Here is a 72089-nt window from a genome sequence, read left to right as displayed (position 1 = left end):
CTCATTGTGTGAACCATTTATCCTTGTCCATTAGCCCTTGTGACTCGTTGTGTGAACCATTTGTCTTTGTTTATTAGTAAATGTGACTCGTTGTGTGAACTAAATGTCCTTGTTCATTAGTCTTCGTGACTCGTTATGTTAAACAATTGTAACTGTTCATTAGTCCATGTGACTCGTTGTGTGAACCATTTGTCCTTGTTCATTAGTTCTTGTGACTCCTTGTGTTAAAAATTGTACTTGTTCATTAGTCCATGTGACTCGTTGTGTGAACCATTTGTCCTTGTCCATTAGCCCTTGTGACTTGTTGTGTAAACCATTTATCCTTGTTCATTAGTTCTTGTGAGTCTTTGTGTTAAATAATTGTAATTATTCATTAGTCCAATTGACTCGTTGTGTGAACCATTTGTCCTTGTTCATTAGTCCTTGTGACTCCTTGTGTTAAACAATTGTACTTGTTCATTAGTCCATGTGACTCGTTGTGTGAACCATTTGTCCTTGTTCATTAACCCTTGTGACTCGTTGTGTGAACCATTTGCCCTTGTTTATTAGTAGTAAATGTGACTCGTTGTGTGAACTATTTGTCCTTGTTCAATAGTCCTTGTAACTCGTTGTGTTAAACAATTGTACTTGTTCATTAGTCCATGTGACTCGTTCTGTGAACCATTTGTCCTTGTCCATTAGCCCTTGTGACTCGTTGTGTGAACTATTTGTCCTTGTTTATTAGTAAATGTGACTCGTTGTGTGAACTATTTACCCTTGTTCAATAGTCCTTGTGACTTGTTGTGTTAAACAATTGTACTTGTTCATTAGTCCGTGTGACTCGTTGTATGAACCATTTGTCCATGTTCATTAGTCCTTGTGAATTGTTGTGTAAACCATTTACCCTTGTTCATTTGTCCTTGTGAGTCGTTGTGTTAAACAATTGTAATGTTCATTAGTCCAATTGACTCGTTGTGTGAACCATTTCTCCTTGTTCATTAGTCCTTGTGACTCCTTGCGTTAAACAATTGTACTTGTTCATTAGTCCATGTGACTCGTTGTGTGAACCATTTGTCCTTGTTCATTAAACCTTGTGACTCGTTGTGTGAACCATTTGTCCTTGTTTATTAGTAAATGTGACTCGTTGTGTGAACTATTTGTCGTTGTTCATTAGTCCTTGTGACTCGTAATGTTAAGCAATTGTACTTGTTCATTACTCCATGTGACTTGTTGTGTGATCCATTTGTCCTTGTTCATTAGGTCTTGTCACTCGTTGTCTTAAACAATTATACTTGTTCATTAGTCCTCGTGACTCGTTGTGTGAACTATTTGTCCTTGTTCATTAGTCCTTGTGACTCGTTGTGTTAAACAATTATACTTGTTCATTAGTCCAAGTGACTCGTGTGAACCATTTGTCCATGTTCATTAGTCCTTGTGACTTGTTGTGTAAACCATTTGTCCTTGTTCATTAGTCCTTGTGACTCGTTGTGTTAAACAATTGTACTTGTTCACTTGTCCATGTGACTCGTTGGGTGAACCATTTGTCGTCGTTCATTAGTCCTTGTGATTCGTTGTGTAAACCATTTGTCCTTGTTCTTTAGTCCTTGTGACTCGTTGTGTTAAAATAATTGTACATGTTCACTAGTCCATCTGAATCGTTGTGTGAACCATTTGTCCTTGTCCATTAGCCCTTGTGACTCGTTGTGTGAACCATTTGTCCTTGTTTATTAGTAAATGTGACTCGTTGTGTGAACTAAATGTCCTTGTTCATTAGTCTTCAAGACTCGTTATGTTAAACAATTGTAATTGTTCATTAGTCCATGTGACTCGTTGTGTGAACCATTTGTCCTTGTTCATTAGTTCTTCTGACTCCTTGTGTTAAAAATTGTACTTGTTCATTAGTCCATGTGACTCTTTATGTGAACCATTTGTCCTTGTTCATTAGCCCTTGTGACTCGTTGTGTAATACATTTATACTTATTCATTAGTCCTTGTGAGTGGTTGTGTTAAACAATTGTACTTGTTCATTAGTCAATGTGACTCGTTGTGTGAACCATTTGTCCTTGTCTATTAGCCCTTGTGACTCGTTGTGTGAACCATTTTTCCTTTTTTATTAGTAAATGTGACTCGTTGTGTGAACTCTTTGTCCTTGTTCAATAGTCCTTGTGACTCGTTGTGTTAAACAATTGTACTTGTTCATTAGTCCATGTGACTCGTTGTATGAACCATTTGTCCATGTTCATTAGTCCTTGTGACTTGTTGTGTAAACCATTTATCCTTGTTCATTAGTCCTTGTGAGTCGTTGTGTTAAACAATTGTAATTATTCATTAGTCCAATTGACTCATTGTGTGAACCATTTGTCCTTGTTCATTAGTCCTTGTGACTCCTTGTGTTAAACAATTGTACTTGTTCATTAGTCCATGTGACTTGTTGTGTGAACCATTTGTCCTTGTTCATTAACCCTTGTGACTCGTTGTGTGAACCATTTGCCCTTGTTTATTAGTAAATGTGACTCGTTGTGTGAACTATTTGTCCTTGTTCAATAGTCCTTGTAACTCGTTGTGTGAAACAATTGTACTTGTTCATTAGTCCATGTGATTCGTTCTGTGAACCATTTGTCCTTGTCCATTAGCCCTTGTGACTCGTTGTGTGAACCATTTGTCCTTGTTTATTAGTAAATGTGACTCGTTGTGTGAACTATTTGTCCTTGTTCAATAGTCCTTGTGACTCGTTGTGTTAAACAATTGTACTTGTTCATTAGTCCATGTGACTCGTTGTATGAACCATTTTTCCATGTTAATTAGTCCTTGTGAATTGTTGTGTAAACCATTTACCATTGTTCATTAGTCCTTGTGACTCCTTGTGTTAAACAATTGTACTTGTTCATTAGTCCATGTGACTCGTTGTGTGAACCATTTGTCCTTGTTCATTAACCCTTGTGACTCGTTGTGTGAACCATTTGTCCTTGTTTATTAGTAAGTGTGACTCGTTGTGTGAACTATTTGTCCTTGTTCAATAGTCCTTGTAACTCGTTGTGTTAAACAATTGTACTTGTTCATTAGTCCATGTGACTCGTTGTGTGAACCATTTGTCCTTGTCCATTAGCCCTTGTGACTCGTTGTGTGAACCATTTGTCCTTGTCTATTAGTAAATGTGACTTGTTGTGTGAACTATTTGTCCTTGTTCAGTAGTCCTTGTGACTCGTTGTGTTAAACAATTGAACTTGTTCATTAGTCCATGTGACTCGTTGTATGAACCATTTGTCCATAATCATTAGTCCTTGTGTCTTGTTGTGTAAACCATTTACCCTTGTTCCGTAGTCCTTGTGAGTCGTTGTGTTAAACAATTGTAATTATTCATTAGTCCAATTGACTCGTTGTGTGAACCATTTGTCCTTGTTCATTAGTCCTTATGACTCCTTGTGTTAAACAATTGTACTTGTTCATTAGTCCATGTGACTCGTTGTGTGAACCATTTGTCCTTGTTCATTAGTTCTTGTGACTCCTTGTGTTAAAAATTGTACTTGTTCATTAGTCCATGTGACTCGTTCTGTGAACCATTTGTCCTTGTTCATTAGCCCTTGTGACTCGTTATGTAATACATTTATCCTTATTCATTAGTCCTTGAGTGTGGTAGTTAAACAATTGTACTTGTTCATTAGTCCATGTGACTCGTTGTGTGAACCATTTGTCCTTGTCCATTAGCCCTTGTGACTCGTTGTGTGAACCATTTGTCCTTGTTTATTAGTAAATGTGACTCGTTGTGTGAACTATTTGTCCTTTTTCAATAGTCCTTGTGACTCGTTGTGTTAAACAATTGTACTTGTTCATTAGTCCACGTGACTCGTTGTATGAACCATTTGTCCTTGTTCATTAGTCCTTGTGACTCCTTGTGTTAAACAATTGTACTTGTTCATTAGTACATGTGACTCGTTGTGTGAACCATTTGTCCTTGTTCATTAACCCTTGTGACTCGTTGTGTGAACCATTTGCCCTTGTTTATTAGTAAATGTGACTCGTTGTGTGAACTATTTGTCCTTGTTCAATAGTCCTTGTAACTCGTTGTGTTAAACAATTGTACTTGTTCATTAGTCCATGTGACTCGTTCTGTGAACCATTTGTCCTTGTCCATTAGCCCTTCTGACTCGTTGGGTGAACCATTTGTCTTTGTTTATTAGTAAATGTGACTCGTTGTGTGAACTATTTGTCCTTGTTCAATAGTCCTTGTGACTCGTTGTGTTAAACAATTGTACTTGTTCATTAGTCCATGTGACTCGTTGTATGAACCATTTGTCCATGTTCATTAGTCCTTGTGAATTGTTGTGTAAACCATTTACCCTTGTTCATTAGTCCATGTGAGTCGTTGTGTTAAACAATTGGAATTATTCATTAGTCCAATTGACTCGTTGTGTGAACCATTTGTCCTTGTTCATTAGTCCTTGTGACTCCTTGTGTTAAACAATTGTACTTGGTCATTAGTCCATGTGACTCATTGTGTGAACCATTTGTCCTTATTCATTAAACCTTGTGACTCGTTGTGTGAACCATTTGTCCTTGTTTATTAGTAAATGTGACTCGTTGTGTGAACTATTTGTCCTTGTGCAATAGTCCTTGTAACTCGTTGTGTTAAACAATTATACTTGCTCATTAGTCCATGTGACTCGTTGTATGAACCATTTGTCCATGTTCATTAGTCCTTGTGACTTGTTGTGTAAACCATTTATCGTTGTTCATTAGTCCTTGTGAGTCGTTGTGTTAAACAATTGTAATTATTCATTTGTCCAATTAACTCGTTGTGTGAACCATTTGTCCTTGTTCATTAGTCCTTGTGACTCCTTTTGTTAAACAATTGTACTTGTTCATTAGTCCATGTGACTCGTTGTGTGAACCATTTGTCCTTGTTCATTAACCCTTGTGACTCGTTGTGTGAACCATTTGTCCTTGTTTATTAGTAAATGTGACTCGTTGTGTGAACTATTTGTCCTTGTTCAATAGTCCTTGTGACTCGTTATGTTAAACAATTGTACTTGTTCATTAGTCCATGTGACTCGTTATATGAACCATTTGTCCATGTTCATTAGTCCATGTGACTCGTTGTGTGAACCATTTGTCCTTGTTCATTAGTTCTTGTGACTCCTTGTGTTAAAAATTGTAATTATTCATTAGTCCAATTGACTCGTTGTGTGAACCATTTGTCCTTGTTCATTAGCCCTTGTGACTCCTTGTGTTAAACAATTGTACTTGTTCATTAGTCCATGTGACTCGTTGTGTGAACCATTTGTCCTTGTTCATTAAACCTTGTGACTCGTTGTGTGAACCATTTGTCCTTGTTTATTAGTAAATGTGACTCGTTGTGTGAACTATTTGTCCTTGTGCAATAGTCCATGTAACTCGTTGTGTTAAACAATTGTACTTGTTCATTAGTCCATGTGACTCGTTGTGCGAACCATTTGTCCTTGTTAATTAGTCTTTGTGACTCGTTATGTTAAATAATTGTATTTGTTCATTACTCCATGTGACTTGTTGTGTGATCCATTTGTCCTTGTTCATTAGGTCTTGTCACTCGTTGTGTTAGACAATTATACTTGTTCATTAGTCCTTGTGACTCGTTGTGTGAACTATTTGTCCTTGTTCATTAGTCCTTGTGACTCGTTGTGTTAAACAATTATACTTGTTCATTAGTCCAAGTGACTCGTGTGAACCATTTGTCCATGTTCATTAGTCCTTGTGACTTGTTGTGTAAACCATTTGTCCTTGTTCATTAGTCCTTGTGACTCGTTGTGTTAAACAATTGTACTTGTTCACTTGTCAATGTGACTCGTTGGGTGAACCATTTGTCGTCGTTCATTAGTCCTTGTGATTCGTTGTGTAAACTATTTGTCCTTGTTCTTTAGTCCTTGTGACTCGTTGTGTTAAAATAATTGTACATGTTCACTAGTCCATGTGACTCGTTGTGTGAACTATTTGTCCTTGTTCATTAGCCCTTGTGACTCGTTGTGTGAACAATTTATCCTTGTTTATTAGTAAATGTGACTCGTGTGAACCATTTGTCCTTGTTCATTAGTCTTCGTGACTCGTTATGTTAAGCAATTGTAATTGTTCATTAGTCCATGTGACTCGTTATGCGAACCATTTGTCCTTGTTCATTAGTCCTTGTGACTCGTTGTGTTAAACAATTTTACTTGTTCATGAGTACATGTGACTCGTTGTGTGAACCATTTGTCCTTGTTCATTAGTCCTTGTGACTCATTGTGTAAACCATTTATCCTTGTTCATTAGTCCTTGTGCGTGGTTGTGTTAAACAATTGTACTTGTTCATTAGTGCATGTGACTCGTTGTGTGAACCATTTGTCCTTGTTCATTAGTCCTTGTGACTCCTTTTGTTAAACAATTGTACTTGTTCATTAGTCCATGTGACTCGTTGTGTGAACCATTTGTCCTTGTTCATTAACCCTTGTGACTCGTTGTGTGAACCATTTGTCCTTGTTTATTAGTAAATGTGACTCGTTGTGTGAACTATTTGTCCTTGTTCAATAGTCCTTGTGACTCGTTATGTTAAACAATTGTACTTGTTCATTAGTCCATGTGACTCGTTATATGAACCATTTGTCCATGTTCATTAGTCCATGTGACTCGTTGTGTGAACCATTTGTCCTTGTTCATTAGTTCTTGTGACTCCTTGTGTTAAAAATTGTAATTATTCATAAGTCCAATTGACTCGTTGTGTGAACCATTTGTCCTTGTTCATTAGCCCTTGTGACTCCTTGTGTTAAACAATTGTACTTGTTCATTAGTCCATGTGACTCGTTGTGTGAACCATTTGTCCTTGTTCATTAAACCTTGTGACTCGTTGTGTGAACCATTTGTCCTTGTTTATTAGTAAATGTGACTCGTTGTGTGAACTATTTGTCCTTGTGCAATAGTCCATGTAACTCGTTGTGTTAAACAATTGTACTTGTTCATTAGTCCATGTGACTCGTTGTGCGAACCATTTGTCCTTGTTAATTAGTCTTTGTGACTCGTTATGTTAAATAATTGTATTTGTTCATTACTCCATGTGACTTGTTGTGTGATCCATTTGTCCTTGTTCATTAGGTCTTGTCACTCGTTGTGTTAGACAATTATACTTGTTCATTAGTCCTTGTGACTCGTTGTGTGAACTATTTGTCCTTGTTCATTAGTCCTTGTGACTCGTTGTGTTAAACAATTATACTTGTTCATTAGTCCAAGTGACTCGTGTGAACCATTTGTCCATGTTCATTAGTCCTTGTGACTTGTTGTGTAAACCATTTGTCCTTGTTCATTAGTCCTTGTGACACGTTGTGTTAAACAATTGTACTTGTTCACTTGTCCATGTGACTCGTTGGGTGAACCATTTGTCGTCGTTCATTAGTCCTTGTGATTCGTTGTGTAAACTATTTGTCCTTGTTCTTTAGTCCTTGTGACTCGTTGTGTTAAAATAATTGTACATGTTCACTAGTCCATGTGACTCGTTGTGTGAACTATTTGTCCTTGTTCATTAGCCCTTGTGACTCGTTGTGTGAACAATTTATCCTTGTTTATTAGTAAATGTGACTCGTTGTGTGAACCATTTGTCCTTGTTCATTAGTCTTCGTGACTCGTTATGTTAAGCAATTGTAATTGTTCATTAGTCCATGTGACTCGTTGTCTGAACCATTTGTCCTTGTTAATTAGTCCTTGTGACTCGTTGTGTTAAACAATTTTACTTGTTCATGAGTACATGTGACTCGTTGTGTGAACCATTTGTCCTTGTTCATTAGTCCTTGTGACTCATTGTGTAAACCATTTATCCTTGTTCATTAGTCCTTGTGCGTGGTTGTGTTAAACAATTGTACTTGTTCATTAGTGCATGTGACTCGTTGTGTGAACCATTTGTCCTTGTTCATTAGTCCTTGTGACTCCTTTTGTTAAACAATTGTACTTGTTCATTAGTCCATGTGACTCGTTGTGTGAACCATTTGTCCTTGTTCATTAACCCTTGTGACTCGTTGTGTGAACCATTTGCCCTTGTTTATTAGTAAATGTGACTCGTTGTGTGAACTATTTGTCCTTGTTCAATGGTCCTTGTAACTCGTTGTGTTAAACAATTGTACTTGTTCATTAGTCCATGTGACTCGTTCTGTGAACCATTTGTCCTTGTCCATTAGCCCTTGTGACTCGTTGTGTGTTCATTTGTCCTTGTTTATTAGTAAATGTGACTCGTTGTGTGAACTATTTGTCCTTGTTCAATAGTCCTTGTGACTCGTTGTGTTAAACAATTGTACTTGTTCATTAGTCCATGTGACTCGTTGTATGAACCATTTGTCCATGTTCATTAGTCCTTGTGAATTGTTGTGTAAACCATTTACCCTTGTTCAGTAGTCCTTGTGAGTCGTTGTGTTAAACAATTGTAATTATTCATTAGTCCAATTGACTCGTTGTGTGAACCATTTGTCTTTGTTCATTAGTGCTTGTGACTCCTTGTGTTAAACAATTGTACTTGGTCATTAGTCCATGTGACTCGTTGTGTGAACCATTTGTCCTTATTCATTAAACCTTGTGACTCGTTGTGTGAACCATTTGTCCTTGTTTATTAGTAAATGTGACTCGTTGTGTGAACTATTTGTCCTTGTGCAATAGTCCTTGTAACTCGTTGTGTTAAACAATTATACTTGCTCATTAGTCCATGTGACTCATTGTATGAACCATTTGTCCATGTTCATTAGTCCTTGTGACTTGTTGTGTAAACCATTTATCCTTGTTCATTAGTCCTTGTGAGTCGTTGTGTTAAACAATTGTAATTATTCATTAGTCCAATTGACTCGTTGTGTGAACCATTTGTCCTTGTTCATTAGTCCTTGTGACTCCTTGTGTTAAACAATTGTACTTGTTCATTAGTCCATGTGACTCGTTGTGTGAACCATTTGTCCTTGTTAATTAGTCTTTGTGACTCGTTATGTTAAATAATTGTATTTGTTCATTACTCCATGTGACTTGTTGTGTGATCCATTTGTCCTTGTTCATTAGGTCTTGTCACTCGTTGTGTTAGACAATTATACTTGTTCATTAGTCCTTGTGACTCGTTGTGTGAACTATTTGTCCTTGTTCATTAGTCCTTGTGACTCGTTGTGTTAAACAATTATACTTGTTCATTAGTCCAAGTGACTCGTGTGAACCATTTGTCCATGTTCATTAGTCCTTGTGACTTGTTGTGTAAACCATTTGTCCTTGTTCATTAGTCCTTGTGACTCGTTGTGTTAAACAATTGTACTTGTTCACTTGTCCATGTGACTCGTTGGGTGAACCATTTGTCGTCGTTCATTAGTCCTTGTGATTCGTTGTGTAAACTATTTGTCCTTGTTCTTTAGTCCTTGTGACTCGTTGTGTTAAAATAATTGTACATGTTCACTAGTCCATGTGACTCGTTGTGTGAACTATTTGTCCTTGTTCATTAGCCCTTGTGACTCGTTGTGTGAACAATTTATCCTTGTTTATTAGTAAATGTGACTCGTTGTGTGAACCATTTGTCCTTGTTCATTAGCCTTCGTGACTCGTTATGTTAAGCAATTGTAATTGTTCATTAGTCCATGTGACTCGTTGTGCGAACCATTTGTCCTTGTTAATTAGTCCTTGTGACTCGTTGTGTTAAACAATTTTACTTGTTCATGAGTACATGTGACTCGTTGTGTGAACCATTTGTCCTTGTTCATTAGTCCTTGTGACTCATTGTGTAAACCATTTATCCTTGTTCATTAGTCCTTGTGCGTGGTTGTGTTAAACAATTGTACTTGTTCATTAGTGCATGTGACTCGTTGTGTGAACCATTTGTCCTTGTTCATTAGTCCTTGTGACTCCTTTTGTTAAACAATTGTACTTGTTCATTAGTCCATGTGACTCGTTGTGTGAACCATTTGTCCTTGTTCATTAACCCTTGTGACTCGTTGTGTGAACCATTTGTCCTTGTTTATTAGTAAGTGTGACTCGTTGTGTGAACTATTTGTCCTTGTTCAATAGTCCTTGTAACTCGTTGTGTTAAACAATTGTACTTGTTCATTAGTCCATGTGACTCGTTGTGTGAACCATTTGTCCTTGTCCATTAGCCCTTGTGACTCGTTGTGTGAACCATTTGTCCTTGTCTATTAGTAAATGTGACTTGTTGTGTGAACTATTTGTCCTTGTTCAGTAGTCCTTGTGACTCGTTGTGTTAAACAATTGAACTTGTTCATTAGTCCATGTGACTCGTTGTATGAACCATTTGTCCATAATCATTAGTCCTTGTGTCTTGTTGTGTAAACCATTTACCCTTGTTCCGTAGTCCTTGTGAGTCGTTGTGTTAAACAATTGTAATTATTCATTAGTCCAATTGACTCGTTGTGTGAACCATTTGTCCTTGTTCATTAGTCCTTATGACTCCTTGTGTTAAACAATTGTACTTGTTCATTAGTCCATGTGACTCGTTGTGTGAACCATTTGTCCTTGTTCATTAGTTCTTGTGACTCCTTGTGTTAAAAATTGTACTTGTTCATTAGTCCATGTGACTCGTTCTGTGAACCATTTGTCCTTGTTCATTAGCCCTTGTGACTCGTTATGTAATACATTTATCCTTATTCATTAGTCCTTGAGTGTGGTAGTTAAACAATTGTACTTGTTCATTAGTCCATGTGACTCGTTGTGTGAACCATTTGTCCTTGTCCATTAGCCCTTGTGACTCGTTGTGTGAACCATTTGTCCTTGTTTATTAGTAAATGTGACTCGTTGTGTGAACTATTTGTCCTTTTTCAATAGTCCTTGTGACTCGTTGTGTTAAACAATTGTACTTGTTCATTAGTCCACGTGACTCGTTGTATGAACCATTTGTCCTTGTTCATTAGTCCTTGTGACTCCTTGTGTTAAACAATTGTACTTGTTCATTAGTACATGTGACTCGTTGTGTGAACCATTTGTCCTTGTTCATTAACCCTTGTGACTCGTTGTGTGAACCATTTGCCCTTGTTTATTAGTAAATGTGACTCGTTGTGTGAACTATTTGTCCTTGTTCAATAGTCCTTGTAACTCGTTGTGTTAAACAATTGTACTTGTTCATTAGTCCATGTGACTCGTTCTGTGAACCATTTGTCCTTGTCCATTAGCCCTTCTGACTCGTTGGGTGAACCATTTGTCTTTGTTTATTAGTAAATGTGACTCGTTGTGTGAACTATTTGTCCTTGTTCAATAGTCCTTGTGACTCGTTGTGTTAAACAATTGTACTTGTTCATTAGTCCATGTGACTCGTTGTATGAACCATTTGTCCATGTTCATTAGTCCTTGTGAATTGTTGTGTAAACCATTTACCCTTGTTCAGTAGTCCATGTGAGTCGTTGTGTTAAACAATTGGAATTATTCATTAGTCCAATTGACTCGTTGTGTGAACCATTTGTCCTTGTTCATTAGTCCTTGTGACTCCTTGTGTTAAACAATTGTACTTGGTCATTAGTCCATGTGACTCATTGTGTGAACCATTTGTCCTTATTCATTAAACCTTGTGACTCGTTGTGTGAACCATTTGTCCTTGTTTATTAGTAAATGTGACTCGTTGTGTGAACTATTTGTCCTTGTGCAATAGTCCTTGTAACTCGTTGTGTTAAACAATTATACTTGCTCATTAGTCCATGTGACTCGTTGTATGAACCATTTGTCCATGTTCATTAGTCCTTGTGACTTGTTGTGTAAACCATTTATCGTTGTTCATTAGTCCTTGTGAGTCGTTGTGTTAAACAATTGTAATTATTCATTTGTCCAATTAACTCGTTGTGTGAACCATTTGTCCTTGTTCATTAGTCCTTGTGACTCCTTTTGTTAAACAATTGTACTTGTTCATTAGTCCATGTGACTCGTTGTGTGAACCATTTGTCCTTGTTCATTAACCCTTGTGACTCGTTGTGTGAACCATTTGTCCTTGTTTATTAGTAAATGTGACTCGTTGTGTGAACTATTTGTCCTTGTTCAATAGTCCTTGTGACTCGTTATGTTAAACAATTGTACTTGTTCATTAGTCCATGTGACTCGTTATATGAACCATTTGTCCATGTTCATTAGTCCATGTGACTCGTTGTGTGAACCATTTGTCCTTGTTCATTAGTTCTTGTGACTCCTTGTGTTAAAAATTGTAATTATTCATTAGTCCAATTGACTCGTTGTGTGAACCATTTGTCCTTGTTCATTAGCCCTTGTGACTCCTTGTGTTAAACAATTGTACTTGTTCATTAGTCCATGTGACTCGTTGTGTGAACCATTTGTCCTTGTTCATTAAACCTTGTGACTCGTTGTGTGAACCATTTGTCCTTGTTTATTAGTAAATGTGACTCGTTGTGTGAACTATTTGTCCTTGTGCAATAGTCCATGTAACTCGTTGTGTTAAACAATTGTACTTGTTCATTAGTCCATGTGACTCGTTGTGCGAACCATTTGTCCTTGTTAATTAGTCTTTGTGACTCGTTATGTTAAATAATTGTATTTGTTCATTACTCCATGTGACTTGTTGTGTGATCCATTTGTCCTTGTTCATTAGGTCTTGTCACTCGTTGTGTTAGACAATTATACTTGTTCATTAGTCCTTGTGACTCGTTGTGTGAACTATTTGTCCTTGTTCATTAGTCCTTGTGACTCGTTGTGTTAAACAATTATACTTGTTCATTAGTCCAAGTGACTCGTGTGAACCATTTGTCCATGTTCATTAGTCCTTGTGACTTGTTGTGTAAACCATTTGTCCTTGTTCATTAGTCCTTGTGACTCGTTGTGTTAAACAATTGTACTTGTTCACTTGTCAATGTGACTCGTTGGGTGAACCATTTGTCGTCGTTCATTAGTCCTTGTGATTCGTTGTGTAAACTATTTGTCCTTGTTCTTTAGTCCTTGTGACTCGTTGTGTTAAAATAATTGTACATGTTCACTAGTCCATGTGACTCGTTGTGTGAACTATTTGTCCTTGTTCATTAGCCCTTGTGACTCGTTGTGTGAACAATTTATCCTTGTTTATTAGTAAATGTGACTCGTTGTGTGAACCATTTGTCCTTGTTCATTAGTCTTCGTGACTCGTTATGTTAAGCAATTGTAATTGTTCATTAGTCCATGTGACTCGTTGTCTGAACCATTTGTCCTTGTTCATTAGTCCTTGTGACTCGTTGTGTTAAACAATTTTACTTGTTCATGAGTACATGTGACTCGTTGTGTGAACCATTTGTCCTTGTTCATTAGTCCTTGTGACTCATTGTGTAAACCATTTATCCTTGTTCATTAGTCCTTGTGCGTGGTTGTGTTAAACAATTGTACTTGTTCATTAGTGCATGTGACTCGTTGTGTGAACCATTTGTCCTTGTTCATTAGTCCTTGTGACTCCTTTTGTTAAACAATTGTACTTGTTCATTAGTCCATGTGACTCGTTGTGTGAACCATTTGTCCTTGTTCATTAACCCTTGTGACTCGTTGTGTGAACCATTTGTCCTTGTTTATTAGTAAATGTGACTCGTTGTGTGAACTATTTGTCCTTGTTCAATAGTCCTTGTGACTCGTTATGTTAAACAATTGTACTTGTTCATTAGTCCATGTGACTCGTTATATGAACCATTTGTCCATGTTCATTAGTCCATGTGACTCGTTGTGTGAACCATTTGTCCTTGTTCATTAGTTCTTGTGACTCCTTGTGTTAAAAATTGTAATTATTCATAAGTCCAATTGACTCGTTGTGTGAACCATTTGTCCTTGTTCATTAGCCCTTGTGACTCCTTGTGTTAAACAATTGTACTTGTTCATTAGTCCATGTGACTCGTTGTGTGAACCATTTGTCCTTGTTCATTAAACCTTGTGACTCGTTGTGTGAACCATTTGTCCTTGTTTATTAGTAAATGTGACTCGTTGTGTGAACTATTTGTCCTTGTGCAATAGTCCATGTAACTCGTTGTGTTAAACAATTGTACTTGTTCATTAGTCCATGTGACTCGTTGTGCGAACCATTTGTCCTTGTTAATTAGTCTTTGTGACTCGTTATGTTAAATAATTGTATTTGTTCATTACTCCATGTGACTTGTTGTGTGATCCATTTGTCCTTGTTCATTAGGTCTTGTCACTCGTTGTGTTAGACAATTATACTTGTTCATTAGTCCTTGTGACTCGTTGTGTGAACTATTTGTCCTTGTTCATTAGTCCTTGTGACTCGTTGTGTTAAACAATTATACTTGTTCATTAGTCCAAGTGACTCGTGTGAACCATTTGTCCATGTTCATTAGTCCTTGTGACTTGTTGTGTAAACCATTTGTCCTTGTTCATTAGTCCTTGTGACACGTTGTGTTAAACAATTGTACTTGTTCACTTGTCCATGTGACTCGTTGGGTGAACCATTTGTCGTCGTTCATTAGTCCTTGTGATTCGTTGTGTAAACTATTTGTCCTTGTTCTTTAGTCCTTGTGACTCGTTGTGTTAAAATAATTGTACATGTTCACTAGTCCATGTGACTCGTTGTGTGAACTATTTGTCCTTGTTCATTAGCCCTTGTGACTCGTTGTGTGAACAATTTATCCTTGTTTATTAGTAAATGTGACTCGTTGTGTGAACCATTTGTCCTTGTTCATTAGTCTTCGTGACTCGTTATGTTAAGCAATTGTAATTGTTCATTAGTCCATGTGACTCGTTGTCTGAACCTGATGCGAAACGGAGGCGGAAGTAGACATAATATGATAATAAAAGAATAACGGATAAGCAGACACCAAGTTAGACCTATAACTTGATGAACGAGATTGGCTAACCAAGACCTATTGGTTCCAATCGAGTAATAATTAGGAGACGCGTCCTAATAAATCACTAGTTTAGATTGTACGCAACAATCTGAAAACTCACAAATAAACGAAACCCACGTTTTTTGAGAGAAAACAACTTTTATATTTCATCAAAATCTGTCCTTTCAAATGAATTACAACTTCTATATATAAGAGAAACATAAATTAAATATATAACTAAATACGACTAGATTCATTATTTAAGTTAAACGAATCTAAAACTAATTATAACTAAATTTATTGTATAGATTTAATTAATTTAGAATTAAATATAACTAAACATATTCCATAGGTTTATTGAATTTTAATTGTAATTTAACTCATCGTATACGTATCACGTATACGTATCATCCGCCCTTCCTTCAAAAAGAATCGACCCGATTCTTGTGCTGTCAATGTCGAGATGGGCTGTTCGTAACTGACCATCATTCTCTTGTCAATACCGGGATCGAATACCAATTTGATGTACCCATAATTGCGTTTCAACACACCATGGTGCGTTCGAAATACAATTTCTTGCCCAAATGTGAGCAATGCTCTAATTGATTCTCGGGATTCATCACCGCACCCTTGCACTCTTATTCCATCGGGCCCAATTTTCTTAAACAGCCAAACTAATTCTGGGTAACCAGTTTCCACGTGACATGGGATTGGAAAACCGTACGTTTGAGTTGCATGGTCCACTTCGATCGTCAAACAAAGAACATCACGTTCTTTTGCTTCTTTGGTGATACGTATACGTGATACGTATACGATGAGTTAAATTACAATTAAAATTCAATAAACCTATGGAATATGTTTAGTTATATTTAATTCTAAATTAATTAAATCTATACAATAAATTTAGTTATAATTAGTTTTAGATTCGTTTAACTTAAATAATGAATCTAGTCGTATTTAGTTATATATTTAATTTATGTTTCTCTTATATATAGAAGTTGTAATTCATTTGAAAGGACAGATTTTGATGAAATATAAAAGTTGTTTTCTCTCAAAAAACGTGGGTTTCGTTTATTTGTGAGTTTTCAGATTGTTGCGTACAATCTAAACTAGTGATTTATTAGGACGCGTCTCCTAATTATTACTCGATTGGAACCAATAGGTCTTGGTTAGCCAATCTCGTTCATCAAGTTATAGGTCTAACTTGGTGTCTGCTTATCCGTTATTCTTTTATTATCATATTATGTCTACTTCCGCCTCCGTTTCGCATCATATGGTATCAGAGCCTCGGCTCTTGATGTCCTCACTTCAAGACGATCCAATGGGGGGAGTTTTCAATCCAGATTTGCCTCCTATTTTTGACATTTATGATGACGACGTTTCATTCAATTTGGAACGTCCCGTTTTGCACAAAGAGAGTGCACCATTGAAGATCACCAAAGAAGCAAAAGAACGTGATGTTCTTTGTTTGACGATCGAAGTGGACCATGCAACTCAAACGTACGGTTTTCCAATCCCATGTCACGTGGAAACTGGTTACCCAGAATTAGTTTGGCTGTTTAAGAAAATTGGGCCCGATGGAATAAGAGTGCAAGGGTGCGGTGATGAATCCCGAGAATCAATTAGAGCATTGCTCACATTTGGGCAAGAAATTGTATTTCGAACGCACCATGGTGTGTTGAAACGCAATTATGGGTACATCAAATTGGTATTCGATCCCGGTATTGACAAGAGAATGATGGTCAGTTACGAACAGCCCATCTCGACATTGACAGCACAAGAATCGGGTCGATTCTTTTTGAAGGAAGGGCGGATGATACGTATACGTGATACGTATACGATGAGTTAAATTACAATTAAAATTCAATAAACCTATGGAATATGTTTAGTTATATTTAATTCTAAATTAATTAAATCTATACAATAAATTTAGTTATAATTAGTTTTAGATTCGTTTAACTTAAATAATGAATCTAGTCGTATTTAGTTATATATTTAATTTATGTTTCTCTTATATATAGAAGTTGTAATTCATTTGAAAGGACAGATTTTGATGAAATATAAAAGTTGTTTTCTCTCAAAAAACGTGGGTTTCGTTTATTTGTGAGTTTTCAGATTGTTGCGTACAATCTAAACTAGTGATTTATTAGGACGCGTCTCCTAATTATTACTCGATTGGAACCAATAGGTCTTGGTTAGCCAATCTCGTTCATCAAGTTATAGGTCTAACTTGGTGTCTGCTTATCCGTTATTCTTTTATTATCATATTATGTCTACTTCCGCCTCCGTTTCGCATCAGAACCATTTGTCCTTGTTAATTAGTCCTTGTGACTCGTTGTGTTAAACAATTTTACTTGTTCATGAGTACATGTGACTCGTTGTGTGAACCATTTGTCCTTGTTCATTAGTCCTTGTGACTCATTGTGTAAACCATTTATCCTTGTTCATTAGTCCTTGTGCGTGGTTGTGTTAAACAATTGTACTTGTTCATTAGTGCATGTGACTCGTTGTGTGAACCATTTGTCCTTGTTCATTAGTCCTTGTGACTCCTTTTGTTAAACAATTGTACTTGTTCATTAGTCCATGTGACTCGTTGTGTGAACCATTTGTCCTTGTTCATTAACCCTTGTGACTCGTTGTGTGAACCATTTGCCCTTGTTTATTAGTAAATGTGACTCGTTGTGTGAACTATTTGTCCTTGTTCAATGGTCCTTGTAACTCGTTGTGTTAAACAATTGTACTTGTTCATTAGTCCATGTGACTCGTTCTGTGAACCATTTGTCCTTGTCCATTAGCCCTTGTGACTCGTTGTGTGAACCATTTGTCCTTGTTTATTAGTAAATGTGACTCGTTGTGTGAACTATTTGTCCTTGTTCAATAGTCCTTGTGACTCGTTGTGTTAAACAATTGTACTTGTTCATTAGTCCATGTGACTCGTTGTATGAACCATTTGTCCATGTTCATTAGTCCTTGTGAATTGTTGTGTAAACCATTTACCCTTGTTCAGTAGTCCTTGTGAGTCGTTGTGTTAAACAATTGTAATTATTCATTAGTCCAATTGACTCGTTGTGTGAACCATTTGTCTTTGTTCATTAGTGCTTGTGACTCCTTGTGTTAAACAATTGTACTTGGTCATTAGTCCATGTGACTCGTTGTGTGAACCATTTGTCCTTATTCATTAAACCTTGTGACTCGTTGTGTGAACCATTTGTCCTTGTTTATTAGTAAATGTGACTCGTTGTGTGAACTATTTGTCCTTGTGCAATAGTCCTTGTAACTCGTTGTGTTAAACAATTATACTTGCTCATTAGTCCATGTGACTCATTGTATGAACCATTTGTCCATGTTCATTAGTCCTTGTGACTTGTTGTGTAAACCATTTATCCTTGTTCATTAGTCCTTGTGAGTCGTTGTGTTAAACAATTGTAATTATTCATTAGTCCAATTGACTCGTTGTGTGAACCATTTGTCCTTGTTCATTAGTCCTTGTGACTCCTTGTGTTAAACAATTGTACTTGTTCATTAGTCCATGTGACTCGTTGTGTGAACCATTTGTCCTTGTTAATTAGTCTTTGTGACTCGTTATGTTAAATAATTGTATTTGTTCATTACTCCATGTGACTTGTTGTGTGATCCATTTGTCCTTGTTCATTAGGTCTTGTCACTCGTTGTGTTAGACAATTATACTTGTTCATTAGTCCTTGTGACTCGTTGTGTGAACTATTTGTCCTTGTTCATTAGTCCTTGTGACTCGTTGTGTTAAACAATTATACTTGTTCATTAGTCCAAGTGACTCGTGTGAACCATTTGTCCATGTTCATTAGTCCTTGTGACTTGTTGTGTAAACCATTTGTCCTTGTTCATTAGTCCTTGTGACTCGTTGTGTTAAACAATTGTACTTGTTCACTTGTCCATGTGACTCGTTGGGTGAACCATTTGTCGTCGTTCATTAGTCCTTGTGATTCGTTGTGTAAACTATTTGTCCTTGTTCTTTAGTCCTTGTGACTCGTTGTGTTAAAATAATTGTACATGTTCACTAGTCCATGTGACTCGTTGTGTGAACTATTTGTCCTTGTTCATTAGCCCTTGTGACTCGTTGTGTGAACAATTTATCCTTGTTTATTAGTAAATGTGACTCGTTGTGTGAACCATTTGTCCTTGTTCATTAGCCTTCGTGACTCGTTATGTTAAGCAATTGTAATTGTTCATTAGTCCATGTGACTCGTTGTCTGAACCATTTGTCCTTGTTAATTAGTCCTTGTGACTCGTTGTGTTAAACAATTTTACTTGTTCATGAGTACATGTGACTCGTTGTGTGAACCATTTGTCCTTGTTCATTAGTCCTTGTGACTCATTGTGTAAACCATTTATCCTTGTTCATTAGTCCTTGTGCGTGGTTGTGTTAAACAATTGTACTTGTTCATTAGTGCATGTGACTCGTTGTGTGAACCATTTGTCCTTGTTCATTAGTCCTTGTGACTCCTTTTGTTAAACAATTGTACTTGTTCATTAGTCCATGTGACTCGTTGTGTGAACCATTTGTCCTTGTTCATTAACCCTTGTGACTCGTTGTGTGAACCATTTGCCCTTGTTTATTAGTAAATGTGACTCGTTGTGTGAACTATTTGTCCTTGTTCAATGGTCCTTGTAACTCGTTGTGTTAAACAATTGTACTTGTTCATTAGTCCATGTGACTCGTTCTGTGAACCATTTGTCCTTGTCCATTAGCCCTTGTGACTCGTTGTGTGAACCATTTGTCTTTGTTTATTAGTAAATGTGACTCGTTGTGTGAACTAAATGTCCTTGTTCATTAGTCTTCGTGACTCGTTATGTTAAACAATTGTAACTGTTCATTAGTCCATGTGACTCGTTGTGTGAACCATTTGTCCTTGTTCATTAGTTCTTGTGACTCCTTGTGTTAAAAATTGTACTTGTTCATTAGTCCATGTGACTCGTTGTGTGAACCATTTGTCCTTGTTCATTAGCCCTTGTGACTCGTTGTGTAATACATTTATCCTTATTCATTAGTCCTTGTGAGTGGTTGTGTTAAACAATTGTACTTGTTCATTAGTCCATGTGACTCGTTGTGTGAACCATTTGTCCTTGTCCATTAGCCCTTGTGACTCGTTGTGTGAACCATTTGTCCTTGTTTATTAGTAAATGTGACTCGTTGTGTGAACTATTTGTCCTTGTTCAATAGTCCTTGTGACTCGTTGTGTTAAACAATTGTACTTGTTCATTAGTCCATGTGACTCGTTGTATGAACCATTTGTCCATGTTCATTAGTCCTTGTGACTTGTTGTGTAAACCATTTATCCTAGTTCATTAGTTCTTGTGAGTCTTTGTGTTAAACAATTGTAATTATTCATTGGTCCAATTGACTCGTTGTGTGAACCATTTGTCCTTGTTTATTAGTCCTTGTGACTCCTTGTGTTAAACAATTGTACTTGTTCATTAGTCCATGTGACTCGTTGTGTGAACCATTTGTCCTTGTTCATTAACCCTTGTGACTCGTTGTGTGAACCATTTGCCCTTGTTTATTAGTAGTAAATGTGACTCGTTGTGTGAACTATTTGTCCTTGTTCAATAGTCCTTGTAACTCGTTGTGTTAAACAATTGTACTTGTTCATTAGTCCATGTGACTCGTTCTGTGAACCATTTGTCCTTGTCCATTAGCCCTTGTGACTCGTTGTGTGAACTATTTGTCCTTGTTTATTAGTAAATGTGACTCGTTGTGTGAACTATTTACCCTTGTTCAATAGTCCTTGTGACTTGTTGTGTTAAACAATTGTACTTGTTCATTAGTCCATGTGACTCGTTGTATGAACCATTTGTCCATGTTCATTAGTCCTTGTGAATTGTTGTGTAAACCATTTACCCTTGTTCATTTGTCCTTGTGAGTCGTTGTGTTAAACAATTGTAATATTCATTAGTCCAATTGACTCGTTGTGTGAACCATTTCTCCTTGTTCATTAGTCCTTGTGACTCCTTGTGTTAAACAATTGTACTTGTTCATTAGTCCATGTGACTCGTTGTGTGAACCATTTGTCCTTGTTCATTAAACCTTGTGACTCGTTGTGTGAACTATTTGTCCTTGTTTATTAGTAAATGTGACTCGTTGTGTGAACTATTTGTCGTTGTTCATTAGTCCTGGTGACTCGTAATGTTAAGCAATTGTACTTGTTCATTACTCCATGTGACTTGTTGTGTGATCCATTTGTCCTTGTTCATTAGGTCTTGTCACTCGTTGTCTTAAACAATTATACTTGTTCATTAGTCCTCGTGACTCGTTGTGTGAACTATTTGTCCTTGTTCATTAGTCCTTGTGACTCGTTGTGTTAAATAATTATACTTGTTCATTAGTCCAAGTGACTCGTGTGAACCATTTGTCCATGTTCATTAGTCATTGTGACTTGTTGTGTAAACCATTTGTCCTTGTTCATTAGTCCTTGTGACTCGTTGTGTTAAACAATTGTACTTGTTCACTTGTCCATGTGACTCGTTGGGTGAACCATTTGTCGTCGTTCATTAGTCCTTGTGATTCGTTGTGTAAACCATTTGTCCTTGTTCTTTAGTCCTTGTGACTCGTTGTGTTAAAATAATTGTACATGTTCACTAGTCCATCTGAATCGTTGTGTGAACCATTTGTCCTTGTCCATTAGCCCTTGTGACTCGTTGTGTGAACCATTTGTCCTTGTTTATTAGTAAATGTGACTCGTTGTGTGAACTAAATGTCCTTGTTCATTAGTCTTCGTGACTCGTTATGTTAAACAATTGTAATTGTTCATTAGTCCATGTGACTCGTTGTGTGAACCATTTGTCCTTGTTCATTAGTCCTTGTGACTCCTTGTGTTAAACATTTGTACTTGTTCATTAGTCCATGTGACTTGTTGTGTGAACCATTTGTCCTTGTTCATTAACCCTTGTGACTCGTTGTGAGAACCATTTGCCCTTGTTTATTAGTAAATGTGACTCGTTGTGTGAACTATTTGTCCTTGTTCAATTGTCCTTGTAACTCGTTGTGTTAAACAATTGTACTTGTTCATTAGTCCATGTGATTCGTTCTGTGAACCATTTGTCCTTGTCCATTAGCCCTTGTGACTCGTTGTGTGAACCATTTGTCCTTGTTTATTAGTAAATGTGACTCGTTGTGTGAACTATTTGTCCTTGTGATGTAAAACAGTATGAAAAAAAACGAGATTGAACAGATCGTTGAACTGTTCGGTTGAGTTTGTTATTTCTGAGATCGTGTATGTCGTGATAATTGGTAAATTTGCAGCGGAAATTGCGTTGTTTGGACTTGATTATTTCGTGATTACGAATGTAACTGGATAGTATGGTGAATTCCTAGTCCTAACCTCGCAAGGTGTCAAACGCAGATTCACGCAATCAACCTCGCAAGGAAGATCTAAAGATTAAGCTCGCAAACCTAATCGGAATAATGCTCACAAATGTAAACAGTTTTATTGCTGGAAATTCGATGATAGTTTCTCGCTTCATACACGGCCTAATATACTCCTAAACGAGGTCACAATTCGACCCAAACCCTAGCTTGCAAATCAAGCTATCTTTCCCTTTCCTAAACTAACTAGGAAAGTTATTCCCCTTTCCTAAACTAACTAGGAAAGTAATTAAAAACTAATATTAGAATACAATCAGATTTTAGGGTATTCTAATCAAACTAGGATTAGGAAAATCTAGCTTTCCTAACTTTATTAGAAATAGTAATTAACTAACTTATTATACCTACACGATTTAGGAAACCGTGTATCCTAATCATCCTAGGAGCCGTGATATGCAGCCCTAGAGCCGTGTTATGCGGCTCCCATGCCTTCCCATTTTAGCATCAACACATTACTCGATCCAAGCTCAAATCCTTTTACTAGTTGAGTTACATTTCGACTAATAAGGATCTCATTTGCTTGTTCCGAACATGCTCCTGCATCATTCTCTCCTTCTTTTTGAGAATTTGCCCTCAAATCCTCGTCTTCCAGATACGGTGATAGGTCGCCTACATTGAATGTCGCGCTCACCCCACCATATTCACTCGGCAACTCCAGCTTGTATGCATTAGAACCATAACATTCGAGGATCTTGAACGGACCATCTGCTCGTGGCATCAACTTATTCTTCCTTTTAGATGGAAATCGTTCCTTTCTCAAATGTAACCACACAAGATCACCTTCCTTGAAAACAGGCTGCTTTCGATGTTTATTAGCCTTCTCTTTGTATTTAGCATTTGCCTTCTCAATTTGAGCTCGAACTTGTTCACATACTCGGAGAAATGCAGCTTGTCTTTCTTTGGCTTCAAAACTTAACACATCTTTCTTTGGAATGGGCACTAAATCGATTGGCAGGTATGGATTCACGCCATAAACAATCTCGAATGGAGCTCGTCCCCGTCGTCATTGATGGTGTACGATTATAAGCAAATTCAAGATGCGCCAATTTGATATCCCAATCCTTTGTGCTTTTACTAACCAATCCTCGCAGAGACTCCCTAGAGTACGGTTGGTTACCTCGGTCCGACCATCTGTTTGTGGATGGTGTGATGTCTTGAAAAGAAGTTTAGTCCCCATCAAACGCCATAACGTCTTCCGTAAGTAACTAAGAAACTTCACATCTCGATCTGAAACAATAGTAAGAGGTATTCCATGTAATCGAACGATCTCTCTATAGTACAAATCAGCCACTTTAGTTGCATCATCAGTCTTGTGACACGGAATAAAATGCGCCATCTTCGAGAATCGATCAACTACCACCATAATCGAGTCCTTACCCCTTTGAGTTCTCGGCAAACCAAGGATAAAATCCATGCTCACCTCATTCCATGGCTGTACAGGTACGGGCAGAGGTGTATACAAGCCCTTGGTGAACGTGCTTTTAGCCTTTTGACATACCACGCATTTCGCCACAATCTCTTGCACGTCCTTATTCATTCTCGGCCAGTAGAAGTGCTCACTTAGGATGTCACTCGTCTTATTAACTCCAAAGTGTCCAGCAATAGCCCCGCCATGAGCTTCTCGTACCAACAACTCCCTAATCGACCCATTCGGAATGCATAGCCGATTACCCTTGAAGAGATAGCCATCCCGAACAAAAGATACAAACCTGTTGGATCAATGATTTCCTTTGAAAATTCTGGATCAGACTTGTACAGTTCCTTGATATGTTCGAAACCAAGAATCCTTGCATCCAACTCAATCAATAATGAATGCCTTCGTGATAATGCATCAGCCACGACGTTAGAACTTCCCGTCTTGTACTTTGAAGAAAACGTGAATGATTGCAAGAATTCCACCCATTTGGCATGTCTTTGATTTAACTTTTGCTGTCCATGGATGTGTTTAAGAGCCTCGTGATCAGAATGTAAAATAAACGGCTTCGGACGCAGATAATGACTCCAATGGTCCAATGCTCTCACGATTGCATAAAACTCTTTGTCGTAAGTTGAATAGTTCAACCTTGCACCGTTTAATTTCTCGCTGAAATATGCAATAGGCCTCTTTTCTTGTATTAACACGGCACCAATTCCAACACCACTCGCATCACACTCGACTTCAAACAATTTATTAAAATCAGGTAGTGCTAAAACAGGTCCGGAGCATAGCTTGCGTTTTACCTCTTCAAACGCCTTTTGGGCGCTGTTAGTCCACACGAACTCTCCTTCTTGGTTAGCTCAGAATTGGAGCCACAATCGAGCTAAAACCCTGGATGAACCGTCTATAAAATGATGCTAAACCATGAAAGCTTCGCACCTCTCGTAGTTGATTTCGGGATCGCCAGGCTTGAATAGCATCGACCTTGGATGGGTCCATACTTACTCCGTCTTTTCCCACAATATAACCAAGAAAGACAACACTCGAGACCATAAAAGTACATTTTTCCAACTTACCATAAAGCTTCTGATCTCGCAACACTTCAAACACAGCTCGCAAATGTCGTTTGTGCGACTCTTCATCTTTGCTATAAATCGTGATGTCGTCAAGATAGACCACCACGAATTTGTTAAGGAACGGCCTTAACACTTCATTCATCAACCTCATAAACGAACTAGGAGCATTGCACAACCCAAACGGCATCACAAGCCATTCATATAATCCTTGCTTCGTTTTAAACGCGGTCTTCCACTCATCCCCTTCTCGAATCCTCATTTGATGGTAGCCACTCCTCAAATCCAGTTTAGAAAAGACACACGAACCAGAAAGTTCGTCAAGCATATCATCAAGTCTTGGCATAGGAAAGCGATATTTGATTGTAATGTTATTCACCGCTCTACTATCAATGCACATTCTCCAAGTCCCTTCCTTCTTTGGCACTAATAACGCAGGCACCGCACAAGGACTTAAACTCTCTTGAACATATCCTCTCTATTTATCAATTCTTGGACTTGTCTCTCGCAACTCCTTTGCTTCCTCCGGATTACAACGATAGGCCGGCTTATTAGGCAATGCCGCCCCTGGAATCAGATCTATTTGGTGTTCAATACCACGTAAAGGAGGTAACCCATCCGGTAACTCATCCGGAAACACATCCCGGAACTCTTCTAATAGCTCCTGTACCCCACGGTCATTACACACACCAACGGACCCTAATTCACGAACCATCAGCACATAAGTTCGTTCTCCACGAGCTAAAGCTTCCTCAACCTCCCGAGCCTCCATAAACATACTCCCCTTCTTTGTTTTAGACTCTTTAATCTTGTTAGGTGACATAGGTTTCAGATTATATCTCACATTACCCTTCATCACGCTATACACATTGGCTCTCCCGTCATGTTCAACCTTTCTATCGAATTGCCAAGGCCTACCCAACAGAATGTGGCATGCATTCATAGGAATTATATCGCACCACACCTCATCAGCATAGGGTCCTAAACTCAACGAAACTAAGGCTTGTTTCTTAACTTGAATCCCATTCTCCCCATTCAGCCAATGCAATTTATATGGTTTAACTCGGTCTTTAGTTTGCAATTTTAGTTCATCAACAAGGTCCCTTGCTACTACATTAGCACACGATCCACTATCAATAATAAGATTGCAAATTTTACTGTTTACCTTGCACCGAGTATGGAAGATTTGCTCCCGTTGTTCATTCTCACCAACCCGTTTCCATATGCAAATTACGCAAAGACTAAGCACTCCTCGTCACTCAACGGATCCAAATCATAGACTAATCCTTCACCATCAGTTTCAACATTCCCTTGGACTGTTTCTTCCTCTGGCGTGACAAATACGGGGATCAAATCACATAATTCTTGAGCTGTTAGGGCTCGTTTCTGAGGACATTCGTTTGCTATATGTCCATAGCCTTGACACTTGAAGCAACGTCTCAAAGAACTCCCCTTTGGCTCGGCAACACCCTTTCCTTTGTCCTTGGGTTCTTCTTTCGGGATTTCTTTAGCCTTGCTAGAGCTGGCCGGAATATGAATTCGTTCCCGAACTTTGTCCCTTGGAGTAAGCATGAGGTTTTTGTGCCTTATCATGTTTCTCGAACTTCCATGCTAATCGACACACATCATTAAAACCTTCATAATTCTGGATCTCGACTCTTTTAGCAATTGCGGGTGTTAGGCCCTTGATGAATCTCGCCACCCTTAGCTCTTCTTTCTCCTCAAGATCGCATACAATCGACATCTTCTCGAATTCTTTGATGTATTCAGTCACCGTCATGCTTCCTTGCTCTAAAGATTGGAGCTTTAAGTAGTTATCTTGTTCATAATCCCTTGGCAGGAATCGTCTCATCAAGTGCTTCTTTAATTTGATCCAAGATTCGATCTTGTCCTTGCCTTCCTTTCTCCTTTGTTTTTTCAGATTTTCGTACCATAAAGATGCATACTTTGTAAGCTTCAAGATTGCAACTTTAAATTGCTTCTTGTCATCGTATTCTTTATACTCGAAAACCCTTTCAGCTTGTCTTACCCAATCCAGAAATTTTTCCGGATCCATCTCGCCATCAAAGTCAGGAATATCGAGTTTTAAACCTCGATCATCATCGTTCTTATTTTTTGACTTCCTCTTTGGCTGCTCGTCCTCTTCTTCAGATTCGGATGGAGTGTCCGATTCTTTTTTCTTCTCTTTAGCCTTCAACATGCTTGCTATATTTTTTAACACATAAGCCATCTGAGCCATCTCCAACTTCAGCTCGTTATGACCATCTTCCCATGTTTTCGGACCTTCTTCACCGTCTTTAACCATGATTAGCAACGTCCCAAGACAGATCTATTAAGGAATAAATCTGAACTTAGCTCTGGTAACCAATTTGATGTAAAACAGTATGAAAAAAAACGAGATTGAACAGATCGTTGAACTGTTCGGTTGAGTTTGTTATTTCTGAGATCGTGTATGTCGTGATAATTGGTAAATTTGCAGCGGAAATTGCGTTGTTTGGACTTGATTATTTCGTGATTACGAATGTAACTGGATAGTATGGTGAATTCCTAGTCCTAACCTCGCAAGGTGTCAAACGCAGATTCACGCAATCAACCTCGCAAGGAAGATCTAAAGATTAAGCTCGCAAACCTAATCGGAATAATGCTCACAAATGTAAACAGTTTTATTGCTGGAAATTCGATGATAGTTTCTCGCTTCATACACGGCCTAATATACTCCTAAACGAGGTCACAATTCGACCCAAACCCTAGCTTGCAAATCAAGCTATCTTTCCCTTTCCTAAACTAACTAGGAAAGTTATTCCCCTTTCCTAAACTAACTAGGAAAGTAATTAAAAACTAATATTAGAATACAATCAGATTTTAGGGTATTCTAATCAAACTAGGATTAGGAAAATCTAGCTTTCCTAACTTTATTAGAAATAGTAATTAACTAACTTATTATACCTACACGATTTAGGAAACCGTGTATCCTAATCATCCTAGGAGCCGTGATATGCAGCCCTAGAGCCGTGTTATGCGGCTCCCATGCCTTCCCATTTTAGCATCAACACATTACTCGATCCAAGCTCAAATCCTTTTACTAGTTGAGTTACATTTCGACTAATAAGGATCTCATTTGCTTGTTCCGAACATGCTCCTGCATCACCTTGTTCAATAGTCCTTGTGACTCGTTGTGTTAAACAATTGTACTTGTTCATTAGTCCATGTGACTCGTTGTATGAACCATTTTTCCATGTTAATTAGTCCTTGTGAATTGTTGTGTAAACCATTTACCCTTGTTCATTAGTCCTTGTGACTCCTTGTGTTAAACAATTGTACTTGTTCATTAGTCCATGTGACTCGTTGTGTGAACCATTTGTCCTTGTTCATTAACCCTTGTGACTCGTTGTGTGAACCATTTGTCCTTGTTTATTAGTAAGTGTGACTCGTTGTGTGAACTATTTGTCCTTGTTCAATAGTCCTTGTAACTCGTTGTGTTAAACAATTGTACTTGTTCATTAGTCCATGTGACTCGTTGTGTGAACCATTTGTCCTTGTCCATTAGCCCTTGTGACTCGTTGTGTGAACCATTTGTCCTTGTCTATTAGTAAATGTGACTTGTTGTGTGAACTATTTGTCCTTGTTCAGTAGTCCTTGTGACTCGTTGTGTTAAACAATTGAACTTGTTCATTAGTCCATGTGACTCGTTGTATGAACCATTTGTCCATAATCATTAGTCCTTGTGTCTTGTTGTGTAAACCATTTACCCTTGTTCCGTAGTCCTTGTGAGTCGTTGTGTTAAACAATTGTAATTATTCATTAGTCCAATTGACTCGTTGTGTGAACCATTTGTCCTTGTTCATTAGTCCTTATGACTCCTTGTGTTAAACAATTGTACTTGTTCATTAGTCCATGTGACTCGTTGTGTGAACCATTTGTCCTTGTTCATTAGTTCTTGTGACTCCTTGTGTTAAAAATTGTACTTGTTCATTAGTCCATGTGACTCGTTCTGTGAACCATTTGTCCTTGTTCATTAGCCCTTGTGACTCGTTATGTAATACATTTATCCTTATTCATTAGTCCTTGTGAGTGGTTGAGTTAAACAATTGTACTTGTTCATTAGTCCATGTGACTCGTTGTGTGAACCATTTGTCCTTGTCCATTAGCCCTTGTGACTCGTTGTGTGAACCATTTGTCCTTGTTTATTAGTAAATGTGACTCGTTGTGTGAACTAAATGTCCTTGTTCATTAGTCTTCGTGACTCGTTATGTTAAACAATTGTAATTGTTCATGACTCGTTGTGTGAACCATTTGTCCTTGTTCATTAGTTCTTCTGACTCCTTGTGTTAAAAATTGTACTTGTTCATTAGTCCATGTGACTCTTTATGTGAACCATTTGTCCTTGTTCATTAGCCCTTGTGACTCGTTGTGTAATACATTTATACTTATTCATTAGTCCTTGTGAGTGGTTGTGTTAAACAATTGTACTTGTTCATTAGTCAATGTGACTCGTTGTGTGAACCATTTGTCCTTGTCTATTAGCCCTTGTGACTCGTTGTGTGAACCATTTTTCCTTTTTTATTAGTAAATGTGACTCGTTGTGTGAACTATTTGTCCTTGTTCAATAGTCCTTGTGACTCGTTGTGTTAAACAATTGTACTTGTTCATTAGTCCTTGTGACTCGTTGTATGAACCATTTGTCCATGTTCATTTGTCCTTGTGACTTGTTGTGTAAACCATTTATCCTTGTTCATTAGTCCTTGTGAGTCGTTGTGTTAAACAATTGTAATTATTCATTAGTCCAATTGACTCATTGTGTGAACCATTTGTCCTTGTTCATTAGTCCTTGTGACTCCTTGTGTTAAACAATTGTACTTGTTCATTAGTCCATGTGACTTGTTGTGTGAACCATTTGTCCTTGTTCATTAACCCTTGTGACTCGTTGTGTGAACCATTTGCCCTTGTTTATTAGTAAATGTGACTCGTTGTGTGAACTATTTGTCCTTGTTCAATTGTCCTTGTAACTCGTTGTGTTAAACAATTGTACTTGTTCATTAGTCCATGTGATTCGTTCTGTGAACCATTTGTCCTTGTCCATTAGCCCTTGTGACTCGTTGTGTGAACCATTTGTCCTTGTTTATTAGTAAATGTGACTCGTTGTGTGAACTATTTGTCCTTGTTCAATAGTCCTTGTGACTCGTTGTGTTAAACAATTGTACTTGTTCATTAGTCCATGTGACTCGTTGTATGAACCATTTTTACATGTTAATTAGTCCTTGTGAATTGTTGTGTAAACCATTTACCCTTGTTCATTAGTCCTTGTGACTCCTTGTGTTAAACAATTGTACTTGTTCATTAGTCCATGTGACTCGTTGTGTGAACCATTTGTCCTTGTTCATTAACCCTTGTGACTCGTTGTGTGAACCATTTGTCCTTGTTTATTAGTAAGTGTGACTCGTTGTGTGAACTATTTGTCCTTGTTCAATAGTCCTTGTAACTCCTTGTGTTAAACAATTGTACTTGTTCATTAGTCCATGTGACTCGTTGTGTGAACCATTTGTCCTTGTCCATTAGCCCTTGTGACTCGTTGTGTGAACCATTTGTCCTTGTCTATTAGTAAATGTGACTTGTTGTGTGAACTATTTGTCATTGTTCAGTAGTCCTTGTGACTCGTTGTGTTAAACAATTGAACTTGTTCATTAGTCCATGTGACTCGTTGTATGAACCATTTGTCCATAATCATTAGTCCTTGTGTCTTGTTGTGTAAACCATTTACCCTTGTTCCGTAGTCCTTGTGAGTCGTTGTGTTAAACAATTGTAATTATTCATTAGTCCAATAAGTTCCTAGTACAGTCAATAGTCACTTTGTAACTCGAGTCTATACCACGAGGTAGGGAAGCTAGTATTTTTGGCTCAGAGGTTAATATGAATAAAACATGGCCAAAACACCTAATATCTTGGCTCAGAGGTTACATTTAAAACATGGCCAAGATACGACTCAACCCTAATCCTAGACTGCGCAGACCTAGAGAAATGCGGATAAAACCACCGCACCCAAGACTCATGATAAAACCACATGAGTACCCTAAGGAGTCCACCAAAGGGTTGGCTAGTACTTAAGCTGACCATCTCCTCACAAAATAGGCAGAAAGGTCATGCCCCAGCTTGGATATAAACCCACCAAGCCAGGAACACAAAGGCTATTAAGCTGTGAACATACACTCGTCAAAGACTATAATGGCCTATCTATGATGAAGGCCGAAATACTCACCTAGGACCTAAATAAAACCAATCTTGGTCCCAGCTTGAATACTTTAGCCCACACCACACAAGACAAGTAAGACACCCAATTAACCATAAGAGAGGCAAAGAGTCCAAACTTGCACACTCAAATGATCAGACACACCCTAGCATATGAAAGGTTACGCAAGAGCATATTCAACCAATCCAACAATATCTCCAATATCGTAATAATCCAAATTCCAATAACCGATAATCTCATAATTCATGAGAACAAGCTAAAATGGCAACAAGGCAAGAAGACTCAAGTATAAGGCAACCAATTCATCCAACAACCAACATGTGAAATGATAATCACAAATATTAAGGCATCAACATCCAAAAACAACCAATCTCACCTCAAAGACAAACCCTCGACCCGAGTCCCGCGACGGGTCATCGGTCAAATCGAGGCTGACTGGTTTAAACCTAGTTTGACCAAACTCGTTCGGTCAATCTGGCCCAGCTCAGAGTCTTGGCCTACTATGGCCCAAATTACAAAATGTATCACAATGTCATTCTCATGCTATTTCCAATTTCTATCATGTGAAAAAAGAAAGTAACACATTATCAATCACCTAAACACTTAACAAACACCAAACACAACATCTACTACTAATGTGACATTAATTCGTCGAGTAACTCGGAATAGTTACCTTACGCTAGTAAAGAGACAAGTAAGAACTTGAGAAAGCTTCTAAAACCCAAAATTACTCTTCATCTTCAACCACATATGAGTCACCTAAAATAATTATGTGAAAGGACGATATTAACGAATTATCGTTATATAAAATATGAGACGGAAATTAATTTAATTATATTTTAAATAAACCAAACTAGCGTCAAAACAATTTATAGACACGGCTCAAAAGTTATTATGACAACCTCAAACTCGGCCTAACCACTAACTACACATGGCCTCAAACTCGTGACTTAGCTAGGCCACTGCCTAGGCCACGGCCAGGCCACTGCTAAGCTACAGCCAGGCCACTGCCAAGTCTCATAACCCGCCACCACACAGCTCATAACTAGCTCATAACTAGACTGCAAGAGACCACCCATGACGACTACCCACGGCTGCCAAACAGCCGTGAAACCATTCCACAATCCGTGATGAAAACATGGTCTAAGTGTCCAGTTTTGCGTTCTCAAAACCCGCCCCAAGCACTCATCCTTACGACCCAACTCAGTCCCAAACATGTTCAGTGAATCGTCTCAACCTCAGTCGCTCTTACGCCCCAAAAACAGTCCCGAAAGGCACCATTTTATCCATCCCAAACTGCCCCAAAACAATCCCTACATGTCAGTATACACCGTCTCAACTATAAAAGACAACAACTAGCACCCAAAACAATCCATACATGTCAGCATACACCGTCTTAAATATACCACTTACTAACTAGGATCCCAAATGATCCCTACAGGTCAGTATACACCGTCTCAATCATCTCCACATATCAGTATACACCGTCTCAACTATATAACTGACTAATTAACATCCATAAGGATCCCTATATATAATTATACACCGTCTTAATTATAAAACAGACTAACCAGCATTCGAAATAAACATATTTTACAAGTAATATTGAGTAACCTATCATTGTTACCTTTTTCCGATTGAACTAATCATTTATGACTAACAAATCTTCTACCAGACCGTCTATCTCAGCATCTACAACCGTCTTATAATAAATAAAGCTGAAAGTATAAATTGGGTTTGTAAAAATACATGACGAAAATGAATGTTACTTACATCGGAATGACGAGAACGACGAAAGGAGCGCTATGGAACAAAAATAGTTGAAAACGGATGAGAAACGTGATGCAGGAGCAATGTGTAAAACGAAGTATTGGAAAGGATTCTGTCGAAATGAAACTTATTGAACACTCGACAGGACTGTTCAGAATGCTCAAGTATGATTCAGGCAAGTTCACGTGTTTACTTGGCATCCAAGGCAGTGATGTCGAGACTTCTTACCAAAAGGAGTCATATCCTAGTTTAATTATATTAGGTAATAAGTATTTTGTGTTCAAATAGGATTATCTTAGTTTCCTAAATCGTGTGGAATTAGTTTAGCTTATTTAATTTCGAATAAGATTAGGAAAGGTTAGCTTATATCCTAATTCTAGTCAAGTTAGGAAAACTTGTTATTTCCTAATCCTAGTTTAATTAGAATACCCTAAATCTGATTGTATTTTAATTATTATTAGTTTAATAACTTTCCTAGTTAGTTTAGGAAAGGGGAATAACTTTCCTAGTTAGTTTAGGAAAGGGGAAGATAGCTTATTAGTCAAGCTAAGTAGAAGTATAAATAAGGACCGTGTATGACATTGTTCAACACGTGAGATTCAGAATTTTAATAGAAGTTTCTATTGTGAACTTTGATTTGATTAGGCTTGCGAGTTTAGTCTTTAATCTTCCTTGCGAGGTTGTTTGTGAGTGTTTCGAGTTCGTACCTTGCGAGGCGGAGAGTGAGATTCACCATACTATCCAGGTTACATCCAAATTCACGAAATATACAGTACAACAAACACAATTCCGCTGCTAATTTACCCATTACATCTACAAACATACACGAATTTATCCTATCCTGAGAACGAACAGTCTGTCGCACTGTTTAATCACGTTTGTTCATTTAATTTTACATCAAATTGGTATCAGAGCTTCGGCTCTTGATTTTCTTAAATCCAAGACGGTCCTAGGGTTTTTTATCTTTGTTACCAGCGCTACCATGTCTCGAAAAAAACTCAGGCAAGCATTGAAGATGTTGGAGGAATATGAGGAAGAATTGTTATGGGAGGACATAACAAGGAGAATTGATAAGCTATCATCGAAATACGAGAAGTGGGAGCGTGAACTTAATCAATCTTGTGGATCGAAGGATGAAGAGATAAAGATTGAACCAGATCCGAAGTCATTCGAAGTAGTCAATGAAGAAGAGGAAGAAAACCAAGCTGATCCGATTAGACAAGAAAAGATCGAGTCTTTTGATGTTGCTATTAAAGAAGACGAGCCAGAGGTTGAAGAGGGCCTGGTTTATAATCCAAATCTGTCCAAGGGAGAAACAAGCGTTGCTAATCTGATTTCGAGTAAGGAATTACTACAGGTCAACGATTGCTCAAATTTTCGTGGTAGGAAAACTTATCGTTCACCACTCGATGAATCCATTGACAAGAAACTCTACGGTGGGGGTTGTCAATACTGTTTGTTGTTGAATTCGGTTCATGTGGGAGCTGATCACGGTGGTTTTATTAGCACCTATTTCGAATATTCTGGTTTTGTGCAAGGAGGGAGGCGGGGTGTGAAGCAAATATGGTAGGCCGACATTTTGTGTTAAAACAGCCAGCTTTCTCAAGAGAAATGAAGAGCACAATTGCAAGATTCCATGGACAAAATGACATCATATGGTCCCCTTTTTGTACAAGCAAAAGGCCAAAGTAATTGAAGAAGCAAAAACAACAAAATGGACAGCATTTTGTCACACCTAAACAGGCTGCCAAGCTTGTTTATTTGGACCCATTTGTTGTGCTTTTTTGTGTAAAATATCTACTTGTACTTTTGTCCATTTATGCTTTCAATTGTAGCCTTTAGATTTACTTTTAGATGGATGGTTTGGATGTAATTTGAGTCTCTATTTAAAGAGCACCTATCCCTTGTAATAATTTCAGATTTGAAGTTTAAGAGAAATGAAAATGAGAGGTTTTGAAAACCCTTTGTTTAGTTCTTTGCTTAGTGCTAGAACAACCTCCTTTGCTTAGTGCTTGGAGATGACTCTTTCCATTTGCTTAGTGCTTTGGAAGAGTATTATCCTAGGCTTAAACATGCTTTGTGATCTTGTTTAAGTCATATCTTTCATTTTATGTTTCAAATAAAACCTTACAAAACAACCCAAAACCGAGAGCAAACAAACTCCCAAAAACAGCCTATTTTGTGTCTCTTAAACAGTCCGTTGGACTGTTAATTCTCGTTTTTATCCCTTGTTGTGTCGTTTAAACAGTCCTTCGGTCTGTTGTTTTCATGGTTATTTCAAGTTCTTGTAAAGTTATTTTCTTGTTTTAAGTTGTTGAATGCAACGGTCCATTGCATTGTTGCATTCGGTGTTTTTTAAACCTTGTTCTAGCTTGCTTTTTGTTGGTGTTCTTGCTGCGTTTTTGAAACTGTTTTGGGCTGATTATGGACCACCTCATCGTTTTAGTGCAAAGTGGTATCAGAGCTTCGGCTCTTGCGTTTTCTTAAACCAAGACGATCTTGGGAAATGGTGGTCCTTGGTGTTCTAGGGTGTGACACCGCAAATCTGTGCGTGGCTCTGATACCACTTTGCACTAAAACGATGAGGTGGTCCATAATCAGCCCAAAACAGTTTCAAAAACGCAGCAAGAACACCAACAAAAAGCAAGCTAGAACAAGGTTTAAAAACACACTGAATGCAACAATGCAATGGACCGTTGCATTCAACAACTTAAAACAAGAAAATAACTTTACAAGAACTTGAAATAACCATGAAAACAACAGACCGAAGGACTGTTTAAACGACACAACAAGGGATAAAAACGAGAATTAACAGTCCAACGGACTGTTTAAGAGACACAAAACAGGCTGTTTTTGGGAGTTTGTTTGCTCTCGGTTTTGGGTTGTTTTGTAAGGTTTTATTTGAAACATAAAATGAAAGATATGACTTAAACAAGATCACAAAGCATGTTTAAGCCTAGGATAATACTCTTCCAAAGCACTAAGCAAATGGAAAGAGTCATCTCCAAGCACTAAGCAAAGGAGGTTGTTCTAGCACTAAGCAAAGAACTAAACAAAGGGTTTTCAAAACCTCTCATTTTCATTTCTCTTAAACTTCAAATCTGAAATTATTACAAGGGATAGGTGCTCTTTAAATAGAGACTCAAATTACATCCAAACCATCCATCTAAAAGTAAATCTAAAGGCTACAATTGAAAGCATAAATGGACAAAAGTACAAGTAGATATTTTACACAAAAAAAGCACAACAAATGGGTCCAAATAAACAAGCTTGGCAGCCTGTTTAGGTGTGACAAAATGCTGTCCATTTTGTTGTTTTTGCTTCTTCAATTACTTTGGCCTTTTGCTTGTACAAAAAGGGGACCATATGATGTCATTTTGTCCATGGAATCTTGCAATTGTGCTCTTCATTTCTCTTGAGAAAGCTGGCTGTTTTAACACAAAATGTCGGCCTACCATATTTGCTTCACACCCCGCCTCCCTCCTTGCACAAAACCAGAATATTCGAAATAGGTGCTAATAAAACCACCGTGATCAGCTCCCACATGAACCGAATTCAACAACAAACAGTATTGACAACCCCCACCGTAGAGTTTCTTGTCAATGGATTCATCGAGTGGTGAACGATAAGTTTTCCTACCACGAAAATTTGAGCAATCGTTGACCTGTAGTAATTCCTTACTCGAAATCAGATTAGCAACGCTTGTTTCTCCCTTGGACAGATTTGGATTATAAACCAGGCCCTCTTCAACCTCTCGCTCTGCCTTCTTTAATAGCAACATCAAAAGACTCGATCTTTTCTTGTCTAATCGGATCAGCTTGGTTTTCTTCCTCTTCTTCATTGACTACTTCGAATGACTTCGGATCTGGTTCAATCTTTATCTCTTCATCCTTCGATCCACAAGATTGATTAAGTTCACGCTCCCACTTCTCGTATTTCGATGATAGCTTATCAATTCTCCTTGTTATGTCCTCCCATAACAATTCTTCCTCATATTCCTCCAACATCTTCAATGCTTGCCTGAGTTTTTTTCGAGACATGGTAGCGCTGGTAACAAAGATAAAAAACCCTAGGACCGTCTTGGATTTAAGAAAATCAAGAGCCGAAGCTCTGATACCAATTTGATGTAAAATTAAATGAACAAACGTGATTAAACAAGTCATGGCGGCGATCGTTCGTTCTCGTGATAGGATAAATTCGTGTATGTTTGTAGATGTAATGGGTAAATTAGCAGCGGAATTGTGTTTGTTGTACTGTATATTTCGTGAATTTGGATGTAACCTGGATAGTATGGTGAATCTCGCTCTCCGCCTCGCAAGGTACGAACTCGAAACACTCACAAACAACCTCGCAAGGAAGATTAAAGACTAAACTCGCAAGCCTAATCAAATCAAAGTTCACAATAGAAACTTCTATTAAAATTCTGAATCTCACGTGTTGAACAATGTCATACACGGTCCTTATTTATACTTCTACTTAGCTTGACTAATAAGCTATCTTCCCCTTTCCTAAACTAACTAGAAAGTTATTCCCTTTCCTAAACTAACTAGGAAAGTTATTAAACTAATAATAATTAAAATACAATCAGATTTAGGGTATTCTAATTAAACTAGGATTAGGAAATAACAAGTTTTCCTAACTTGACTAGAATTAGGATATAAGCTAACCTTTCCTAATCTTATTCGAAATTAAATAAGCTAAACTAATTCCACACGATTTAGGAAACTAAGATAATCCTATTTGAACACAAAATACTTATTACCTAATATAATTAAACTAGGATATGACTTCTTTTGGTAAGAAGTCTCGACATCACTGCCTTGGATGCCAAGTAAACACGTGAACTTGCCTGAATCATACTTGAGCATTCTGAACAGTCCTGTCGAGTGTTCAATAAGTTTCATTTCGACAGAATCCTTTCCAATACTTCGTTTTACACATTGCTCCTGCATCACGTTTCTCATCCGTTTTCAACTATTTTTGTTCCATAGCGCTCCTTTCGTCGTTCTCGTCATTCCGATGTAAGTAACATTCATTTTCGTCATGTATTTTTACAAACCCAATTTATACTTTCAGCTTTATTTATTATAAGACGGTTGTAGATGCTGAGATAGACGGTCTGGTAGAAGATTTGTTAGTCATAAATGATTAGTTCAATCGGAAAAAGGTAACAATGATAGGTTACTCAATATTACTTGTAAAATATGTTTATTTCGAATGCTGGTTAGTCTGTTTTATAATTAAGACGGTGTATAATTATATATAGGGATCCTTATGGATGTTAATTAGTCAGTTATATAGTTGAGACGGTGTATACTGATATGTGGAGATGATTGAGACGGTGTATACTGACCTGTAGGGATCATTTGGGATGCTAGTTAGTAAGTGGTATATTTAAGACGGTGTATGCTGACATGTATGGATTGTTTTGGGTGCTAGTTGTTGTCTTTTATAGTTGAGACGGTGTATACTGACATGTAGGGATTGTTTTGGGGCAGTTTGGGATGGATAAAATGGTGCCTTTCGGGACTGTTTTTGGGGCGTAAGAGCGACTGAGGTTGAGACGATTCACTGAACATGTTTGGGACTGAGTTGGGTCGTAAGGATGAGTGCTTGGGGCGGGTTTTGAGAACGCAAAACTGGACACTTAGACCATGTTTTCATCACGGATTGTGGAATGGTTTCACGGCTGTTTGGCAGCCGTGGGTAGTCGTCATGGGTGGTCTCTTGCAGTCTAGTTATGAGCTAGTTATGAGCTGTGTGGTGGCGGGTTATGAGACTTGGCGTGGCCTGGTCGTAGCTTAGCAAAGGGCCGGCCGTGGCCTAGGCAATGGCCTAGCTAAGTCACGAGTTTGAGGCCATGTGTAGTTAGTGGTTAGGCCGAGTTTGAGGTTGTCATAATAACTTTTGAGCCGTGTCTATAAATTGTTTTGACGCTAGTTTGGTTTATTTAAAATATAATTAAATTAATTTCCGTCTCATATTTTATATAACGATAATTCGTTAATATCGTCCTTTCACATAATTATTTTAGGTGACTCATATGTGGTTGAAGATGAAGAGTAATTTTGGGTTTTAGAAGCTTTCTCAAGTTCTTACTTGTCTCTTTACTAGCGTAAGGTAACTATTCCGAGTTACTCGACGAATTAATGTCACATTAGTAGTAGATGTTGTGTTTGGTGTTTGTTAAGTGTTTAGGTGATTGATAATGTGTTACTTTCTTTTTTCACATGATAGAAATTGGAAATAGCATGAGAATGACATTGTGATACATTTTGTAATTTGGGCCATAGTAGGCCAAGACTCTGAGCTGGGCCAGATTGACCGAACGAGTTTGGTCAAACTAGGTTTAAACCAGTCAGCCTCGATTTGACCGATGACCCATCGCGGGACTCGGGTCGAGGGTTTGTCTTTGAGGTGAGATTGGTTGTTTTTGGATGTTGATGCCTTAATATTTGTGATTATCATTTCACATGTTGGTTGTTGGATGAATTGGTTGCCTTATACTTGAGTCTTCTTGCCTTGTTGCCATTTTAGCTTGTTCTCATGAATTATGAGATTATCGGTTAGCTGGAATTTGGATTATTACTGATATTGGAGATATTGTTGGATTGTCAGCTGAATATGCTCTTGCGTAACCTTTCATATGCTAGGGTGTGTCTGATCATTTGAGTGTGCAAGTTTGGACTCTTTGCCTCTCTTATGGTTAATTGGGTGTCTTACTTGTCTTGTGTGGTGTGGGCTAAAGTATTCAAGCTGGGACCAAGATTGGTTTTATTTAGGTCCTAGGTGAGTATTTCGGCCTTCATCATAGATAGGCCATTATAGTCTTTGACGAGTGTATGTTCACAGCTTAATAGCCTTTGTGTTCCTGGCTTGGTGGGTTTATATCCAAGCTGAGGCATGACCTTTCTGCCTATTTTGTGAGGAGATGGTCAGCTTAAGTACTAGCCAACCCTTTGGTGGACTCCTTAGGGTACTCATGTGGTTTTATCATGAGTCTTGGGTGCGGTGGTTTTAACCGCATTTCTCTAGGTCTGCGCAGTCTAGGATTAGGGTTGAGTCGTATCTTGGCCATGTTTTAAATGTAACCTCTGAGCCAAGATATTAGGTGTTTTGGCCATGTTTTATTCATATTAACCTCTGAGCCAAAATACTAGCTTCCCTACCTCGTGGTATAGACTCGAGTTACAAAGTGACTATTGACTGTACTAGGAACTTATGCCTGTCTCTAGATATATTACCCTTTCTTGTTTGATGATTCTATGAATCATAGAAGGTGAGATGCAAGCCGGCTATGGTTGATAGAGTTTGGATTCCTGGATGTTATGTGATTCACATGATAGTGTAGTATGAGTCGGTCTAGTATTCGCATGCTAGGACTATGTGTTGTTATATTGTTGTTCACATGATAAGCACGATAGTCTAGCATCTATATGCTAAGGCTATGTGTTATTCATATTCATATTCTTATGTTTACATGTTATATTAATTATGACATTTCGTGGCTGGGAGAACTCGGAGTTACTCCCCACTGACTGTGGCTTTCGTATTTGTATAAAATGCGATTGACAGGTAGATGATGAATATATGGGGTACATGGACGAGCTAGCGAGCAAAGTAACCTTGGGACCTAGACTGGCTTTATTTTATTGTGACCCTTAAACACTTTTTATGTCACTTACATTTTAGGGACATATGTCTCCCTCTTTACATTTGGTTGTATAACTTTGCTATTCGCGACTTTAGCAATGGTTATGTTGCGAAACTTCTATTTAGACCTTGTATGTTTTGACACCTTCCAATTTGGATATCTTTATAACAGGTTCAAGTTTTAAAAAAATTACAGGTTTTTACCCAAATGAACCTATTACAAACATATCCATGCTGTTTTATTCTAGAATTACGTGTTTACTTTTTCGCGATAAATGAGGGTGTCACACAACGAGTCACAAGGACTAATGGACAAGGACAAATGGTTCACACAACGAGTCACATGGACTAATGAACAAGTATAATTGTTTAACACAATGAGTTACAAGGACTATTGAACAAGGACAAATAGTTCACACAACGAGTCACATTTACTAATAAACGAGGACAAATGGTTCACACAACGAGTCACAAGGGTTAATGAACAAGGACAAATGGTTCACACAACGAGTCACAAGGGCTAATGGACAAGGAAAAATGCTTCACACAACGAGTCACATGGACTAATGAACAAGTACAATTGTTTAACACAACCACTCACAAGGACTAATGAACAAGGATAAATGTATTACACAACGAGTCACAAGGGCTAATGAACAAGGACAAATGCTTCACACAACAAGTCACATGGACTAATGAACAAGTACAATTGTTTAACACAAGGAGTCACAAGAACTAATGAACAAGGACAAATGGTTCACACAACGAGTCACATGGACTAATGAACAATTACAATTGTTTAGCATAACAAGTCACAAAGACTAATGAACAAGGACATTTAGTTCACACAACGAGTCACATTTACTAATAAACAAGGACAAATGGTTCACACAACAAAGTCAAAAGGGCTAATGAACAAGGACAAAGGGTTCACACAACGAGTCACATGGACTATTGAACAAGTACAATTGTTTAACACAAGGAGTCACAAGGACTAATGAACAAGAACAAATGGTTCACACAACGAGTCACATTTACTAATAAACAAGGACAAATGGTTCTCACAACGAATCACATGGACTAATGAACAAGTACAATTAATTTAACACAACGAGACACAAGGACTAATGAACAAGGACAAATGGTTTACACAACGAGTCACAAGGACTAATGAACGAGGACAAACGGTTCACTCAACGAGTCAAATGGACTAATGAGCAAGTACAATTGTTTAACACAACGAGTCACAAGTACTAATGAACAAGGACAAACGGTTCACACAACGAGTCACAAGGACTAATGAACAATTACAAATGTTTAACACAACGAGTCATAAAGACTAATTAACAAGGACAAATGGTTCACACAACGAGTCACATTTACTAATAAACAAGGACAAATGGTTCACACAACGAGTCACAAGAGCTAATGGACAAGGACAGATGGTTCACACAACGAGTCACATGCACTAATGAACAAGTACAATTGTTTAACACAACCACGCACAAGGACTAATGAACAAGGATAATTGGTTTACACAATGAGTCACAAGGACTAATGAACAAGGACAAATGGTTCACACAACGAGTCACATGGACTAATGAACAAGTACAATTGTTTAACACAACGAGTCACAAGGACTAATGAACAAGGACAAATGGTTCAGACAACGAGTCACATGGACTAATGAACAATTACAATTGCTTAACATAACGAGTCACGAAGACTAATGAACAAGGACAAATGGTTCACACAACGAGTCACATTTACTAATAAACAAGGATAAATTGTTCACACAACGAGTCACAAGGGCTAATGAACAAGGACAAATAGTTCACACAACGAGTCACATGGACTAGTAAACAAGTACAATTATTTTAACACAACGAGTCACGAGGACTAAAGAACAAGGACAAATGGTTTACAGAACGAATCACAAGGACTAATGAACAAGGACAAATGGTTCACCCAACGAGTCACCTGGACAAGTGAACAAGTACAATTGTTTAACACAACGAGTCACAAGGACTAATGAACAAGGACAAATGGTTTACACAACAAGTCACAAGGACTAATGAACATGGACAAATGGTTCACACGAGTCACAAGGACTAATGAACAAGGACAATAAGTTCACACAACGAGTCACTTGGACTAATAAACAAGTATAATGGTTTAACACAACGAGTGACAAGACCTAATGAACAAGGACAAATGGATCACACAACGAGTCACATGGAGTAATGAACAAGTACAATTTTTTAACACAATGAGTCATAAGGACTAATGAACAAGGACAAATGGTTCGCACAACGAGTCACATGCACTAATGAACAAGTACAATTGTTTAAAACAACGAGTTACAAGGACTATTAAACAAGGACAAATAGTTCACACAACGAGTCACATTTACTAATTAACAAGGACAAATGGTTCACACAACGAGTCACAAGGGTTAATGAACAAGGACAAATGGTTCACACAACGAGTCACATGGACTAATGAACAAGTACAATTGTTTAACATAAGGAGTCGCAAGGACTAATGAACAAGGACAAATGGTTCACACAACGAATGAATTGGACTAATGAATAATTACAATTGTTTAACACAACGACTCACAAGGATTAATGAACAAGGGTAAATGGTTTACACAACAAATCACAAGGACTAATGAACATGGACAAATGGTTCATACAACGAGTCACATGGACTAATGAACAAGTACAATTGTTTAACACAAGGAGTCACAAGGACTAATGAACAAGAACAAATGGTTCACACAACGAGTCACATTTACTAATAAACAAGGACAAATGGTTCTCACAACGAATCACATGGACTAATGAACAAGTACAATTAATTTAACACAACGAGACACAAGGACTAATGAACAAGGACAAATGGTTTACACAACGAGTCACAAGGACTAATGAACGAGGACAAACGGTTCACCCAACGAGTCAAATGGACTAATGAGCAAGTACAATTGTTTAACACAACGAGTCACAAGGACTAATGAACAAGGACAAACGGTTCACACAACGAGTCACAAGGACTAATGAACAATTACAAATGTTTAACACAACGAGTCATAAAGACTAATTAACAAGGACAAATGGTTCACACAACGAGTCACATTTACTAATAAACAAGGACAAATGGTTCACACAACGAGTCACAAGAGCTAATGGACAAGGACAAATGGTTCACACAACGAGTCACATGCACTAATGAACAAGTACAATTGTTTAACACAACCACGCACAAGGACTAATGAACAAGGATAATTGGTTTACACAATGAGTCACAAGGACTAATGAACAAGGACAAATGGTTCACACAACGAGTCACATGGACTAATGAACAAGTACAATTGTTTAACACAACGAGTCACAAGGACTAATGAACAAGGACAAATGGTTCAGACAACGAGTCACATGGAATAATGAACAATTACAATTGCTTAACATAACGAGTCACGAAGACTAATGAACAAGGACAAATGGTTCACACAACGAGTCACATTTACTAATAAACAAGGATAAATTGTTCACACAACGAGTCACAAGGGCTAATGAACAAGGACAAATAGTTCACACAACGAGTCACATGGACTAGTAAACAAGTACAATTATTTTAACACAACGAGTCACGAGGACTAAAGAACAAGGGCAAATGGTTTACAGAACGAATCACAAGGACTAATGAACAAGGACAAATGGTTCACCCAACGAGTCACCTGGACAAGTGAACAAGTACAATTGTTTAACACAACGAGTCACAAGGACTAATGAACAAGGACAAATGGTTTACACAACAAGTCACAAGGACTAATGAACATGGACAAATGGTTCACACGTGATGTAAAACAGTATGGAAAAACGAGATTGAACAGATCGTTGAACTGTTCGGTTGAGTTTGTTATTTCTGAGATTGTGTATGTCGTGGTAATTGGTAAATTTGCAGCGGAAATTGTGTTGTTTGGACTGATTATTTCGTGATTATGAATGTAACTGGATAGTATGGTGAATTCCTAGTCCTAACCTCGCAAGGTGTCAAACGCAGATTCACGCAATCAACCTCGCAAGGAAGATCTAGAGATTAAGCTCGCAAACCTAATCAGAATAATGCTCACAAATGTAAACAATTTTATTGCTGGAGATTCGATGATCATCCTCTGATCATACACGGCATAATATAGTCCTAAACGAGGTCACAATTCGACCCAAACCCTAGCTTGCAAATCAAGCTATCTTTCCCTTTCCTAAACTAACTAGGAAAGTTATTCCCCTTTCCTAAACTAACTAGGAAAGTAATTAAAAACTAATATTAGAATACAATCAGATTTTAGGGTATTCTAATCAAACTAGGATTAGGAAAATCTAGCTTTCCTAACTTTATTAGAAATAGTAATTAACTAACTTATTATACCTACACGATTTAGGAAACCGTGTATCCTAATCATCCTAGGAGCCGTGTTATGCGGCTCCCATGCCTTCCCATTTTAGCATCAACACATTACTCGATCCAAGCTCAAATCCTTTTACTAGTTGAGTTACATTTCGACTAATAAGGATCTCATTTGCTTGTTCCGAACATGCTCCTGCATCATTCTCTCCTTCTTTTTGAGAATTTGCCCTCAAATCCTCGTCTTCCAGATACGGTGATAGGTCGCCTACATTGAATGTCGCGCTCACCCCACCATATTCACTCGGCAACTCCAGCTTGTACGCGTTAGAACCATAACATTCGAGGATCTTGAATGGACCATCTGCTCGCGGCATCAACTTATTCTTCCTTTTGGATGGAAATCGTTCCTTCCTCAAATGTAACCACACAAGATCACCCTCCTTGAAAACAGGCTGCTTTCGATGTTTATTAGCCTTCTCTTTGTATTTAGCATTTGCCTTCTCAATTTGAGCTCGAACTTGCTCACATACTCGGAGAAATGCAGCTTGTCTTTCTTTGGCTTCGAAACTTAACACATCTTTCTTTGGAATGGGCACTAAATCGATTGGCAGGTATGGATTCACGCCATAAACAATCTCGAATGGAGCTCGTCCTGTCGTCATTGATGGTGTACGATTATAAGCAAATTCAGCATGCGCCAATTTGATATCCCAATCCTTTGTGCTTTTACTAACCAATCCTCGCAGTAGACTCCCTAGAGTACGGTTGGTTACCTCGGTCTGACCATCTGTTTGTGGATGGTGTGATGTACTGAAAAGAAGTTTAGTCCCCATCAAACGCCATAACGTCTTCCAGAAGTAACTAAGAAACTTCACATCTCGATCTGAAACAATAGTAAGAGGTATCCCATGTAATCGAACGATCTCTCTATAGTACAAATCAGCCACTTTAGTTGCATCATCAGTCTTGTGACACGGAATAAAATGCGCCATCTTCGAGAATCGATCAACTACCACCATAATCGAGTCCTTACCCCTTTGAGTTCTCGGCAAACCAAGGATAAAATCCATGCTCACCTCATTCCATGGCTGTACAGGTACGGGCAGAGGTGTATACAAACCTTTGGTGAACGTACTCTTAGCCTTTTGGCATACCACGCATTTCGCCACGATTTCTTGCACGTCCTTATTCATTCTTGGCCAGTAGAAGTGTTCACTTAGGATGTCACTTGTCTTATTAACTCCAAAGTGTCCAGCAATAGCTCCGCCATGAGCTTCTCGTACCAACAACTCCCTAATCGACCCATTCGGAATGCATAGCCGATTACCCTTGAAGAGATAGCCATCCTGAACAGTATACAAACCTGTTGGATCAATGATTTCCTTTGAAAATTCTGGATCAGACTTGTACAGTTCCTTGATATGTTCGAAACCAAGAATCCTTGCATCCAACTCAATCAACAATGAATGCCTTCGTGATAATGCATCAGCCACGACATTAGAACTTCCCGTCTTGTACTTTGAAGAAAACGTGAATGATTGCAAGAATTCCACCCATTTGGCATGTCTTTGATTTAACTTTTGCTGTCCATGGATGTGTTTAAGAGCCTCGTGATCAGAATGTAAAATAAACGGCTTCGGACGCAGATAATGACTCCAATGGTCCAATGCTCTCACGATTGCATAAAACTCTTTGTCGTAAGTTGAATAGTTCAACCTTGCACCGTTTAATTTCTCGCTGAAATATGCAATAGGCCTCTTTTCTTGTATTAACACGGCACCAATTCCAACACCACTCGCATCACACTCGACTTCAAACAATTTATTAAAATCAGGTAGTGCTAAAACAGGTCCGGAGCATAGCTTGCGTTTTACCTCTTCAAACGCCTTTTGGGCGCTGTTAGTCCACACGAACTCTCCCTTCTTGGTTAGCTCAGAATTGGAGCCACAATCGAGCTAAAACCCTGGATGAACCGTCTATAAAATGATGCTAAACCATGAAAGCTTCGCACCTCTCGTAGTTGATTTCGAATCGGCCAGGCTTGAATAGCATCGACCTTGGATGGGTCCATACTTACTCCGTCTTTTCCCACAATATAACCAAGAAAGACAACACTCGAGACCATAAAAGTACATTTTTCCAACTTACCATAAAGCTTCGATCTCGCAACACTTCAAACACAACTCGCAAATGTCGTTTGTGCGACTCTTCATCTTTGCTATAAATCAGGATGTCGTCAAGATAGACCACCACAAATTTGTTAAGGAACGGCCTTAACACTTCATTCATCAACCTCATAAACGAACTAGGAGCATTGCACAACCCAAACGGCATCACAAGCCATTCGTATAATCCTTGCTTCGTTTTAAACGCGGTCTTCCACTCATCCCCTTCTCGAATCCTCATTTGATGGTAGCCACTCCTCAAATCCAGTTTAGAAAAGACACTCGAACCAGAAAGTTCATCAAGCATATCATCAAGTCTTGGCATAGGAAAGCGATATTTGATTGTAATGTTATTCACCGCTCTACTATCAATGCACATTCTCCAAGTCCCTTCCTTCTTTGGCACTAATAACGCAGGCACCGCACAAGGACTTAAACTCTCTTGAACATATCCTCTATCTATCAATTCTTGGACTCGTCTCCGCAACTCCTTTGCTTCCTCCGGATTACAACGATAGGCCGGCTTATTAGGCAATGCCGCCCGGAATCGAGATCTATTTGGTGTTCAATACCACGTAAAGGAGGTAACCCATCCGGTAACTCATCCGGAAACACATCCCGGAACTCTTCTAATAGCTCCTGTACCCCACGGTCATCACACACACCAACGGACCCCAATTCACGAACCAGCAAAGACATAAGTTCGTTCTCCACGAGCTAAAGCCTCTTCAACCTCCCGAGCCTCCATAAACATACTCCCCTTCTTTGTTTTAGACTCTTTAATCTTGTTAGGTGACATAGGTTTCAGATTATATCTCACATTACCCTTCATCACGCTATACACATTGGCTCTCCCGTCATGTTCAACCTTTCTATCGAATTGCCAAGGCCTACCCAACAGAATGTGGCATGCATTCATAGGAATTATATCGCACCACACCTCATCAGTATAGGGTCCTAAACTCAACGAAACTAAGGCTTGTTTCTTAACTTGAATCCCATTCTCCCCATTCAGCCAATGCAATTTATATGGTTTAACTCGGTCTTTAGTTTGCAATTTTAGTTCATCAACAAGGTCCCTTGCTACTACATTAGCACACGATCCACTATCAATAATAAGATTGCAAATTTTACTGTTTACCTTGCACCGAGTATGGAAGATTTGCTCCCGTTGTTCATTCTCACCAACCCGTTTCCATATGCAAATTACGCAGCACTAAACACTCCTCGTCACTCAACGGATCCAAATCATAGACTAATCCTTCACCCTCGTTTCAACATTCCCTTGGACTGTTTCTTCCTCTGGCGTGACAAATACGGGGATCAAATCACATAATTCTTGAGTGTTAGGGGCTCGTTTAAAGGACATTCGTTTTGCTATATGTCCATAGCCTTGACACTTGAAGCAACGTCTCAAAGAACTCCCCTTTGGCTCGGCAACACCCTTTCCTTTGTCCTTGGGTTCTTCTTTCGGGATTTCTTTAGCCTTGCTAGGAGCTGGCCTGGAATATGAATTCGTTCCCGAACTTTGTCCCTTGGAGTAAGCATGAGGTTTTTGTGCCTTATCATGTTTCTCGAACTTCCATGCTAATCGACACACATCATTAAAACCTTCATAATTCTGGATCTCGACTCTTTTAGCAATTGCGGGTGTTAGGCCCTTGATGAATCTCGCCACCCTTAGCTCTTCTTTCTCCTCAAGATCGTATACAATCGACATCTTCTCGAATTCTTTGATGTATTCAGTCACCGTCATGCTTCCTTGTTCTAAAGATTGGAGCTTTAAGTAGTTATCTTGTTCATAATCCTTGGCAGAATCGTCTCATCAAGTGCTTCTTTAATTTGATCCAAGATTCGATCTTGTCCTTGCCTTCCTTTCTCCTTTGTTTTTTCAGATTTTCGTACCATAAAGATGCATACTTTGTAAGCTTCAAGATTGCAACTTTAAATTGCTTCTTGTCATCGTATTCTTTATACTCGAAAACCCTTTCAGCTTGTCTTACCCAATCCAGAAATTTTTCCGGATCCATCTCGCCATCAAAGTCTGGAATATCGAGTTTTAAACCCCGATCATCATCGTTCTTATTTTTTGACTTCCTCTTTGGTTGCTCGTCCTCTTCTTCAGATTCGGATGGAGTGTCCGATTCTTTTTTCTTCTCTTTAGCCTTCAACATGCTTGCTATATTTTTTAACACATAAGCCATCTGAGCCATCTCCAACTTCAGCTCGTTATGACCATCTTCCCATGTTTTCGGACCTTCTTCACCGTCTTTAACCATGATTAGCAACGTCCCAAGACAGATCTATTAAGGAATAAATCAACTTAGCTCGTAACCAATTTGATGTAAAACAAGATGGAAAAACGAGATTGAACAGATCGTTGAACTGTTCGGTTGAGTTTGTTATTTCTGAGATTGTGTATGTCGTGGTAATTGGTAAATTTGCAGCGGAAATTGTGTTGTTTGGACTGATTATTTCGTGATTATGAATGTAACTGGATAGTATGGTGAATTCCTAGTCCTAACCTCGCAAGGTGTCAAACGCAGATTCACGCAATCAACCTCGCAAGGAAGATCTAGAGATTAAGCTCGCAAACCTAATCAGAATAATGCTCACAAATGTAAACAATTTTATTGCTGGAGATTCGATGATCATCCTCTGATCATACACGGCATAATATAGTCCTAAACGAGGTCACAATTCGACCCAAACCCTAGCTTGCAAATCAAGCTATCTTTCCCTTTCCTAAACTAACTAGGAAAGTTATTCCCCTTTCCTAAACTAACTAGGAAAGTAATTAAAAACTAATATTAGAATACAATCAGATTTTAGGGTATTCTAATCAAACTAGGATTAGGAAAATCTAGCTTTCCTAACTTTATTAGAAATAGTAATTAACTAACTTATTATACCTACACGATTTAGGAAACCGTGTATCCTAATCATCCTAGGAGCCGTGTTATGCGGCTCCCATGCCTTCCCATTTTAGCATCAACACATTACTCGATCCAAGCTCAAATCCTTTTACTAGTTGAGTTACATTTCGACTAATAAGGATCTCATTTGCTTGTTCCGAACATGCTCCTGCATCAACACGAGTCACAAGGACTAATGAACAAGGACAATAAGTTCACACAACGAGTCACTTGGACTAATAAACAAGTATAATGGTTTAACACAACGAGTGACAAGACCTAATGAACAAGGACAAATGGATCACACAACGAGTCACATGGATTAATGAACAAGTACAATTTTTTAACACAACGAGCCATAAGGACTAATGAACAAGGACAAATGGTTCGCACAACGAGTCACATGGACTAATGAACAAGTACAATTGTTTAAAACAACGAGTTACAAGGACTATTAAACAAGGACAAATAGTTCACACAACGAGTCACATTTACTAATAAACAAGGACAAATGGTTCACACAACGAGTCACAAGGGTTAATGAACAAGGACAAATGGTTCACACAACGAGTCACATGGACTAATGAACAAGTACAATTGTTTAACATAAGGAGTCGCAAGGACTAATGAACAAGGACAAATGGTTTACACATCGAGTGAATTGGACTAATGAATAATTACAATTGTTTAACACAACGACTCACAAGGATTAATGAACAAGGGTAAATGGTTTACACAACAAATCACAAGGACTAATGAACATGGACAAATGGTTCATACAACGAGTCACATGGACTAATGAACAAGTACAATTGTTTAACACAACGAGTCACAAGGACTATTGAACAAGGACAAATAGTTCACACAACGAGTCACATTTACTAATAAACAAGGACAAATGGTTCACACAACGAGTCACAACGACTAATGGACAAGGACAAATGGTTCACACAACGAGTCACATGGACTAATGAACAAGTATAATTGTTTAACACAATGAGTTACAAGGACTATTGAACAAGGACAAATAGTTCACACAACGAGTCACATTTACTAATAAACGAGGACAAATGGTTCACACAACGAGTCACAAGGACTAATGGACAAGGACAAATGGTTCACACAACGAGTCACATGGACTAATGAACAAGTACAATTGTTTAACACAATGAGTTACAAGGACTATTGAACAAGGACAAATAGTTCACACAACGAGTCACATTTACTAATAAACGAGGACAAATGGTTCACACAACGAGTCACAAGGGTTAATGAACAAGGACAAATGGTTCACACAACGAGTCACAAGGGCTAATGGACAAGGACAAATGCTTCACACAACGAGTCACATGGACTAATGAACAAGTACAATTGTTTAACACAACCACTCAAAAGGACTAATGAACAAGGATAAATGTATTACACAACGAGTCACAAGGGCTAATGAACAAGGACAAATGCTTCACACAACAAGTCACATGGACTAATGAACAAGTACAATTGTTTAACACAAGGAGTCACAAGAACTAATGAACAAGGACAAATGGTTCACACAACGAGTCACATGGACTAATGAACAATTACAATTGTTTAGCATAACGAGTCACAAAGACTAATGAACAAGGACATTTAGTTCACACAACGAGTCACATTTACTAATAAACAAGGACAAATGGTTCACACAACAAAGTCACAAGGGCTAATGAACAAGGACAAAGGGTTCACACAACGAGTCACATGGACTAATGAACAAGTACAATTGTTTAACACAAGGAGTCACAAGGACTAATGAACAAGAACAAATGGTTCACACAACGAGTCACATTTACTAATAAACAAGGACAAATGGTTCTCACAACGAATCACATGGACTAATGAACAAGTACAATTAATTTAACACAACGAGACACAAGGACTAATGAACAAGGACAAATGGTTTACACAACGAGTCACAAGGACTAATGAACGAGGACAAACGGTTCACCCAACGAGTCAAATGGACTAATGAGCAAGTATAATTGTTTAACACAACGAGACACAAGGACTAATGAACAAGGACAAACGGTTCACACAACGAGTCACAAGGACTAATGAACAATTACAAATGTTTAACACAACGAGTCATAAAGACTAATTAACAAGGACAAATGGTTCACACAACGAGTCACATTTACTAATAAACAAGGACAAATGGTTCACACAACGAGTCACAAGAGCTAATGGACAAGGACAAATGGTTCACACAACGAGTCATATGCACTAATGAACAAGTACAATTGTTTAACACAACCACGCACAAGGACTAATGAACAAGGATAATTGGTTTACACAATGAGTCACAAGGATTAATGAACAAGGACAAATGGTTCACACAACGAGTCACATGGACTAATGAACAAGTACAATTGTTTAACACAACGAGTCACAAGGACTAATGAACAAGGACAAATGGTTCAGACAACGAGTCACATTTACTAAAAAACAAGGACAAATGGTTCACACAACGAGTCACAAGGACTAATGGACAAGGACAAATGGTTCCCACAACGAGTCACATGGACTAATGAACAAGTATAATTGTTTAACACAATGAGTTACAAGGACTATTGAACAAGGACAAATAGTTCACACAACGAGTCACATTTACTAATAAACGAGGACAAATGGTTCACACAACGAGTCACAAGGGTTAATGAACAAGGACAAATGGTTCACACAACGAGTCACAAGGGCTAATGGACAAGGACAAATGCTTCACACAACGAGTCACATGGACTAATGAACAAGTACAATTGTTTAACACAACCACTCACAAGGACTAATGAACAAGGATAAATGTATTACACAACGAGTCACAAGGGCTAATGAACAAGGACAAATGCTTCACACAACAAGTCACATGGACTAATGAACAAGTACAATTGTTTAACACAAGGAGTCACAAGAACTAATGAACAAGGACAAATGGTTCACACAACGAGTCACATGGACTAATGAACAATTACAATTGTTTAGCATAACGAGTCACAAAGACTAATGAACAAGGACATTTAGTTCACACAACGAGTCACATTTACTAATAAACAAGGACAAATGGTTCACACAACAAAGTCACAAGGGCTAATGAACAAGGACAAAGGGTTCACACAACGAGTCACATGGACTAATGAACAAGTACAATTGTTTAACACAAGGAGTCACAAGGACTAATGAACAAGAACAAATGGTTCACACAACGAGTCACATTTACTAATAAACAAGGACAAATGGTTCTCACAACGAATCACATGGACTAATGAACAAGTACAATTAATTTAACACAACGAGACACAAGAACTAATGAACAAGGACAAATGGTTTACACAACGAGTCACAAGGACTAATGAACGAGGACAAACGGTTCACCCAACGAGTCAAATGGACTAATGAGCAAGTACAATTGTTTAACACAACGAGTCACAAGGACTAATGAACAAGGACAAACGGTTCACACAACGAGTCACAAGGACTAATGAACAATTACAAATGTTTAACACAACGAGTCATAAAGACTAATTAACAAGGACAAATGGTTCACACAACGAGTCACATTTACTAATAAACAAGGACAAATGGTTCACACAATGAGTCACTAGAGCTAATGGACAAGGACAAATGGTTCACACAACGAGTCACATACACTTATGAACAAGTACAATTGTTTAACACAACCACGCACAAGGACTAATGAACAAGGATAATTGGTTTACACAATGAGTCACAAGGACTAATGAACAAGGACAAATGGTTCACACAACGAGTCACATGGACTAATGAACAAGTACAATTGTTTAACACAACGAGTCACAAGGACTAATGAACAAGGACAAATGGTTCAGACAACAAGTCACATGGACTAATGAACAATTACAATTGCTTAACATAACGAGTCACGAAGACTAATGAACAAGGATAAATGGTTCACACAACGAGTCACATTTACTAATAAACAAGGATAAATTGTTCACACAACGAGTCACAAGGGCTAATGAACAAGGACAAATAGTTCACACAACGAGTCACATGGACTAGTAAACAAGTACAATTATTTTAACACAACGAGTCACGAGGATTAAGAACAAGGACAAATGGTTTACACAACAAATCACAAGGACTAATGAACAAGGACAAATGGTTCACCCAACGAGTCACCAGGACAAGTGAACAAGTACAATTGTTTAACACAACGAGTTGTTGGGAAATGTGTCCTCAACAATAGTGCGATCACATGATTTAAATATCATTATTAAATCTCATTACAAGAATACGGAAGGGATGATACATTACATATATAGTCAACTGGTCCACACATATCGGTAATGATTGGCTGGCTAGAGTTTGACATTACTGTCGTGCGACGGTGGTGATCAGTTGATCCCTTGAGGTCACACCTAAAGGACGATTCCCTTAATTGAAAAGGTTAATTAGTTGTATACCGATACAGATTAATTAATTCCTTAAAATTGAACAATTCGATTTGTGAGAAAGAGAATATTGATATCTTATTGTAATGGGATTAAATAAGATTTATTTTAGTAATAAAATGCTTTGTTGCTAAAATTATTTATTGTTTGAGAAACAATAAAGATAAGAATGAATGGTTAATTATAATTACAAGAAGTTGTGAATTATATCTATATGACCCATTTTATTTATGTGATCAAGTATCACTAGTAAATTTGTTGTATGTAATTTAATTAATTCATGAAATGATATTTATGTGATAAATATGCATTAAAATTAATTAATAACATGTAGCATACTACATGTGACATATTGTGTGACAAATGACAAATTGACAAAAATAAAATGGTAGTCCATTTGAAGTATATGGACCGAAAATGGTGGGTGTGTTAGTGGGTTTTGGTTGTTTTATTTTATTTAATAAAACAAACATAATGATGCCTACCTACCACTAGTCTTACACATCTTACACGCCTACTATTTTTGATAAGAGAAAAAGAAAAGCAATAATGCTTTTTGGGTAGGTGTTGGGCGGCACACACTACTCTTAATTGAGTAGTGTTGGTTCCTTTCTATATCATTACACTACCATTCAATTAACATGCAAGTGTTCATGAATATTCTCTCTTCTCTCTCTTTAATCTTCATCAAAAAGATGAGATTTTAATCCAAATTGTTGATGTAAGATTACTAATTTTATCAAAGTAATATATGAGTATTAGTAATCAAATTTAAGGTAAACCACAATATAAACATCTAGTACATGTTAGTTTGTGGGATTAAGGGATTGTCTTGGGTGCTACTAATTGGAGAATCTCTACTTTGGGATTTTTGTATGTTCATCCATTATTGGAAAGCTCAAGATCTAACAAATAGGTGAATTTGTTAGTGCCCATAAAACCGAATTTCACATGGTGAGAAATTGATTTTCTTATCTCCTTTTGTTAATGTTTGCATGCATAAAATCCGTTTTAATTTTATGACAAATTATTTTATAACATATATGAGTATGTTAGTATGCATATGAATCTACATTTTCTTTCAATCGGTATCAAGAGCCACGGTTGTTTGCATGCAAATCGGTTAAAAGTTTTTCCGAGTTATAAGAATAACAAATAAAACTTGTAAAATTTGTGTTATTATGATATATCACGAAATTAATCCATGCATGTTAATATTTCTGGTCCTAAAATGTTTTAGGATATTTTGGTTAATTTTACGGATTTTTATTGTTCATATTTTACAATAATGGCATTTAAATATGATTTTATGAGTAAAAATGTCATTTTTGGTCGAAAATTAGCTATACTTCGAATTTTCAGTTGGTTTTTGGATATGTTGTCACATATATTATTTTGAGATAACCTGTAAAGTTTCATAATTTTTGGACTTGTTATGCTCGAAAAATGAATTTTTCATTATTAAATTCGGATTTAAGTGAAAAATAGGTTAATATGAGTTAAATTTCGAATCTGGTCATAGAAAATTAATATGTTGTCACATGCAATTTTACAAGATGTGTGTAAAATAATTGGCTATAAAGAAATCTTTTTGCATGATTTATGGATTTTTGAAGAAAAATAGCATAAATAGTGACATTATTAGTGGAAAATTAATAAAACATAATCTATGACTTAGGAAAAAGTCTAATGTTGCATTTTATTATCTTTTTCAGATCTAAAATTGAAAAGTTAGTGAAAATAATTTTTCCATGTTTTTATGATTATTTTATTGAAAATCGATAAACCGCAACATTGTTTTTCCGGAAAAATTCCGAAATGTTTAACCTAAGATTTTGAACATTATGAGTGTCATGGAAATTTTCCAGAATGTTCATGAGTTTAAATTTCAAATTTTGAATTTATTTGAAATTTTTGAATTATTTGAAGTTTAATAGCTTATTTTTGTAATTTTTGGTCCATTTATGAACAATTTTATAAAATAAAGGTTAATTATGGTCAAATTATTAGTGAAGACTATATTTTGAGTCCTAAGAGGTTAGGGTAATTAACTTATGCATAAATATGAGTTTATGTATTTTTGTGATTATAAAATGTTGAAATCACGCAAATCCGTAAAAACCGAGTAATATACGATATTGGCTAATTAAAGGCGATTTAGCATAAAATTGGGCATGTTCATACATATTATAATGCTGCATTTTTCTTTATGATTGTCATAATTTTAATTTATGTAATTTTGAATTATGTAATTTTACTTAGTATGGCCTTAGATTTTAATTGGTATTTCCCGAAATGTATGGGAATACCGATTCGGTTGTAATTTTTATTGTGATCTCGTATCACCGTTTTGTAATTTAATAGATTTATTTTATTTTAGTTACAAATGTATAATAGGAAATTATGTAATTTGCTATGTAATTTTATTCATTCCGGAGTTCCAAAAGACGGATTTCTTCAAGAATGGCGATACATAAAGACGGTGTTACCTCGAGATGCGTGCCACAACCGAAGTTTAAGGGACCAATGGAGTTGGTTTCCGAATATGTAATAGATAAATAGTTTTTCTATTTTAGGAAAGGCCATACTAGGATTTATTTCTTTATGCTTGCATTTTATTTTATGTCACATGCATCGCTAAATCGCCATAACTAAAACATGCATCCTTATTTTATCGAGTTTATCGACCGTGTCAATTAGAATTATCGTAGTTCACCGCTTTAGTTCACTTAAAACGTGATAGATAATAAATTGACATGACCTCTCGCTAAAACAATCAATTGAGACATAGCCTTACCAAATAGTAGAAACCATGAAAACCTATTTCGCGAGGGAGTGCACTCGGCCCTACCGGGGTACAAACCTTGTTACGTAGGGGAAGTGGGTGATGAATGTTAATCCACCGAATTCATGTTGATAAGGGTTGAATCGGCCCTACCGTGCCCAAGTTGATATGGATTTGGATCATGGACACATTTATTCGAAATTTGGATTGAACTCAACAAAAGTTTTTCGATAAGGGATGTATCGGCCCTACCGTGCCCTTGTCGGATGTGTTTTGGGCTATAGATAATTGTTAATGTAATATTATCGACCAAGAGTTCTAAAAGTAGAATCGATTAAAGAGTTAATCCACCGAGTTATATTGATAAGGGATGAATCGGCCCTACCGTGCCCAAGTTAATATGAATTTGGATCTTGGAATCATTTATCATAGTTGGGTAGAGGTCACTATGTAAATGCTTTACTTGTTGTTTACAAGTATTAATAAAACGATAAATGTTAAGTTTTCCACTATTCCGTTGTTATATTGTTCTATTTCTTTACCACAATTCATATACGATATCATTTTGATTTTGATACAAATCTCCATTAAAACATCGTAACTAAAGACAAATATGAATTTGCTTCTAAAACCTCAAATGAACCATTGCTAAGGATCTCTTGTAAAGAGTATAGATTAAAGTTATTCATTATCAAACAGGTTTTTGATTCTTGACTAACACTTCTACTTACAATGGATTATGTTTCATATACTTAATTGAATTAAGTACATTGAAGCGATAAATTGTTTTGGTAATTAGTTTTGTCAGAATTCGTAATTGACCAAAATAACGCAACCACTTCAATGAAAGTTTTAAGACTAAAACGAACAAATGAAGAGTAATCTTCATGAATTCAATTTTGCTTCTCAAAGCAAAGACTCATTGAAATGAGTGGGAGCATTCTCTTAAACCGTTAAGATGAGGACGAGGTTCAAGAAGTAAAAATTATAATGGAATTGATACAAGGTAATGTTAAAGGTAAAGTTGTTGAGAATGACGATACTAAACCTATCAATCCCGACCGATAAGTTTCCATTGTCTTAAATGTTGGACACAAGAAAGGAAACCACCCCAAATTATTGAAGAATTAACAAGTTAGCTGTGGGACATCTAATGGGACCTTCTTCTTTAAATGTTTATTTAATTAAACATAAATTTTGCTAGTACTACTTCGTCAATATTAGAAACCAGTGGTGGTTTTCATCATTGTACTTGATACATAGGATGATTAGAATATGATGACTAGCAACAATGAAGTCGAGAGATAGAGTCATTGTGTACTAAATCTAGTTTTTGGGTTTGGAGTTGTACTTAATTGTGAGTATTGAGTACATAAACTCTAAATAAGGATACAAACTTGTTAAGATACAAAAGAGGTTTCACTTTTGTGACCCTATACACCACGATTTGATGTATGGCTAGCCCATTATCAAGGTGATTATATTCTAAACCAAACTAGAATGATATATCATGTAGATGATGTAAGATTTAAACTGGTAACCCAAGATTAAACCTTAAATTTTGGAATGATGAACGCAAAGAGTTATCGAGTACTCTTGAAACCATTAGATTGTTAATGGTATATGCGTATCTTGTATTCAAAGCAAGATGCCTCGTGCCTTTTGGTTTAAAAGGAGATCGAGGTTGTAAATCATCGATCCAAAATTAGGTTGATCATTATCTTTTACCAACAATTTAAGTTGACACTAATATGTTCACTTAATAAGGTAAATAGAGAAATCTTTGAAGGATTTCAAAGAGTTCAAGGAATCACGATTTAGTCGTGATGGGATTATCAAAGTGAAGACTTTGATATAATATCACATAGTATCACAATTTAATCTCTCTTAACACGCATTATGGGATAATGTATGATTGGATAAGAATTCAAACGCTATTCGATAAGGTTTGGACTTCGATCAAGTTACTTTGAGTTACTTGATCCTTTTGGGGATTTTATCATTTTTGTCTAAATTATTTTTCCACTAAATCGAATCATATGAGATATGAAATGGTAAACGTACCATGGTTGTAAGTTTTTCACAAGAAACAAATGCTCATTTTCCCTTGCAATTATCACGAGCACGACGACGGGTTTGCGGCTCATGAAGTCGTCTTTCTAAAATACAGGTTTATTTCTAGAAGACAGAGTGGGAGAAATTATCCAAGAGCCACAAAGAATGCCACAAAGAATGTTATGTCGCAAGAAACGGGTCTTTCTTGGCTACATGAGACATTTTTGTGTAAGACGTTGTTTCTTCAAAACCTAGGAGGTTAAATTCGTCACTTGTTAAAAATGATGAATTCATGCTACTTTTAAGAAAGTAAAGAGCTTATAACTTACAAAAGAAATTGGTTGATTCAAGTTGATTATTTCTAGAAAGTAATGAACATATGACTTACATAAGAGTGTTTAAGTCACAACTCAATACAAGGCTTAGAGCCATGAAAATCCAAAATAAAGGCTTGATTAGTGACAAAGGGTTTTGCACTAATAAAGAGATATTTCATAGCAAGATTAGCTACAAAGGGTTTTGCACTAATTGAAATGCTTAAGTCTATTTGGATCTTCTTAGGGATTGTGTTTCATTATGAGGTTATGAAATACATAGCGAGTGAATCTAAAACCCACTTCTTCAATAGAAGGAATGTATTCAATACATGTCTTGAGTTTAGTAGATTCTTGCAATCCTAAGATAATGTGAAACTTAAGAGAGGGTCTTAAGTAGGACATCAATGAGTTGGAATCATTGTTTTGATCATGTGATAAAACTTTTCTCGACAAGTCGAGAAGTTGTGTTTATACATGGAATTTAGTGGGAGTTACGGAATTTTTAATTAGTCCGATATGTGGATGACATATTGATCATTGAGAATGATTTAAGACTTTTGGAGTATTATTATACATCTTGAATATCCGGATTTATGAAGATAAATCCACATGATATTAGCGTCAGTAAGAAGTCTTATGTTGATAAGATTCATGACTAGTTCAATTAAATTGAACATATTTGATTGATTTCATTTGCTTCCGCTGTCGAATCAATTAAAAAGAAATGATGTATAACACTTCATATGCTTTAAGTATGATGAATTGTTTTCAAAAATCGAATTTAAGTAATCTTTACCAAGTAAGCTATAAAGATTACCCTTAAGTGCTTGCAGAAGCATTAAGGAAGTAAAGCAAAGTGTTTATGATGCAATATTGTGTAAGGGTGTTACACAAGTGACAATTGACAATTGAGATTGCGCATGGTTTCCGACAAAACCATAATCAAAACACATTAGGATGGTTAAGATACCATTGTGGCAATGTTAATTAAGAAGTAGATTTTCTAGAATCGTTCTAGGCAATAAAGAACAATGAGAGATATTTATAACGGAAATTGAGTACACTTGCGATCATGAGATGTGCAAGAAAGATGAGTCCCGCACACCGTGAAAACAAAGTGGGAGCTATTCTTAGGCTAGAGGGCCTATGTCTTGATTGGATCTCGACACGTACTCTGAAAGTTTTGTAATGCAAATGTATACATTACAAAGGAAAACGAGTATGTAGTGAGGTTGAGTAAGGTACAAGAAATTGATAAAACCTACTAACCAAAGCCTTCTCAAAGGCTAAACATGATGAGTCATGTCATTTCAATTGAATTGAAATGAACAACTATGTACAAGATCAAATTAGATTATAGAACATGAAATAGTAATCAGGCATTGACTATTCATATGTGATAATCGCATTTGTCGCTCGAGTTTTACTTTAAAACTCTTTTATTATACTTTGTTACATCCAAACGGGTTGTAGAGACAATTGAACCCCGTTAAAGTGAACACGGATTAGCATTGTATTCGCCATAGTCACTTATATGAGGTGACGTCTCGAAGTGACTAGAGTGTGATGCGATTGATGGCAAGTTCAAGTGCCATAGAGTCATGTGAGATGACTAGTCGATCACATAGGCAGACTGTTAGGAACACTTTGTCGGGCAATGACCGCTTATAGAGTTCTGACAAATTTATAAAGCCTGGTCGTGGCGAGAGCTACTATAGTATTCTAATGAGTCAATTCTTTTGACTAAAGACCGTTCGCCTAAGATGGCACAGTTTTCGATTAACTTTGATTTGTGTTACTACGACCTTCGTAAATGGGGTCAAATGGGCATATTTTGGGTTATGATGGCTGTGGCTAGTCGAAGGGAATAAGTGCGATAGAATTGTCCACCCCTTGTCGTGTTAAAACAATATCTCGGGCCACTCGAGGAGTAATTAATCGGAAATGCGTGGCCACGCTCGGAAGGTATCTATGATAGATAAATCCGGTCAATCAGTTATTCTCCAGATCGAGGAAACCACTCTCGATATGATCACTTGCAAGTACGACCTGAAAGACACCTTGCATTGAGTGGGAGATAGTAATAGGACAAGAGAATTGGTGACGCACACTTGTCGAGGACAAGTGGGAGATTGTTGGGAAATGTGTCCTCAACAATAGTGCGATCACATGATTTAAATATCATTATTAAATCTCATTACAAGAATACGGAAGGGATGATACATTACATATATAGTCAACTGGTCCACACATATCGGTAATGATTGGCTGGCTAGAGTTTGACATTACTGTCGTGCGACGGTGGTGATCAGTTGATCCCTTGAGGTCACACCTAAAGGACGATTCCCTTAATTGAAAAGGTTAATTAGTTGTATACCGATACAGATTAATTAATTCCTTAAAATTGAACAATTCGATTTGTGAGAAAGAGAATATTGATATCTTATTGTAATGGGATTAAATAAGATTTATTTTAGTAATAAAATGCTTTGTTGCTAAAATTATTTATTGTTTGAGAAACAATAAAGATAAGAATGAATGGTTAATTATAATTACAAGAAGTTGTGAATTATATCTATATGACCCATTTTATTTATGTGATCAAGTATCACTAGTAAATTTGTTGTATGTAATTTAATTAATTCATGAAATGATATTTATGTGATAAATATGCATTAAAATTAATTAATAACATGTAGCATACTACATGTGACATATTGTGTGACAAATGACAAATTGACAAAAATAAAATGGTAGTCCATTTGAAGTATATGGACCGAAAATGGTGGGTGTGTTAGTGGGTTTTGGTTGTTTTATTTTATTTAATAAAACAAACATAATGATGCCTACCTACCACTAGTCTTACACATCTTACACGCCTACTATTTTTGATAAGAGAAAAAGAAAAGCAATAATGCTTTTTGGGTAGGTGTTAGGCACACACTACTCTTAATTGAGTAGTGTTGGTTCCTTTCTATATCATTACACTACCATTCAATTAACATGCAAGTGTTCATGAATATTCTCTCTTCTCTCTCTTTAATCTTCATCAAAAAGATGAGATTTTAATCCAAATTGTTGATGTAAGATTACTAATTTTATCAAAGTAATATATGAGTATTAGTAATCAATCTTAAGGTAAACCACAATATAAACATCTAGTACATGTTAGTTTGTGGGATTAAGGGATTGTCTTGGGTGCTACTAATTGGAGAATCTCTACTTTGGGATTTTTGTATGTTCATCCATTATTGGAAAGCTCAAGATCTAACAAATAGGTGAATTTGTTAGTGCCCATAAAACCGAATTTCATATGGTGAGAAATTGATTTTCTTATCTCCTTTTGTTAATGTTTGCATGCATAAAATCCGTTTTAATTTTATGACAAATTATTTTATAACATATATGAGTATGTTAGTATGCATATGAATCTACATTTTCTTTCACGAGTCACAAGGACTAATGAACAAGGACAAATGGTTTACACAACAAGTCACAAGGACTAATGAACATGGACAAATGGTTCACACGAGTCACAAGGACTAATGAACAAGGACAAATATTTCACACAACGAGTCACTTGGACTAATGAACAAGTATAATGGTTTAACACAACGAGTGACAAGACCTAATGAACAAGGACAAATGGATCACACAACAAGTCACATGGAGTAATGAACAAGTACAATTTTTTAACACAACGAGTCATAAGGACTAATGAACAAGGACAAATGGTTCGCACAACGAGTCACATGGACTAATGAACAAGTACAATTGTTTAAAACAGCGAGTTACAAGGACTATTGAACAAGGACAAATAGTTCACAGAACGAGTCACATTTACTAATAAACAAGAACAAATGGTTCACACAACGAGTCACAAGGGTTAATGAACAAGGACAAATGGTTCACACAACGAGTCACATGGACTAATGAACAAGTACAATTGTTTAACATAAGGAGTCGCAAGGACTAATGAACAAGGACAAATGGTTCACACAACGAGTGAATTGGACTAATGAATAATTACAATTGTTTAACACAACGACTCACAAGGACTAATGAACAAGGGTAAATGGTTTACACAACAAATCACAAGGACTAATGAACATGGACAAATGGATCATACAACGAGTCACATGGACTAATAAACAAGTACAATTGTTTAACACAACGAGTCACAAGGACTATTGAACAAGGACAAATAGTTCACACAACGAGTCACATTTACTAATAAACAAGGACAAATGGTTCACACAATGAGTCACAAGGACTAATGGACAAGGACAAATGGTTCACACAACGAGTCACATGGACTAATGAACAAGTATAATTGTTTAACACAATGAGTTACAAGGACTATTGAACAAGGACAAATAGTTCACACAACGAGTCACATTTACTAATAAACGAGGACAAATGGTTCACACAACGAGTCACAAGGGTTAATGAACAAGGACAAATGGTTCGCACAACGAGTCACATGGACGAATGAACAAGTACAATTGTGTAACACAAGGAGTCACAAGGACTAATGAACAAGGACAAATGGTTCACACAACGTACGAGTCAATTGGACTAATGAATAATTACAATTGTTTAACACAACGACTCACAAGGACTAATGAACAAGGATAAATGGTTTACAAAACAAGTCACAAGGACTAATGAACATGGACAAATGGTTCATACAACGAGTCACATGGACTAATGAACAAGTACAATTATTTAACACAACGAGTCACAAGGACTATTGAAGAAGGACAAATAGTTCACACAACGAGTCACATTTACTAATAAACAAGGACAAATGGTTCACACAACGAGTCACAAGGGCTAATGGACAAGGACAAATTGTTCACACAACGAGTCACATGGACTAATGAACAAGTACAATTGTTTAACACAACCACTCACAATGACTAATGAACAAGGATAAATGTATTACACAACGAGTCTGATGTGACCATAATTAGCGCACATTTAGTCCCCGAAATAGCCTTGTTCCCATGCTTTTTAGTGCATATTTGGGTCATTTATTGTCTTTAATTCTTTGTTTTGCATATTCTTTGAGGTTTTGTGTCCTTGGTAGGAAAGGAGTGCAAACCTTGTATTTTCATGGCAAAATGAGACTAAATTGATTGAATCCAATGACCAAGCATCAAGGAGAGACAAGATTAGAAGGCCTTTGTACATATTATAGTAGTTGGGCAATGATGAGGAAAGATCCTTGCATCCCAAAGGAAATCCCCAAGGATTTTATGAAGAAAAGGGAAGAAAAGAAGAAGAAAGTACGCTGCATGACAATCCGCCCGTCTTCCCCTGAAGACGCCCGTCCCCAGGACCACAATCCGTGCGTCTTCCATCAAAGACGCCCGGGCAGCAGCACCTAGAAGACGCCCGGGCAGCAGCACCTAGAAGACGCCCGTCTTCTCCCAAAGACGCCCGGGCAGAGACTCCTGAATCCGGTCGTCCTGTGCCTAAGACGCACGGATTCCAAGACAAAAAAATCCGTTTCTTCAAGCTTCAAGAAAGATGCCCCCGCTTTCTTAAAATACCGGCGTTTCCCTAAGTAGGGACTTAATCGTCATTTAAGCCCTTAGTTAACCCTAATGCATCCATCTAATTTCCACTATAAATACCCCATTAGTCTAATTAGAAGAGCATGTTCTTCTTATCAATTCTTAGAGTAGTTAATATCAATCAAATCTCTCTTTAGTTTTGTAATCAACAATTAATCAAGTTTTAATACAAGTTTTATTTCCTTAATCTCTCTTTTGTTCATCCTTTATTTTGGGTAATTGAAGATTATTTGGGTTATTATTGGGAGATTGACAATCTCTCAATCAAGCATCAAGTACTTCTATTATTCTTTGCTTTATTATTGGAATCATTAGTAGGTATAATTCTCTTAATCTCTTTTTAATTATTGCTAATTACTTTCATTTGTTCATCATGTTTCACTTTGTTGGTATGATTGACAACCTTGCTAGCATGTTCAACATGATAATGAGTGAGTAGTTCCATAGCTAGGGTTAATGGGTAATTAGGGAAACCAACATGGGGAATGATTCATGCTTAAATTAATATGCTTTCATGGTTTATTTGCTTGCTTGTTTTGATCTCAACTCATGCACATGTTATGTTTGATGAAATGTGAGCCTATGAATCCTTGCATTTTTACCCATCACCTATCTTTTCAATGAGACTTGTAAGACATAAACCAACTCGAGTCTCATTAGACCATGCATGTTGTTGAGTAGGGAAGACTAAGTCGACTTGTAGGTGTTGTACAATCTAATCGATTCGGCTCCGGGACCCAAACTTTCCTAGGATTGTAAGATATAACCCAACTCAATCCATCACAACAATAATTGCTTGCTTATAATTTGAGAACATGTTTGTATGATCAATTCCCATGAATCCCCTATGACCCCATGACACCCTAGTGCTTTTTATCAATTGTTTACAACCCTTTCAATTCATCTTGCTTATTTACTTTCATTGCTATTTAGTTTAGTGACCTTCTACATCAACCCAAATTGTGACACCCCTAAGACACCACTAGTCTCAATAGAAATCTCATCTCAATTCCCGTCCCTTGGGATCCGACCTTTACTTGCCTCTTTACTAATTGTAGAGTTTTTTGTGAAGTTATAAATTGTGTTTTGGTCTAGGTGCTTCCAACGACAATTGTTCAAAAATAGAATATAGCTCCAAATAGTCCGACCAAAAATGGCGCCGTTGCCGGGGACGGTGTTATCTTGATTTAGATTTTCTTATATTGTTATTAGTTGTGTCTTTCTTTGCCTTGAGGAAGTAAAACTCCTCAAGGTTTGTTCTAATTGTTTTCGAGTTGTTTGATATTTTGCATGTCTAGAAGATCGCAAGGTGATTTGTTACCTTTTGATCGTGAAATTGAAAGAACTTTGACAACCAATAGAAGACTTGCTAGGAGAAATTTGAGAGGTATTAGTGAGGTTGTAGATATTCAACCAACTATTGAGTTCATCAACCCTTTTGCAAGAGAAGGTGAGGAGAACCCAACACAAAATACAACACAAAATCAACCCACAATGCCTAAGTTTTCATCACATTCCGTACCCACCGAGGAAAACCTACCCAATGGTACTCCCACACCACAACATCTAACCGGAAATTTCATTGCCAAATCCGCATTTATCCAATTAGTTGAAAGGAGCCAATTTGGGGGGATGCCTAGTGAAGACCCTCATTCTCATATGGAGACCTTCAACCACTCGCTAAGTCCATGGTGAGGACATGATGCGATTTCTAAAACCGGTGTAACTCAAGACCAAATTCGATGGGTCTTATTTCCTTTTTCTCTAATTGGCACCGCGAAACAATGGTTGAAGGGCCTTGATAAGGCCACTCTCGGAATTGATTCTTGGAAAAAGTTGGCTCTAGCTTTCTACAAAAAATTCTACCCACCGGAAAAGACTAACATGCTAAGAGCTCAAATTACTGGTTTTAAGCAAAGGGATGAAGAATCTTTGTATGAAGCTTGGGAGCGGTTCAAGGGAATTTGTCGCTCATGTCCTCACCATGGACTTAGCGAGTGGTTCTTGGTACAACAATTTTGGAACGGTCTATATGAAGATTCAAGGAACATTCTCAACATGGGATCAAATGGAATGTTCACCGAAGTTGATGACAATCAAACTTGGAACAAAATTGAGGAAATGGCGGTCCATAACTCACAATATAGTAGACCTCGCAAGGCTACTAGAGGAGGAAAGCATGAAGTGGACTCCGTTACTCAATTGGGTGCTCAACTTAGTGCTCACATTGACAAAATCAATTTGAAGTTTGAAAAAGCTATGGCTAGACTTGAAGAAGCCTCAAAATCACCAAAGCATCATGTTAATGCCATGACGGCATCCTCATCAATCCCAAGTGGGATATGTGAGAATTGTGGAACTTTGGGACATGACTCAAGTGAATGTAGGGGAACAGAAGAACAAGTGAATGCTTTCCAAGCATACAAGAGTGGTACCCCTTATTCCAACTATTACAATGAAAACATCAAATTCCATCCAAATCTCTTATACAAAAGCCAAAATGTTCAAAACCCTCAAACAACATACACCCCACCTCCCATGAGAAACCAAAATCAAAGACCCTTTTACAACCAAAACCAAGGTTACCAAAATCAAAATCCATACAATCAACAAAGTGACCAAGGTTTTGATGTTCAAAAAGCGGTCCTCCAAATGCAAAAAAATCAACAAGAATTTTTCACTCAAATGCAAAAAGATAGTCAAGCAAAGGAAACCACCATCAACAACATCCTAGCTCACACCAAAATGTTGGAAACCCAATTAACTCAACTAGCATCTTCAAGCTCACAAAGACAAAAGGGGCAATTACCACCTCAAAGTAATCCCCCAAGACATGAAACGGTTAGTGCCATTCACTTGAGAAGTGGTACAAGGTATGAAGCACCGAAGAAGCAAGTTGAGGATGAAGTTGTGGAAGCTAGTGATAAGGAAGAAATTGTGCAAAACTCCAAAGATGGAGAATCATCAAGGGAAGAAATTTCAAAGAAAAATGAAGACAAGGTCAAGGAGAAGGAGCCCATTGTGATTAGACTTCCTTTTCCAAGTCGTCAAGCCAAGCCCAAATTTGATGACCAACTTGGAATGTTTATGGAAATTGTGAAGAATTTGGAAGTCTCAATTCCTTTAACGGAATTAATCAATCACGTGTCGGCCTATGCGAAATACATGAAAGACATCCTCACAAAGAAGAAGTCGATCCGGAAGCTTGAGACTATCGCCTTCACTAAGGTGAGTAGTGCAATACTTCAAGGGAGTTCACCTCCAAAACTCAAGGATCCGGGAAGCTTCTCAATACCGTGTACCATTGGCGACACCACAATCAACAAAGCCTTATGTGATCTAGGGGCTAGTGTGAGTGTTATGCCGTACTCGGTGAGTAAAAGGTTGGGGATGGGAGAGCTTAAATGCACCAATATCACACTCCAAATGGCCGATAGATCGACGAAGACACCATTAGGGATATGGGAAGATGTTCCCGTACGAATTGGGAAATTTTTCATCCCGGTGGACTTTGTCATTGTTGATATGGAAGAAGATTCCAACATTCCAATCATTCTAGGAAGACCTTTCTTACACACTGCGGGTGCGGTGATTGATGTGAAACATGGAGAGCTCACTCTAGAAGTGGGAGATGAGAGTATAACTTTCAATCTTGACAAGACTATGAGAGCTCCCCGTTTACATGAACCATGTTTCATGATTGATCATTATAGCCGGAAGGATGATAGGAAGAAGTCGGAACTCCAATGGAAGAAAAAAATTGAAGATGCTCCATTCAAAGAGCAAGTGAATTGTAACAAAGAGAGCTTGCAAAGCTCACCAAAGTCAAGCAATGAAGAAGATGGCCTCATTGGCCAAAACAAGATAATGGGAGAGTTGTCTCTATCAACTCAAGAGATCTTTAGTGATCAAGTAGATGAAGTTTGTGGTCTTTGGGACGATGAGTTTGAAGGGATTTTCAATCCCTACATTGGTAATGCTATCGATCAAGACCGACAACAAGGGCAAAGATTTATTGAAGAACTATATCACGACAATGAACAAGGACAAATGGTTCGCACAACGAGTCACAAGGACTAATGAACAAGTACAATTGTTTAACACAACGAGTTACAAGGACTATTGAACAAGGACAAATAGTTCACACCACGAGTCACATTTACTAATAAACAAAGACAAATGGTTCACACAACGAGTCACAAGGGTTAATGAACAAGGACAAATGGTTCACACAACGAGTCACATGGACTAATGAACAAGTACAATTGTTTAACACAAGGAGTCACAATGACTAATGATTAAGGACAAATGGTTCACACAACGAGTCAATTGGACTAATGAATAATTACAATTGTTTAACACAACGACTCACAAGGACTAATGAACAAGGATAAATGGTTCACACAACGAGTCACAAGGACTAATGAACATGGACAAATGGTTCATACAACGAGTCACTTGGACTAATGAACAAGTATAATTGTTTAACACAACGAGTCAAAGGACTAATTAACACGGAAATATAGTTTACACAACGAGTCACAAGGACTAATGGACAAGTACAATTGTTTAACACAACGAGTCGCAAGGACTAATGAACAGAGACAAATGGTTCACACAACGAGTCAAATGGACTAATGCACAATTACAATTGTTTAACACAACGAGTCACAATGGCTAATGAACATGGACAAATGGCTCACACCACGAGTCACATGGACTAATGAACAAGTACAATTGTTTAACACAAGGAGTCACAAGGACTAATGAACAAGAACAAATGGTTCACACAACGAGTCACAAGGGCTAATGGACAAGGACAAATGGTTCACACAATGAGTCACATGTACTACTGAACAAATGCAATTGTTTAACACAACGAGTTACAAGGACTATTGAACAAGGACAAATAGTTCACACAACGAGTCACATTTACTAATAAACAAAGACAAATGGTTCACACAACGAGTCACAAGGGTTAATGAACAAGGACAAATGGTTCGCACAACGAGTCACATGGACTAATGAACAAGTACAATTGTTTAACACAACGAGTTACAAGGACTATTGAACAAGGACAAATAGTTCACACAACGAGTCACATTTACTAATAAACAAAGACAAATGGTTCACACAACGAGTCACAAGGGTTAATGAACAAGGACAAATGGTTCACACAACGAGTCACATGGACTAATGAACAAGTACAATTGTTTAACACAAGGACTCACAGTGACTAATGATTAAGGACAAATGGTTCACACAACGAGTCACTTGGACTAATGAACAAGTATAATTGTTTAACACAACGAGTCAAAGGACTAATTAACACGGAAATATAGTTTACACAACGAGTCACAAGGACTAATGGACAAGTACAATTGTTTAACACAACGAGTCGCAAGGACTAATGAACAGAGACAAATGGTTCACACAACGAGTCAAATGGACTAATGCACAATTACAATTGTTTAACACAACGAGTCACAATGGCTAATGAACATGGACAAATGGCTCACACCACGAGTCACATGGACTAATGAACAAGTACAATTGTTTAACACAACGACTCACAAGGACTAATGAACAAGGATAAATGGTTCACACAACGAGTCACAAGGACTAATGAACATGGACAAATGGTTCATACAACGAGTCACTTGGACTAATGAACAAGTATAATTGTTGAACACAACGAGTCAAAGGACTAATTAACAAGGACATATAGTTTACACAACGAGTCACAAGGACTAATGGACAAGTACAATTGTTTAACACAACGAGTCGCAAGGACTAATGAACAGAGACAAATGGTTCACACAACGAGTCACATGGACTAATGCACAATTACAATTGTTTAACACAACGAGTCACAATGGCTAATGAACAAGGACAAATGGCTCACACCACGAGTCACATGAACTAATGAACAAGTACAATTGTTTAACACAAGGAGTCACAAGGACTAATGAACAAGAACAAATGGTTCACACAACGAGTCACAAGGGCTAATGGACAAGGACAAATGGTTCACACAATGAGTCACATGTACTACTGAACAAATACAATTGTTTAACACAACGAGTTACAAGGACTATTGAACAAGGACAAATAGTTCACACAACGAGTCACATTTACTAATAAACAAAGACAAATGGTTCACACAACGAGTCACAAGGGTTAATGAACAAGGACAAATGGTTCACACAACGAGTCACATGGACTAATGAACAAGTACAATTGTTTAACACAAGGAGTCACAATGACTAATGATTAAGGACAAATGGTTCACACAACGAGTCAATTGGACTAATGAATAATTACAATTGTTTAACACAACGACTCACAAGGACTAATGAACAAAGATAAATGGTTCACACAACGAGTCACAAGGACTAATGAACATGGACAAATGGTTCATACAACGAGTCACTTGGACTAATGAACAAGTATAATTGTTTAACACAACGAGTCAAAGGACTAATTAACAAGGAAATATAGTTTACACAACGAGTCACAAGGACTAATGGACAAGTACAATTTTTTAACACAACGAGTCGCAAGGACTAATGAACAGAGACAAATGGTTCACACAACGAGTCACATGGACTAATGCACAATTACAATTGTTTAACACAAGGAGTCACAATGGCTAATGAACAAGGACAAATGGCTCACACCACGAGTCACATGGACTAATGAACAAGTACAATTGTTTAACACAAGGAGTCACAAGGACTAATGAACAAGAACAAATGGTTCACACAACGAGTCACATTTACTAATAAACAAGGACAAATGGATCACACAATGAGTCACAAAAGCTAATGAACAAGGACAAATGGTTCACACAACAAATCACATGGACTAATGAACAAGTACAATTGTTTTAACACAACGAGACACAAGGACTAATGAACAAGGACAAATGGTTTACACATCGAGTCACAAGGACTAATGAACGAGGACAAACGGTTCACCCAACGAGTAAAATGGACTAATGAGCAAGTACAATTATTTAACACAACGAGTCACAAGGACTTATGAACAAGAACAAACTGTTCACATAACGAGTCCCAACGACTAATGAACAATTACAATTGTTTAAC

The 72089-nt window shown here is 37.4% G+C and overlaps 1 protein-coding gene and 1 non-coding gene across 2 annotated transcripts; both read right to left on the bottom strand.

Moving 5' to 3' along the window:
- Positions 1-36378: 36378 nt before the first annotated feature.
- On the bottom strand, positions 36379-48619 carry LOC141637417 (uncharacterized). Its single transcript, XM_074446901.1, has 6 exons — positions 48120-48619; positions 47551-47969; positions 45775-46508; positions 44926-45663; positions 37388-37578; positions 36379-36742 (listed from the first exon to the last, which is right to left on the bottom strand). The coding sequence occupies exons 1-6, from the start codon at positions 48617-48619 to the stop codon at positions 36379-36381; spliced, it is 2946 nt and encodes a 981-aa protein (XP_074303002.1).
- An 18245-nt stretch (positions 48620-66864) lies between these two features.
- LOC141637425 (small nucleolar RNA R71) lies at positions 66865-66971 on the bottom strand. The gene has a single exon (XR_012541787.1). It is a non-coding gene; the product is annotated as a small nucleolar RNA R71 (small nucleolar RNA).
- Positions 66972-72089: the final 5118 nt, after the last annotated feature.

The sequence above is a fragment of the Silene latifolia genome, unplaced genomic scaffold, assembly GCF_048544455.1.
Source record: "Silene latifolia isolate original U9 population unplaced genomic scaffold, ASM4854445v1 scaffold_106, whole genome shotgun sequence".
Classification (NCBI taxonomy): Eukaryota; Viridiplantae; Streptophyta; class Magnoliopsida; order Caryophyllales; family Caryophyllaceae; genus Silene; species Silene latifolia.
The sequence above is the reverse complement of the archived record's forward strand: the minus strand, read 5'-3'. Positions and strand labels throughout refer to the sequence as shown.

What these genes read in the sequence shown, in the direction of transcription:
- LOC141637417 (XM_074446901.1), bottom strand. Translation starts at nt 48,619, where the DNA reads ATGACGGTGACTGAATACATCAAAGAATTCGAGAAGATGTCGATTGTA. An exon ending in ACGAACTTATGTCTTTGCTG is followed by an intron (nt 46,509 to 47,550) that starts GTTCGTGAATTG and finishes AATTGTTTGAAG; the next exon opens with TCGAGTGTGATGCGAGTGGT. An exon ending in TTAATTATATTAGGTAATAA is followed by an intron (nt 36,743 to 37,387) that starts GTATTTTGTGTT and finishes AATTGGTATCAG; the next exon opens with AGCTTCGGCTCTTGATTTTC.